A 72089-nucleotide genomic window follows, 5' to 3' on the forward strand; every position below is an offset into this window, starting at 1 on the left:
ACATCAGATGACCAAAATACTAGAGCTTCAGCGTCAGCATTAGTCTTTCCAATGAGTATTCAGGGTTCATGTCCCTTAAGATTGACTAGTTTGATCTCCTTGCTGTACAAGGGAGTTTTAGAAGTCTTCTCCAGCAACACAGTTTGAAGGCATCAGTTCTTTGGGTGCTGCCTTCTTTTGGTCTAGCTCTCACAACCTGTATGTGACCACTGGGAAGACCATAGCCTTGACTAAATAGATGTTTGTTGGCAGAGTAATGTCTCTACTTTTCAACACACTGCCTAGATTTGTCATAGCTTTCCTGCCAAAAGTAATCATCTTCTGATTTCATGGTTGCAGTCACCATCTGCAGTGATTTTAGAGCCCAAGAAGAGGAAATCTGTCACTACTTCCACATTTTCCCCTTCTATTTGCCATGAAGTAATAGGACTGGATGCCATGATCTTATTTTTTTTTAATATTAAGCCTGCTCTTTCACTCTCCTCCTTCACCCTCATCAAGAGGCTCTTTAGTCCTCTTTGCCTTCTGAAATTACAGTGGTTTCATTCACATATTTTGAGAATAATCAAGATAAATTGATTGCTATGACCTTTGAAAACTGTTTTATAAATACATTAAAAATATCTATAATTCATTATGTGGGGTTGACTAAATAGTATGTAAATAATTGAATATAACACTCCATCCAAATTCTGCCTTCTGCCTAATAGAAAATAGATTAGGTGGATAGGTATAATTCAGCAGAGATGCCTTTGAGATTGTTTGTGATATAGACATATTGTAGAGACAAATGAAGTTTTTGACTTCTGCAAGCATCTTAATTAAAAATAGAAATAAATTAATTACTTAATAGAGAATATATGATGTCTGACAAAATTAAGATTTTTGTCCATACTTAGAATGGAATTTAAAAACTAAGGACAATGTGTTTCAGCTTACTCTATTAAAAAAACAACATTTGTTTGTTTGTTTTACAATGATTTCATAATAATTGTCCATTTTGATTTGGTGAATCCAAAAGGACTTACTGAAATGCTATTAATTAAACACATGTCAATGATTTGCAAAACTGTCCCATGCATAGTGAGCTTTGACATTCCCAAGATTGCCGCTGGGTGTCACCCAAGTCCTTCTCCAAACAATAGCAAGAATACATTTCTTCAATGTTGGAAACTTATTGCTGAAGAAACTTTGCTGATGATGATCAATAATAATTGATCTGCCTTACTAGGAATGATCACTGTTCTAGAAACAATGTCAAAGTAAATGTGAAGACTCCTACAGGACATTTCCCAGTAAAATTGTAAATGCAGCTTTGCTAAGATTTTTGCTACTTGCTCAAATCATACAACTTTGACAGGTTTTAAAAGTTTGTAAAATTTTTGGTTAGATTAAAGCTTTCCTTTGCTAAAAGCTTCAAGCCCTTTGCAAAAAAGGTTAAGAGAGCTTTAGCCCAGGTCTAAAATACTGAAATTTTGTTCCTAAATTGCAATTTTTTTCTTTCCTCATTTAATTATTACTTTTAGATTAGTATTCTTTAATAAAATCAATCTGCTTTTGCTTGATGACATTTTGTGGATTGATTTCTCTCTTCAAGGAGAAAATTCCAGTGTGATTTAACCAAAGTAAAGGTCTTTAGTCTTTTACAAACTTTGCTTAAATATTGTAGAATTGTTCTCCAAAGTGATTTATCAGTTTCCACTCTTAACTTGCAATTTAGGAGTTAGCATTTCCCTGTATCTTTGCCAACAACTCAATTTGTAGACACTAACTTTTTTTCAGTATAATGGGAGTAAACAAATATTTCATTCTTTATTTTGTTTTGTATTGGAGTATAGATGCTTTTATGAACATGAACTTGGGCAAACTCTGGGAGATGGTGAGGGACAAGGAGGCCAGGCATGCTGCAGTCTATGGGGTTATAAAGGGTTGGACACGACTTGGTGACTGAACAATAGATGCTTTACGATGTTGTGTTAGTTTCTGCTGTACAATGAAGTGAATCAGCTATATGTATGCATATATACCCTCTCTTGGACACCCTTATCTCACCCATCTAGGTCATCACAGAGTACCAAGTTGAGCACCTTGCACTCTTAAATTTGCATTGTCTGTTTATAAATGTGAAAGTACAAGCAGAAACCTGATTTATATTTAGTTTAAAATATCAAAATCACCTTAATTTCTTTATAATGTTTTATAAATTTTGCAAAAGAAAAAGAATAAATCATAATGGAAAATTTTAAGATATTCTGAAGTTTTATAGCTTACTGGAGAGAATAAAAAGAAAGCAAAAACAATGAATAAGGTTATATACATTTATGCAAAACGACACATACTTTATGAACTAACATTATATTCCACCAGATATGTTGTATCAACTTCAAGTAATTCTTGTAAGTCTCAAGGGTTGTACTCTCATATTAAACATTCAGGTATCTATGCTTCTTTGGTGGCTCAGGCAGTAAAGAATCTGTCTTCAGTGCAGGAGACCTGTGTTCAATCCCTTGGAGAATGAAATAGCAACCCTCTCCAGTAATTTTGCTTGAATAATCTCATGGACAGAGAAACCTAGTATGCTACATTCCATGGGTTTGCAAAGAGTTGAATACGAATGGGCAACTTTCACTTTTCACTATCATTCCTTCCATACCCCCTAATTTGTCTATTACCCCTTACTTATAGCCTTTGGAAATCAAAAGTACTTTTGCCTATATCTATGAGTCTGTTTCAGTTTTGTATATGTAATTCACAAGTATTATTTTTTAGATTCTGCATATAAGTGATATCATACAACATTTGTCATTTTCTGTCTTACTTATTTCACTAACCATAATAATTTCAGTTTTTCCAGGTATATCCCCGGGAGTGGAACTGTCAGATCAAATGGTAGTTATACTTTTAGTTTTTAATTTTAGAATTTAAATGATTAAAAAATTGAAGTATAGTTAATTTAAAATGTCTTAGTTTCAGGTGTATAAGACAATGACTATGTACATGTATATAGTCAGTGACTATATATACTGACCATGTACACTGACTCACAGTAATTACATATATATATGTATGTATATATATATATATATATATACACATACAGATGGGAAATAGATGGGGGAACAGTAGAAACAGTGTCAGACTTTATTTTTGGGGGCTCTAAAATCACTGTGGATGCTGATTGTAGTCATGAAATTAAAAGACACTTACTCCTTGGAAGGAAAGTTATGACCAACCTAGACAGCATATTAAAAAGCAGAGACATTACTTTTCCAACCAAGGTCCGTCTACTCAAGGCTATGGTTTTTCCAGGGTCATGTATGGATGTGAGAGCTGGACTGTGAAGAAAGCTGAGTGCCGAAGAATTGATGCTTTTGAATTGTGGTGTTGGAGAAGACTCTTGAGTGTCCCTTGTACTGCAAGGAGATCCAACCAGTCCATTCTAAAGGAGATCAATCCTGGGTGTTCATTGGAAGGACTTATGCTAAAACTGAAACTCCAATACTTTGGCCACCTCATGCGACGAGTTGACTCACTGGAAAAGACTCTGATGCTGGGAGGGATTGGGGGCAGGAGGAGAAGGGGACGGCAGAGGATGAGATGGCTGGATGGCATCACCGACTCGATGGACATGAGTTTGAGTGAACTCTGGGAGTTGGTGATGGACAGGGAGGCCTGGTGTGCTGTGATTCATGGGGTCGCAAAGAGTCAACGACTGAGCGACTAAACTGACTGACAGATAAATATATATAGGCTTCTCTGGTGGTTCAGTCTTTAAAGAATCTGCCTGCAAGGAAGGAGACCTCAGTTCAATCCCTAGGATGGGAAGATCCCCTGGAGAAGGGAATGGCAACCTGCTCCAGTATTTTTGCCTGGGAAATTCTCATGGACAGAGGAGGCCTGGTGGGCTACAGTCTATGGGGTCATAAAGAGTTGGACCCCATATATATTATAATAAATATTATAATTCCATGGAATATAAAGTAAGTAATTTACAATTTTTAAAATATATTGTTGTGCATATATTAAACCTAAACTCCTAATTTGTCTCTCCCCAAACACCCCATTTGGTAACCATAAGTTTTGGGTTTTTTTTTCTGTGTCTGTGAGTCTTTGTGTATTGAAAATAAGTTCACTGTATCATTGTTTAAGATTCCACATATAAGTGATATCATATAGTATTTGTCTTTGGCTTACTTAGTATGATAATCTCTAGGTCCACCCATATTGCTGCTAAAGTATTATTTCATTCTTGTTTTTTTGTCCAAGTACCTTTGTGTGTGTGTGTGTGTGTGTGTTGGAGAAGGAAATGACAACCCACTCCAGTATTCTTGCATGGAGAAATCCATGGACAGAGAAACCTGGCAGGTTACAGTCCATGGGGTTGCAAAGGCTTGGACACAGCTGAGTGACTAACACAACACACATACACACACACACATATGCAGGGGTTAATATATATATATGTGTATATATATATATATATTTTTTTTTATATATAGGAGTACAAGCTCAGTTGTTTCAGTAGTGTCCTAGTCTTTGCGATCTTTTGGACTATGGCCTGCCAGGCTCCTCTGTCCATGGGTTTCTCTAGGAAAGAATACTGAAGGGGGGTGCCATGCCTTCCTCCAGGGGATCTGCCTGACCCAGGGATAGAATGCATGTCTCCTGTGTCTCCCACATTACAGGCAGATTCCATACCCACTGAGGTGCCTGGGGATATATATATATATATATATAAAACAAACTTCTTTATCTATTCTTCTGTTGATAGACATTTAATTTGCTTCCATGTCTTTGTTATTGTAAATAGTGCTGCAATGAACATTGAGGTACATGTATATTTTTGAATGATATTTCTCTCCAGGTATATGCACAGGAGTAGGGTTGCTAAATCATATGGTAGCTCTATGTTTAGTTTTTAAGGGGATCATCACACTGTTTTCCATAGTGGCTTCATCAGTTTACTTCCCACCAATAGTGTAGGAGGTTCCTTTTCTTCCACACTCTCTCCATCATTTATTGTGTAAATTTTTTTATGATGGTGAATCTGACCAGTGTGAGTTGATATTTCATTGTAGTTTTAATATGCACTTCTATAATAATTAGTGATGTTGAACATCATGTATGTGCCTTTTTGTCATCTATTTTTCTTCCTTGGAGAAATGTCATTTAGATCTTCTACACGTTTTGATTGGGTTGCTTGTGTTTTGATATTAAGCTGTATGAACTGTTTGTATGTTTGGGAAATTAATCCCTGGTCAATCACACCATTTGCAAATGTTTTCTCCAGTTCTGTAGGCTGTCTTTTTGTTTTGTTTATGGTTTCCTTTGCTTTCCTAAACTTAAAAAGCTTTAAGTTTAATTAGGCTCCATTTGTTTATTTTTGTTTTTATTTCCATTACTCTAGGAGATGAATCAAAAAGATATTGCTGAGACTTATGTCAAAGATTTTTTTTTGCCTGTGTTTTCTTTGAAGAGTTTATAGTATCCAGTCTTACATTTAAGTCTTTAACTCATTTTATGTCTATTTTTATGTATGGTGTTAGAGTGGAGAAGGGAATGATAGCCCACACCAGTATTCTTGCCTGGAGAATTCCAAGGACAGAGGAGCCTGACAGGCTTCAGTCCATGGGGTCATAAAGTCAGACATGACTGAGCGACTAACACACACACACACACACAGTGTTAGAGAATGCTCTAATTTCATTCTTTTACATATAGCTGCTCAGTTTTCCCAGCACCAGGTTTCCCGAGTCTCTTATTGAAGAGACTGTCCTTTCTCCTTTGTATATTCTTTTCTCCTTTGTCATAGATTAATTGAACATAAGAGAGTGAGCTTATTTCTGGGCTTTCTATTCTGTTCCATTAACCTTGATTTCTGTTCTTTGTGGGGGGAGGGGGCGGGGGTCGCAGGGCAGTACCATACTATTTTGATGACTATAACTTTGTACTATAGACTGAACTCTGAGAACCTGATTCCTTCAGCTCCATTTTTCTTTCCCAAGATTGTTTTGGCTGTTTAACTTCTGTGTTTCTATACAAATTTTAATATTTTTTATTCTAGCTCTGTGAAAAATGCCATTGGCACTTTGATAGGGACTGCATTGAATCTGTAGATTGCCTTTGGTAGTGTCATCATTTTAACAGTATTGATTCTTCCAATCCAAGAACAGGATATATCTTTTTATCTGTTTGTGTCATTTTTAAATTTATTTTTTTTAAACTGGAGGATAATTGCAATGTTATGTTGGTTCCTGCCACACAATGCAAGTCAGTCATAACTATATGTGTATCCTCTCCCTCTTGAGCCTTCCTTCCATTCCCTCTATCCTCAACTTTTCATCCCTCTGGGTCATCACAGAGCACTGGGTTGAGCTTCTGTGTTATATAGCAATTTCCCACTTGTCATCTATTTTACACATGGTAGTGTATATATGTCAGTGCTACTCTCTCAATTTGTTCCACCCTCTCCTTCCCCCACTGTGTCCATGAGTCCATTCTCTAAGCCTATATTACGGCCCTGCAAATAGGTTCATCAGTACCATTTCCTCATATATATGCATTAATATATGATATTTCTTTTTCTTTTTCTGAATTACTTCACTCTATATAACAGGCTCTAAGTTCATCCACTTCAGTTCAACTGATTCACATTTGTTTCCCTTTATGGCTGAGTAATGTTCCATTGTATATATGTATCATGACTTTGTGCATTCGTCTGTCGATGGACTTCTAGGCTGCTTCCAAGTCTTGGCTATTGTAAATAGTGCTGCAATGAACATTGTGGTACATATGTCTTTTTTTTTTCATATGTCTTTAAAATTATGGTTTTCTTATGGTACATGCCCAATAGTGGGATTGCTAGGTTATATGGTAGTTTTATTCCTAGTTTTTAAAGGAATTGCCATACTTTCTCCGTAGTGGCTATATTAGTTTACATTCCCACCAACAGTACAAGAGGGTTCCCTTTCTCCACATCTTCTCCAGTATTTATTTTTTGTAGACTTTTATAATGCTCTCTTCAATTTTTTTAAATCAATGTTTGCAATTTTAAAGTATAGATCTTTTGCCTGTTTCAGTTCAGTTCAGTTCAGTCGCTCAGTCATATCTGACTCTTTGCGACTCCATTACCTAGGTTTATTCCTAGGTATTTTACTCTTTTTATTGTGGTGGTAAGTGAAATTGTTTCCTTAATTTCTCTTTCTGATCTTTTATTGTTAGTGTATAGTGCTATTGTTGTTGTTCTGTCACTCAGTTTTGTCTGACTCTTTGCAACCCCATGGACTGCAGCATCCCAGGCTTCCTTGTCCTTCAATCTCCCGGAGTTTGCTAAAACTCATGTCCACTGAGTCAGTGATGCGACCCAACTGTCTTGTCCTCTGTCATCCCCTTCTCCTCCTGCCTTCAGTCTTTCCTAGCTTCATGGTCTTTTCCAATGATTTAGCTCTTTGCATCAGGTGGAGCTTCAGCTTCACCATCAGTCCTTCCAATGGATATTCAGGATGGATTTCCTTTAGGATTGATTGGTTTGATCTTGCTGTCCAAGGGACTCTCGAGAGTCTTCTCCAATGCCACAATTCAAAGGCATCAATTCTTGGGCACTCAGCCTTCTTTATGGTCTAACTCTCACTTCCATACATGACTACTGGAAAAACCATAGCTTTGACTTTGGAATATAGAAACTGCCGTATTAAAAATCCTTCTAGGAATTTAATGTTATATCTTGCAAATCTTCTCTATAGTTGAATTTATATAAATCTTAAGGGTATTTTTTCCCATAGAAGCTTCACAGAAAACCCACCAAAAAAATTTATTCTAAGCAGATTTGTTATTGTGACCTTGAGATAATGAAGTAAATCCCAGTAATATTACTGGAAAATTAACTAATATTTTAAGAGATTTGTTATAGTGAAAATGTTCCTTGATTGGGCCAAAAAAATAACAGTCATAGCACTAAATGAAAAGAGACCTTTGGTGGGTGGCCTAGATGGTTGAGTAGGAAGATCCTAAACTCACCTCCTTCATTGAGCACACCAAAATTACAACTATTTACGGATTGAATATTGATGAGAAAAACCAGAACACTGACAGAAAAGATCTCATACAATGAAAGATATAAATAAGAAGCACAACAATATGAGTGGGAAGGATGGAGATGCAGTATAGACAGGATGTATACCCTCATATGGGTGACCCACAAATGGGAGAATAATTACAATTGCAGAGGTTCTCCCCAACAAGTTAGGAGTCCAAACCCCATATTGAATTCCCCAGACCAGGCTGTGAGACAAGTAAGGCTTGATTTAGAAAAAGCCTGAGGACTGTGGAAAATAGAGATATCTGTCTTAAAGGGCTGACACAGAATATCACGTGCTCTGGAATACAGAGAAGAGACAGTAATTTGAAAGAAGCATGCGTCAGACCCAGCTGGTGATCTTGGAGAGTCTCTCAGAAAGGCGGGAGGCAGCTGGAACTCACCTTCAGGACATGAATACTGGTGGGAGTCTTTTTGGGGAGCATGTTCTATCATGTGGTTGCTGGTGCTGGCAAATGCCATTTTGTAATTCCCCCTTTAGTTTATGGCTCACAATATGCCCCCACACACCAATGACGCAGAACTAGCTCTGAGATACCCAGGGCTTTGTAGACAGAGAATCTGGGATTTGGCGTCACCCACCAGTGGGCCAATGCTAGCCTTGGGAACAGCCTCATCCTACAGAGGGCAGGCATCAGCTCCAGGAATAACTGGGCCCCACCCACCAGTGGGTCAACATACATACATACTCCAGGACTTCCAGAGCCTTGCAGCCAGCCAAAGAGCTCAGGACTGGCTCCACAGACCAGTGAACTGGCACTAGCCCTGGGACCACCCCACCCCTCTGCAAGGCATAAGCCCTGCCACCAGCAGGCCAATATCAGCTCTGGAACCCCCAAAGACCCAGTTCTGCCCACCAAGAGATAGCACCAACTCTGAGACATGTTGGATCTCTCAGCCAGCTTCCCTTGGATTCCGTTCCACTCACCAGTGGCCCAGAACCAAATCTGGGACTCCCTGAACCCTTCAACCAGCAATGTCAAGGACCTGCTTTGCCCACCAGTTGATACTAGATCTGGGAACCAAGACCAAACAACCACTCACAACAAAACCTGACTCCATGCGTAAGTGGGTCAGCATTGGTCTTGGGACCTCCTGGAGAACTAAAGCTATCTGTCTTGGGACCCAGCCTCACCTATCTGTCAGTAGACTCAATACAAGGCAGAGTTTTCAACTAACAGGACTAGGAGCTAGCCACACCTTAAAGACCACCCATAATAGTACTAGTCAGAAGGACTCATGCAATCCACATGAGGGGGTGCCCCTCTAGCAGTTAGCTCCTGTGACCAAGGGGGAGTGCACTGTTGAGACACATAGGATGTCTCCTACAAAGAACCTCTTTGCCAAGATCAGGAAACATAGACCACCTACCAAATAAATAGAAATTGAAATATCGAATTAGGCAAAATGAGGTGACAGATGAATATTTTTCAAACAAAGGAACGAGCTAAAACTGTATGAAGAACTAAGTGAACTGAGATAAGCATCTACCTGATAAAGAGTTTAAGGTAATGATTGTAAAGATGCTCAGGGAACTTTGGAGAAGAATGATGAATGAATGCAGTGAGAACTTTAACAGAGAGTTAGGAAATATTAAAAAGAAAAGCCAAAAATAGCTGAATAATATAACAATAATAATAAAAAATACACTAGAGTGAGTCAACAGTAGACTGTACAGAGGAATGGATCAGCAAGCTGGAAGACACAGAAGTGAAAATCATGAAAGCTGACAGGAAAAAGAATAAACAGAAATGAGGACAATTTAAGAGATCTCAGAGACAATATCAAGCATACTAATATTCACATTAAAGTGGTCTCAGAAAGAAAGAATGGGGCAGAGAAAATACTTGAGGTTATAATGCCTAAAAATTTCCCTAATCGGGGAAAGGAAACAGACATCCAGGTCCAGGAAGCACAGGGAACCTCAAATGGGACAAACCCAAAGAAGGTAACACAAAGACAAATTATGATTACAATGACAAAAATTAAAGAAGAAGAGAGAATATTAAAAGCAGCAAGGGAAAAGCAGAGTTACATGCAGGGGAACTCCCATAAGGCTATCAGATAACTTACAGCAGAAACTCTGCAAGCCAGAAAGAAGTGACTTGATATTTTTAAAGTATGAAAGAGAAAAACCTACAACCAAGAATACTCCATCTAGAGGCTTTTATTCAGGTTTAAAGGAAATATCAAAAACTTTAAGAAAAGATAAAGGAGTTTAGCATCACTGAAACTGATTTTAAAAGAAATATGAGAGGAATTTCTCTAAGTGAAAAAGAAAAGGATACAACTAGAAATGTGAAAATTATGAAAGGAAAAATCTCTTTGACAAAGGTCAATATATAACAAAGGTAGCAAATCAACAGTATATAAAACTAATCGAAAGGCCAAAAGATGAAAATAGCAAAATCATCTATATCCACAATAAGTAGTTAATGGATCCACAAAACAAAAAGATGTAAAATATGGCATCAAAAATCAACATGGAGAGAGGGTAGTGAAATTGCAAGGTTGTTAAAAATGTACTTAAACTTATATCAACAACTTTAAACAATCATGTATTTATATAGATTGCTTTATACAAATCTCCAGGTAAAATAAATAAAAATTTATAATAGATATGCACACATCCAGAAGATAAAAGAATCCAAATATAACCCTAAATAGAGTCAGCAAGTCACAAGAAAGAGAACAAAAGCAGAGGGGAATAAAAAAGTACTACAAAATAACCCACAAACAATTAACAACATGGCAATATGTACAAACCTTTCAAGGATTACAAATGGAATAATTTCTGCAATGAAAAGATATAGAATGGCTAAATAGATGCAAACACAAGATCCAATATATGCTGCCTTTAAGAGAGTCACTTCAGATCTAAAGGTACACACAAACTGAAAATATTCCTTGCAAATGGAAATGAAAAGAAAGCAGGGCTAGCAATAATTTTGTAAAATAAAATGGACTTTAGAACAAGACTATAAAAAGAAGAACATAATATAATAATCAAGAGATCAGTTCAAGAAGACATAACAGTTTTAAATATATATGCACCTAAGTAGAAAAAAAATTGAAAGACATAAAGGTAGAAATTGACAGTAGCACAGGAACAGCAGTGGACTTAACAAGAAACTTACATTAGTGGAAAAAATTAATTTCTGAATTTCATCCAGAAATAAAATAAAGAAGGAAACACTGGCTTTAATTGGTGCATTAGACTAATTGGATATATATATATATATATATATATATATATATATATGTAACATTTTATACAAAATCAGCACAATAGACCTTCATTTCAATTTCACATGGAACATTCTCTAAGGTAGATAACATGCTAGGGCACAAAACAAATCTCAGTAAATTTAAGAAAATTCAACTCATATTAATCATCTTTTCCCACTACAAGGCTACATGACAAGAGAAAAACTGCAAAGAACACAAACACGTAGAGGCTAAAAAATATGCTATTAAACAACCAATGAGTTATTGAAGATATCAAAGAAGAGATTTAAAAAAATACCTGGAGACAAATAAAATGAAACACTCAAACACCCATTAGACCAAAAATCTACAAGATGCAGCAAAACAGTTCTAAGTGGGAATTGCATAGCAATACAAATCTACCTCAGGAAAAAAGAAAAATCTAAAATAAGCAACTTATCCTTACATCTAAAGAAACTAAAAGAAGAAAAACAAACAGAACACAAGGTTATAGAAGAAAACAAACCATAAGGATTAGAGTAGAAATAAAATAGATAATAAAAATGGAAGAGATCAATAAAATTAAGAGCTAGTTCTTTGAAAAAGTAAATAAAATTGATAAAACTTTATACAGATGCATCAATTTTATTAATTTAGAGAGGACTTAGTGAAATCAGAAATGAAAAGAAGTTACAACTTATACCACAGAAATGCAAAGGATCATAAGAGATTACTACAACTATAACTATTAAAATGGGCCACCTAGAACAAGAGGACATGATTTTAATGATGATATTGCTGATGTCAATAATAATAAGAAAATTGAACAGTTAACTAAACAATGAGTTATAATATTATAAATTTAAATTTTGTTATTATTGCTCATTTTACTTGAAATAAGATGACATAATCATAAGTTTCAGTTAATTGTAGTTATTTTTAACTACAGTCTCAGTAGTCACATTGGATTATAAATTATGAAATTGAACTATTTCATTAGCTTGAAAAATAGCAACATTTAATGTAGCATTGAAGAATGAAAAATGGTGAAAATTAGTAGAAAAAAATAAAAAATAATAATTCTTATCTAATCCCTTCAAGTTATTCTGAATTCATTCATCTCATTGTTTCTATTAACATAGGGTTATTTATATTTTTAAATTAAGAAGTGTACATAATGCAACTACATAAATTACATGTAGTAAACAGTAAAAATTATGTATGAGTAGACTGTGAAGAAAGCTGAGTGCCGAAAAATTGATGCTTTTGAACTGTGGTGTTGGAGAAGACTCTTGAGAGTCCCTTGGACTGCAAGGAGATCCAACCAGTCCATTCTAAAGGAGATCAATCCTGGGTGTTCATTGGAAGGACTGATGCTAAAGCTGAAACTCCAATACTTTGGCCACCTCATGTGACGAGTTGACTCACTGGAAAAGACTCTGATGCTGGGAAAGGTTGGGGGCGGGAGGAGAAGGGGATGACTGAGAATGAGATGGCTGGATGGCATCACCGACTCGATGGACATGAGTTTGAGTGAACTCCGGGAGTTGGTGATGGACGGAGGCCTGGCGTGCTGTGGTTAATGGGGTTGCAAAGAGTCGGACATGACTGAGCGACTGAACTGAACTGAACTGAACAAGTAGGACATTAGAAAAAGGAAGAGTTATATAGAACTATTTCATGGAATAAGTAATCTTTGATCTTTTGCACAGTGGAGCTTCAGTCAAAGCCATTAAGAATGAATTGATGAATGAAAGAAGACACAGAAATAATGACTTTAAAATAAGAAACATCAACCAAGTAGTTATAGGATGAAAATCAGTTTTGGATTATATGAAGCTGCTCCAGAGGATGGAGATTATCTGTGTAAACCCATGTAATTTCCCCCAAAGCTAAAGACAAGTAACAGATTGTTTGTAGTCAACTATGACACGACTGAGCGACTGAACTGAACTGAACTGATAGTCATCACTATAGAACTAAGAACAACTCCATCTCAATAGACATATGTCAATATGTATGCATCCTAATATCATCCTGCTGCTTTATGCTGTTATATTTCCCATATGACAGTCCAGTGACCATGATTATTTTTAATATTGACAGTAGAACATTTCTGACAGTGACATAGTAGAATATGATATTTCCTCAATTGTAACACTTTCCCGTGCACTTCCTCAGAGCCCCTGCCACTTCTTTATTCCTCAGGCTGTAGATGAGTGGGTTGAGCATGGGGGTCACTATGGTGCCAAGAACAGCTCCAATCTGGTCTTGTTCAGGTGTATGGGCTAAGGTGGGTGTCATGTAGATGAAGATAGCTTGACCAAAGTAGAGACTCACCACTGTCATGTGGGAAGAGCAGGTAGCCAGGGCTTTGTTCCTGGCCTTGCGAGAGTTCATCCTGAGAACAGTGAGGAAGATGAGAGTGTAGGAAGTTAGGATGAGAATAAATGGGATCAGGAGAAAAACAATGGTTGACACAAATTTCACCATCTCATAGGCTGATATGTCCGTACAAGACAATCTCAGTATGGCAGGCATCTCACAGAAGTAATGATCAATCTCTCTGGAACCACAGATGGGGAAGTTCATTGGATAGATGGTGTGTACAAGGGCTGCAAGGACTCCACCAATCCAGGCTGCAGCAGCCATCTGGAGACAGATGTTGGGGTTCATGAGGACTGTGTATCGCAGGGGATTACAGACAGCCACATAGCGGTCATAAGCCATGAGAGGCAGCAAGATGCACTCAGCAAGGCCAAGGGTGAGGAAAAAGAAGAGCTGAGTAGCACAGGAAAAATAGGAAATGTTCTTCTTCCCTGTGAAATAGTTGATGACCATTTTGGGGACTGTGCAGGAGATGTAAGCCAGATCAATGAGGGAGAGCTGACTGAGCAGGAAGTACATGGGAGTATGAAGATGGGAGTCCAGCCAGATAAGGAGGATTAGTATGGAGTTTCCAGTAAAGGCAGCAGTGTAGATAAGGATGATAATGAGGATGAGGAGGTTGGGATGTCTAAACCAGGGAAAGAGCCCCAGGAGGATGAAGTCAGTTGAAGTATCATTCTTCTGATTCATATTCATATTTTCATTCAAATGCCTTATTCTGAAAACTTGCAGAAGCAAAATAGTGTAGCAGAGGATGTGGTGCTCTGCTAAAATAATTTAATCTGTTGGTCAGAACTTTCTTTGTACACTTATGGATCAGACTCCAAAGCATCACATTCTCATAAAAGAGAAAATGGGGAAAAAAACACAAAACTTCATCAAATTAGAACACCTATACTTAGAAATTAGAAAGATTATATCTGAAAGTTGGTAAATGAATATTTATTCCCTTTGATTTATAATAATCACTTACTTAACCATTATTTCTCCCATGTTTGAATTTCTTAATGTACTGACATTCTTATTTCTTGCATATTGCTTTTCTAATTGTCCTATTCTATCTACCTTCACCCTAAAGAAAGACTTCTTGAACTTCCTTTGGAGTTCTCTCCTAGCTTCTATCGAGAAATTTTAATTGTCTGCTAATGAGAAAAACTATTCACTTCATTTTATAAGCTAATCTCTGTAATTCTTATTTTATTCAGTTTTCTATTTTGATTCATACTTCTCATCTTAGTTTTCAACTGCTTATTTACAGTTAAATAATTTCCTTATTCAGTTAAAAACTTAAAGACAGCTGCCATATCCTTTTGTTTGTTAAAAGTGAAGTTGCTCAGTCGTGTCTGACTTTGTGACCCCATCAACTCTAGCCTGCCAGGCTCCTCCGTCCATGGGATTCTCTAGGCAAGAATACTAGAGTGAGTTGCCATTTTCTTCTCCAGGGGATCTTCCTGACCCATTGATCGTACCCGGGTCTCCTGCATTGCAGGCAGGCTCTTTACCATCTGTGCCACCAGGGGCTCCAGTTAATCTTACAGTTATTTTTCATTGATCATAGAATAAAAATCTCCTTCAAAATACTCTTAACAAGTTGACTCAAGTCCTACAAATGAATTTTAAGATCCTGTGTTTTAGGAGTGGTATTTTTTAGCCAATGACAGATTAATTCATATATCTTCATAAATGTTCCCTATACCTTCTTTTATTTGAAATAATGAAAGAGAAACATTGTATACTGTCTGACTGTCAATGAAAAGAGAGCAGAGTTCTCAGTGTCACACTTCCAAGGAAAAGTCACTATAAGCTGTGGCAGCACTTTAGCTCTGGGAAATTTTGTTTCCTTAAGTTACCAGAGACTCTGGGCACCTTTGGGTCCCTGGATTGCTTTTCTGGAGTGCTTTTCTTCAAGATGTTTCTCTGTCATCCTACATTTTTTTTACATAAATGCTTTCCCTAACATATTCATTCTCTGTGGTGTGAGATGATGGGAGAATATCTTTGAAAATTATATTCTATGATCTTCAAATATCACATGTAAAATATGACATTTTGCCTACATATTTAATGCACAGGGATTATTATTATGATGAATTGTAAGCTTAGAATGGGAAATAGTCTGCTGCTGCTGCTGCTGCTAAGTCACTTCAGTCGTGTCCAACTCTGTGTGACCCCATAGACGGAAGCCCACCAGGCTCCCCCATCCCTGGGATTCTCCGGGCAAGAACACTGGGGTGGGTTGCCATTTCCTTCTGCAATGTGTGAAAGTGAAAAGTGAAAGTGAAGTCGCTCAGTCGTGTCCAACCCTTAGCGACCCCACGGACTGCAGCCTACCAGGCTCCTCCATTCATGGGATTTTCTAGGCAAGAGTACTGGAGTGGTTTGCCATTGCCTTCTCTGAGGAAATAGTCAAACACTGCCAAATTAATTTGCTTTATGCTTGCTAGAGAATTCTGTGGATGGAGGAGCCTGGTGGGCTGCTGTCCATAGGGTTGCGCAGAGTCGCGACATGACTGAAGCGACTTAGCATGCGTGCATGCATTGGAGAAGGAAATGGCAACCCACTCCAGTATTCTTGCCTGGAAAATCCCAGGGACAGGGGAGCCTGGTGGGCTGTTGTCTAAGGGGTCGCACAGAGTCAGACACAACTGAAGCAACTTAGCAGCAGCAGCATGAGTGATAAAGGATTGAACACTGTGCCTAAGATCTAACTGATGATCAGTTTTTGAAATCTCTGTGCTTATATACAAGTCCCTTTCAAGGATGAATTAATCATTTCACAGATTAACAAATTAGACTTTTAAATGTGATATATGTGGTTTGAAAATGTTATGTTTTATATCTATCATGCAATATTACATTTTCTTGAATTTAGGAATATAAAGTAAAAGTGATTCTTAAGATTTCTTTAATAAGATCTTGGTTCTATCAATATCTTTGTAAGCCTGGAAAGTAATGAATAGCTCTAGGATTTAGTTGGTTCATATGTAAGTGAGACTTTGATCTACTTGATTTATAAGGGCTGTTCTTGTCTTCTTAAAAATTACGTTAATCAGTAGGTATTGATAAAACCATTGGACATATCCTTTATTACACTGAAATAATGATTCAATGACAAACTATACATTAGATAACTCTGTGTGACCTTATGGACTGTAGCTTGCCAGACTCCTCTGTCCATGGGATTCTCCAGGCAGGAATGTTGCAGTGGGTTGCATGTAATCCTCCAGGAGATCTTCCCAACCTGGGTTGGGAAGTCCTTCCATCTGGTCAGAGTTGGATACGACTGAAGCTACTTAGCACACACACATAAGTCTGTATTTGGCTAATGCATAATTTGTTGTTGAATCAGTATTTCAGTATAATAAAGTATGTGTCCATACAAACTCAGTGTTGACTAAATAGTGCACATTATGTTATAAAAATTCTTGCAAAATATTTTTCTGCCAAAACATGCATATTTTTGCCTTCAAATGGTTAAATATGGGTGACCACAATTTACTCAAGAAATACAAAAAAAGCAAGTTTAATTCTGTGGGATATTTTAGCTAAAAATAGTGCCAATTCTTTTAGTTTCTTCTTAGAAAATTCAAATTTCCTGCCAAATGCTCAAGGATCCTAATGTCTCCATTGCATAAAGTCTGAAACTGAGTGATGAACAATCAAAGAAACACTCACTCTTAAAGCATTTTTGTGTAAATGGTGAAAGGTAGAACCTATCAGGAAAGTTTGTACAGATTATTCCCATCCATAATTCACCCTATTCTTTTGAATGCTCGTAAACTCTTCTGGAAAACAATGCCGAAAAAATGTGTTTGTCATTCAAGATCCAAGTTGTGTTCCTCCTAGGCTCTGGGGCAGTAATTCCTAAAGAAATGCTGTGGGAGGACATGATTGTCTCCTCCAATGACAGTATAGTGGAGGAACTGCTAATAATAGTGATTATAGCAACAGTAGTTAATGCTTATAGTAAAAGTAAAGTGAAAGTCACTCAGTTGTGTCTGACTCTTTGTGACTCCGTGGACTATACAGTCCATGGAATTCTCCAGGCCAAGAGGACTTACTAAATGTCAGAGCCCTTTACATGCATTAACCCAGTGACTGTTCATATGGAATGTATGTGCAGTCTTGAGAAACTGAGGCAGAAAAGACATGTAGCAGTGTGCGATCAGTACCCTATCAGACAATGGCTGAAGAGCATGGGGACACAGGCAGTTTCCTACAGAAACTCCCTCCATCAAGATATTATTCAACCTGTCTAGTCATTTATATATTTACCTTCAATTGTAAACGGAAATATATTTCACATATCATGACTTACTGTGAGAGGCTTCCTTTCTATGTGGTCCAAACACGTGCTCTTGCTTTCCAAAGCTTTCTGTCCTGAACCTTTGGTGTGGAGACTGAATGAACAAACAGAGTTAGCTTCTTGCATGGAAGAATATAAATTATTATAAATTATTTACCTACTATTAATAGGTAAAAAACTTTTCTCTTCCCTGGCTACTGCTGCTTGGTGAACTTCCAGTAGCTACTGCCATCCCCTTGTGCACTATGACTCTTTTGCAGTAGATTCTTGTCTTGAGAAACCTGATTTCTGACATTTCAGGGTACTTGAAAATGAATTAGTTACATTTCTATTCCACACCTGGCTTAGGTCTGAGAACATAATGTCAGGATTCAGTTGTAATATGAAATCCTTCCATAGCTTCTGTGTACCACAGAGTTGGAGAACCTTAAAGGGTGTCTCATGGGAGTCTGTCTCCAGACTTCAATTAATTACAGATCTAGAGTAAATGTGGCTTCCCTGGTGGCTCATTGGTAAAGAATCCACCTTCAGTGCAGGAGAGGCAGTTTAAATCGCTGCATTGAAGCAGGCTGGGAAGATCTCCTAGAGGAGGAAATGGCAACCCACTTCATTATCTTTACCTGGGAAATTCCATGGACAGAGGAGCCTGGTGAGCTACAGTCTGTGAGTTTGCAAGAATTGGACATGACTTAGTGACTACACCATCACCACCACCAAATAAGTATAGAGCTCTTAGAAACCTCCTATAAAGTATACACACTGTCCCGTACTATGTACTTTTTGTTTGCAAAATAACATGGTTGAACTTTAATTGTATCTATGAAAATGGAGACATGAAAGAAATTACATGCTGAAAATGTGATAGCAAAGTATTTGGATGACTTTGAAAGAGTGGATAGCCACAAACAAACAAACTTTTTTTAAAAAAATTATATGTAAACATGAACTATGAAGCAGAATTCTAGGTGAGAATGCCAGTGTCAAACACCTTATGTTTTTACTGATTACAATTTTATTCCAAATTATCATGGGTTTGAGTATTAGTTTATCATATTACAATCTATTTTTGCACTGGAAAATTGAGGAAAGGAAATTAATTGAGTAATATAAACTCTGACTGTGGTTTCAGCAAGAGAATAATAAGCAAACTCATTTAAAGGAAGAAAATTCAATGTGTCAAGTAATTTGTGGGTTCTGGAAACAATAGTTTGATTATTATTTTAATTGTGACTATTTGAGTTTCTGGATGGAAAAAGCTCCTTCCAAGAATCATTTTACTTGAAATAACTAGTTGCTCACCATCTAGGAATACTGTATGAGAGGGCTGAGGTAGCCCTGGGAGACCACATGACTTGGTTTCATATCAGACATTTTTATGGTTATCCTGACTTTACAGTTACACTTGGTCAGGTGTGTAAGAATATCTACTTCAGTTGCTTTATGGGAGGTGGCAATCCATACCTAAACATCAATGGCTTTTGTGGAAGTCACCATATTTCTTTCATGAGTGTCACAGATTTTTGCTTTATTCCCAGGTTCAACAGTAGGAATAAAAGGTGATTCAGAAATACTAAATAGGGCATCAGTGGCTCCAAGTACAACTAGCTTGTTTTCCATAACAAGACACAAAATTGCCTAGTAACTTTCATATATTTGTTAAACTACTCAGAAAGGAAAACACAAAGCTTGTGGCAAAAGGTTTTTGCACACGTCATGTTTGAGACAGAGTCACCTCTTTTCTATGTGCAGATGATGGTTCTCATTATTTGTGATAGCTTTGCCTTTTTACTCTCTCCCCAAGATTTATTAATAGTTGAAAAGTAAAATTTGTTTATCTTTAAAGTGTACAACATGATGATAATTTGATATGTTGTATACTTTGAGAAATGGCTACCACAATTAACTCATTCATTACTTTACATAGGAACTATTTGAACATTTTTTTTGGGGGGGGGTTGTAAAAGCTTGGGCTTCCCAGGTGGCTCAGTGGTAAAGAATCTGCCTGCCAGTTCAGGAGATACAAGAGACATGGGTTCATTCCCTGGGTTGAGAAGATCCTCTGGAGGATGAAATGGAAACTCACTCCAGTATTCTTGCTTGTAAAATCCCATGGACAGAAGAGCTTGGTGGGCTACAGTCCATGGGGTTGCAAAGAGTTGAACATGACTGAGTGACTTAACACAATGTAAGAGCCCAAGATCTACTCTCTCAGCAAATTTCAACTATACAATAAATGGTTATCTATAATATTCCAATGACATATAACACCATGCTGTATGTTAGATCCTCAGGACTTATCTCATCTTATAACTGGCAATTTGTATTCTTTGAGTAAAATATTTCCAGTATTCAAACCATCTAGCTCTTGATATGTACCACTTTGCTGTGTTTCTATGAATTAAGAAATTTTTAAACAAATTCCATATATGTGAGATTGTACAGTACCTATCTTTCCAGTTTAGCTTATTCTATTTAGCGTAATTTCTTCTAGGTTCATTCATGTTGCTGCAAATGGCAGATTTTTTTTTTCTATTTTATGGATGAATAATATTCCATAATAAAGGGAATATAAATATATGCTATATATTCCCTTTATTATGGAATATTATATATGCTATATATTTATATAATAATATTACATAAATATGTATATATATAGCATTTTCTTTCTCAGTTGTCTGTCACTGGAGTTATTTTAATTTCTTCTCTATTGTGATAATGTTGTAATAAACATGAGAATACAGATATTTCTTTGAGGTAATCTCATTGCTTCAGATTTATTACCCAGATTGGTTGAGCACATGGTAGTTTAACTTTTATTTTTTTAGAAACAACCATACTATTTTCCATAATGGCTGTACCGAAATACATCCTCATTAGCAGTATACAAGGGATCCTTTTCTCCACATCCTTGCTAACATTTATCTATTATCTTTTCAAAAATAGAAATCCTAACAAGTTTGTGGTAATATCTCACTGTGAATTTGATTTACATTTCTTGATAATTAGTGATGTTGATTGAGCATATTTTCATGTATGTGTTGGCCATTTGTATGTGTTTGAAAAAATGTCTATTCAGGTCGTTTACCCAATTTTACATTAGAGCACTTGTTCATTTGCTGCTGAGTTGTATGACTTCCTTTTATATTTTGGATATTAAATCCTTGTCAGATAAATGATTTACAAATATTTTTTCCCCATTTTATTGTTTTTTCATTTTTGATGGTTTCCCTTGATGTGCTGAAGTTTTTTAGTTTGATGTAGTCTACTTTATACTTGCTTTTGTTGCCCATTCTTTTGATATGATATCCAAAAAATAATGGTCAAGACCAATGTCAGGATCTTTTGCTATATGTATTTTTTGAGGCATTTTACAGTTTTATGACTTATATTTAAGTCTTTTATCTTTTATTATTAGATACAAGACAAATTTTCGTGAGTGGAATAAGACAGGGATCCAACTTCATTCTTTTACACGTGGATATCCACTTTAGCATAGTGGTACAGAATCCACCTGCAATGTAGAAGATGTAAGAAACTCAGGTTCGATCGCTGGCTTGGGAAGATCTCCTGTGGGAGGAAATGGCAACTCACTCCAATATTCTTGCCTGGAAAATTTCATGGAGAGAATATCTTGATAGGCTATAGTCCATGGGGTCTCAAAGAGTTGGACACGACTGAGCACACATGTATCCAGTTTGCTGAACACCATTTATGAAGATATAATCTTTCCATAATGTGTGTTCTTGTTACTTTTGTTGACTATCAGTAAGAAATGTGTGGGTTTATCACTGTGCTGTCTGTTTTGTTTCATTGGATGATACCAGTAATATACAGGTCTGATCTAGTGTATTATAGTATATCTTTGATATCAGAAAGTGTAATGCCCCTGGTTTCATAATTCTTTTTCAAATTGCAAGACTCAGGGGCAGTGCCAAGATAGTGGAGGAATAGGAGGGGGAGACCACTTTCTCCCCCACAAATTCATCAAAAGATAATTTGAATGCTGAACAACTTTCACAAAACAACTTCTGAATGCTGGCAGAGCAAACCAGACACCCAGAAAGGCAGCCCATTCTCTTTGAAAGGAGATAGGACAAAATATAAAAAACAAAAAGAGAGACAAAAGAGTTAGGGACAGAGATCTGTCCTGGGGAGGGAATCGTGAAGGAGGAGAAGTTTCCACACAGTAGGAAACTCTCTCACAGGCTGGTCTGTGGGGAGTTTTGGAATCTCAGAGGGCAACATAACTGGGAGAGAAAAAAAAAAAAAAAACCACCCCAAAATCCACAGAATAGGCGCCTAACTGCAACTGCAAGTGGAGAAGTAACCCAGATGCTCGTATCCACCACCAACGAGCAGGGGCTGAAGATACAACCAGAAAATTACTAGAGCAAATAAATGAATATAGCAAAGTTGCAGGATATAAAATTAATACTCAGAAATCCCTTGCATTCCTATACACTAACAATGAGAAAAAAGAGAAATTAAGTAAACAATCCCATTCACCATGATTATGAAAAGAATGACATTTAGAAATAAATTTACCTAAAGAAACAAAAGATCTGTATATAGAAAACTATAAAACACTGATGAAAGAAATCAAAGATGACACAAATAGAGAAATGTACCATATTCATGGATAGGAAGAATCAGCAAGTGAATATTAGTATACTACCCAAAGCAATCTATAGATTCAATGCAATCCCCCTCAAGCTCCCAATGGTAATTTTCACAGAACTAGAACAAATAATTTCATAATTTGTATGGAAAGACAAAAAACCTCGAATAGCCGAAGCAATCTTGAGAAAGAAGAATGGAACTGGAGGAATCAACCTGCTTGACTTCAGACTATACTACAAAGCTACAGTCATCAAGACAGTACGGTACTGGCACAAAAGATGGAAATATAGATCAGTGGAACAAAATAGAAAGTCCAGAAATAAATCCACGCACCTACGGACACCTTTCTTTGACCAAGGAGGCAAAATATACAATGGAGAACAGACAATCTCTTCAACAAGTGGTGCTGGGAAAACTGACCAACCACCTGTAAAAGAATGAAACTGGAACACTTTCTAACACCATACACAAAAATAAACTAAAAATGGATTAAAGATTTAAATGTAAGACCAGAAACTGTAAAGCTCCTAGAAGAAAACATAGGCAGAACACTCAACAAAATCACAGCAAGATCCTCTATGACCCAACTCTGAGAGTAATGGAAATATAAGCAAAAATAAACAAATGGAAACTAATTAAACTTAAAAGCTTTTGCACAACAAAGGAAACTATAAGTCAGGTGAAAAGACAGCCTTCAGAATGGGAGAAAATAATGGCAAGTGAAGCAACTGACAAAGAATTAATCTCAAAAATATGCAAGCAGCTTATGTAGCTCAATACTAGAAAAATAAATGACTCAATCAAAAAATGGGCCAAAGAACTAAACAGACATTTCTCCAAAGAAGACATACAGATGGCTAACAAACACATGAAAAGATGCTCAACATCACTCATTATCAGAGAAATGCAAATCAAAACCACAATGAAGTACCATCTCACACCGGTCAGAATGACTGCCATCAAAAAATCTACAAACAATAAATGTTGGAGAGGGTGTGGCAATAAGGGAACCCTCTTACACGGTTGGTGGGAATGCAAACTAGTACAACCACTATGGAGAACAGTGTGGAGATTCCTTAAAAAACTGGAAATAGAACTGCCATACAACCCAGCAATCCCATTGTTGGGCATACATACCAAGGAAACCAGAATTAAAAGAGACACATGTACCCCAATGCTCATTGACGCGCTGTTTGTAATAGCTAGGACTTGGAAGTAACCTAGATATACATCAGCAGACAAATGGATAAGAAAGTAGTGGTACATATACACAATGGACTATTATTCAGTTATTAAAATGAACACATTTGAGTCAGTTCTTATGAGGTGGATGAAACTGGAACCTATTATACAGAGTGAAATGAGACAGAAAGTAAAACCAATCCAGTGTATTAACACATATATATGGAATTTAGAAAGAATGGTAATGATGACCCTATATGTGAGACAGTAAAAGAGACAGATATAAAGAACAGACTTTTGGACTCTGTGGGAGAAGGTGAGGGTGCGATGATTTGAGAGAATAACATTGAAACATGTATATTACCATATGTGAAATAGATGACCAGTTTCATGTTTTGATGCATGAAACAGGGCACTCAGAGCTGGTGCGCTGGGACAACCCAGAAGGATGGGAGGGGAGGGAGATTTCTTTAATTAATGCTTTACATTTTCAGTATATAGGCTTTTCACCTCCTTGGTTTAATTTTTAACCAAATATTACATTGCTTCTTATGCTATTGTGAATTAAAAAAAATATTTTCACTATAATGTTCATTAGTAAATATTCTTCACTGTATTATTCATTAGTTAGTGAATGCTAGAGTACAAATACAAATTATTTTTATATGTTGGTTTTCTATTCTGAAACTTTGCTGCTTTTTTTTTTTTGCTTCAGGGTATTTATTGGTATTTTCTTATGACCAAGCATATGACAGGGAACCAATTTGTAATTTTTGTAAATACTGAATATGGATTTTCAAATAAATATTTCACAAATATTTTAAAAGAATATGTATTTTCTGCTATAATTTCACCTTGTAAGCCAAGAAATCCCAAATATTACAAATTACTTAGAAGCTTTAGGAAGAGGCAAGGAAGGAGCCCTACTACAGAGTCTGGAGGGAGCACAGCTCTGCCAACACCTTAATTTTGGAACTCCAGCTTCCATAACTGTAAGACAATCAATCTCTATTATTTTGTGCCATCTAATCTATGGTACTTTGTGATGGCAGCAACAAGACACTAATACAGGGGAGACTACTAATACAGTCTATACACTTCAGACTTGCAGGGTCCAAAAACGACTGGAAAAAACTTGAAAGCGAATCTGGAGGAGTAATTAGATACTCACATATCTACAGCAGAAGAGTAATCTAGAAAGCCCTGCTCAGTGCTTACTTCTGAGATGCCCAATAATAGGGCAGTTATGTCCCTGCTCTTCAGGTGCTTCCAGGCCTTCTTCAACACAATTTAGGCTCAAGTGAAAGACTTGACTGATTACTCTCTCTAGACTGAATAAGACTAGTTTTCTTGACAGATGATGTGAAATGCTAACCCTTACTCTCTCTAGTCCATGGTTTCTCTTCAGATCGTATAAATCTTTCGCCTTTTAACTTTGCTGCTTTTGTTTAGTTCTAAGAACTTTTTGGGATAGTCTTAGAATTTCCTCTATATAAGCTTATGTCATCAGCAAACAGACATGCTTTTATTTCTTCTTATCCAATTGAAATGACCTTTATTTTTCTTACATAATTGCAATGGTTAGGGACTCAGCTACTATGTTGAATAGAAATGTTGAGTGTGGGCCTACCTGTATTATTCTAGATCTTGGAAACTCTTTTATCTTGTCACCATTAAGGATATCGCTAGCTATGGGCATGACATATAAGGCCTTTATTATATTTATACATTCTTTCTGTATCTAATTTGTTGAGAGTTTTTATCATTAAAAATGTTCAATTTTGTCAAATGCTTTGTTGCTTCTAGTGAGATGATTATATTGTTTTTATCCTTTTTCTGCTAAGGTTGTATATCACATTGATCTGCATATTTTGAATAAACTTTGCATTTCAAGGATAAATTTCACTTCTCAATGGAGGATGACCTTTTTCATGTGCTGTTGACTTTGGTTTGCTAGTATTTTGCCAATGACTTTTGTATTTAGATTTAGTGATGTGTAAATTGTTTTCTTGTATTGTCTTTTTCTGTCTTATATCAGAGTTATGCTGCCTTGTAAAATGTAGAGAGATATTCTATCCTCTTCAATTTTTTGAAAGAATTTGTGAGGGATTGGTATTGATTCTTCTTTTTATTTTATTGAGATATAATTGACTTACTGCTGCTGCTGCTACTGCTGCTGCTAAGTCGCTTCAGTCATGTCCAACTCTGTGCAACCCCATAGATGGCAGCCCACCAGGCTCCCCAGTTCCTGGGATTCTCCAGGCAAGAATACTGGAGTGGGTTGCCATTTCCTTCTCCAATGCATGAAAGTGAAAAGTGAAAGTGAAATCGCTCAGTCGTGTCCGACTCTTAGCGACCCCATGAACTGCAGCCTACCAGGCTCCTCTGTCCATGGGATTTTCCAGGCAAGAGTACTGGAGTGGGGTGCCATCGCCTTCTCCAATTGACTTACAGCATTATATTAATTTCAAGCATAAATTATAATGATTTGATATTTGTATTTATTGAGAAATGATCACCAAATAAGTCTAGTTAATATCTGTCAGTATATATACTTATTTTTTCTTGTAATAAGAACATTTAATATCTACTATCAGAAATTTTCAAATATATAGTAAAATATAATTAACTATAGTCCTTATGTTGTATGACTTGCATATTTTATAAGTTTGTACATGTTCACACCATTCACTCATTTAGCTCATCTCTTGGCAACCACAATCTGTGTTTTGTACATATAAACCTGCTTTTCTTCGTTTGTTTCAGATTTTATGTATAAGTAAAATCATAGGAAATTTTTCTTTTCCTATTCCCTTTCTTTTTCTATTAAACATTTTTACTTAGCTTGATACCCTCAAAATCTATTCATGTTGTCAAAAATGGCAAGATTTTCTTCTTTTTGTGGATGAAAAATATTCTAGTGTATATAAACATACTTTTTTTATTTGTTCATTCATCATATCTTGGCCAATGTAGATAATGCTGTAATAAGCTTGGCAATGCATACATATTTTTTGTTAGTGTTTTTGTTTTCTTTAAATAAATACCGAGATGTGAAATTGTTGGATCTTATGATAGCTCTACCTTTAATATTTTGGGGAATCTCCATACTGTTTTCCACAGCGGCTGTACAAATTTTCATTCCCACCAACAGTGTGCAAGGAAGGGTTCACTTTTCTCCAGATCCTTGCCAACACTTGTTTTTTGTCTTTTTGATAATAACCATTTGAATAGGTATGAGAGGATATCTCATTGTGGTCTTAAATGGCATTTCTCTGATGATTGATGATATTGAACACCTTTGCATGCATGCATGTCTGGTTCTTTGTGACCCTATGGACTGTAACCCACCAGGCTCCTCTCTCCATGGGATTCTCCAGGCAAGAACACTGGAGTCGATTGCCATGCCCTCCTCCAGGAGATCTTCCTGACTCAGTGATTGAACCCACATCTCCTGGGGCTCCTACATTGGAAGCAGAGTCTTTACCACTGAACCACCAGGAAAGCCCCATTGAACATTTTTACGTACACCTACTGGCCATCTGGATGTCTTTATTGGAAAAATGTCTATTCACATGTTCTGTCCATTTTTATTTTTTTATTGAGTTGTATGAGTTTTTATATAATTTGTATAATAACTGCTTATCAAATAAATGTTTTCCAATTTTTCCCCCGTGAGGTAAGTTTAATATTTTCAGTTTGTTTTTCTATTCCTTGGTTATGCAGATGTACTATAGTTTGATATAGTGCACTGGTTTATTTTTGTTTTGGTGACATTGCTTTTGGTATAAAATCCTACGATCATAGCTGGTATTCACGTCAAGGTACTTAGCACCTATGTTTTGTTTTTGTTTTTAGGAGTTGTATGGTTTCTGATCTTACATTCAAGTCTCACCAAACCTAGATAAGTTTTTGTGTAAGATGGAAATAGCAGTTCACCTTTATTCTTTTGTGTTTAACTGTCCAGATTTCCCAACACTATTTACTGAAGGTACTGTGTTTTCCCCATTGTATATCTTTGTTTCACTGTTGCAAATTAATTGACCATGTATGTGTGGTGCTATAAGCCCCAACAGTTTTTTCTTTTTTTTTCTTTTTTATAATGCAAGTGCTTGACTTAAGCTCTGATTGCTGAGGCATCCATTTTAAGGAAACATCTATTTCAAAGATGACTATCTCAAATAGACACATTGAGCCACAAGACTGTTCAGTAGTTAGAATAGGGAAAAGGAGTCCAGAATGGTGGTGGCTAAAAGATAAGGAAGAGAAAAGCCCTCGAAAATAGAACAAAGGAAGGTTCGAGGACCAGAGTGAGGACCTCAGGTAAAACCAACAACACTCCTGGATGGCGCAGTTTACATAGGACAGACCCAGAGAGAGAAAACCATATAAAAAGAAGAGCCAAAGCTCTCTCTCTCTCCAGCGCACTGGGGCACTCTTCTCTTTGCGTCTTTGGCTCGATGTGCCCTAACGCCTCGAAGATGGATTTTCCTGCTATCTTCTAAATAAAGTAGAGCTGTACCACTGAGCTGCAACACTGATTTGTCTAAGAGCTGTAACACGGTCTGTTCGAGACCTGAGACCTATAACAGGGTCTGTCCAAGACCTAAGAACTGTGACACGCCAAGGGGGCTTTAATGTCCATCACTCCAAATCTTTGTTGTGACGAGACAAAAACCGAGGAGCATACACTTGTGTGACAAGACAAAATAAAGAGCCAGAACCAGGCCACACTGTATGCTTTACTCTGAGACTTTTTTGTGTTAGAAATATTGGTTGATTTCAATAACTCACCATTTGGGACCATTTTTTTCTCTTTCTGCACTTTAAATTTCTGGTCTATGTTTTCAGTTCACCAAAAGAGAATGTCTCTGTGAAACCCTAGGCCTTGGCTTTCAACCTCAATAAAAGCAGAATCCCAGGTCAGTCCTCAGTCTCTCTCTCTCTCTCACTTTCTCTTCCCAAACCTTGATGTTTGCTCAAATGTGCTGTGCTGTTTTGGAGAAGGCAATGGCAACCCACTCCAGTACTCTTGCCTGGAAAATCCCATGGACGGAGGGGCCTGGTAGGCTGCAGTCCATGGGGTTGCTAGGAGTCGGACATGACTGAAGCGACTTAGCAGCAGCAGTAGCAGCTGTGCTATTTATGGGTCTTTTAAATAACAGACCTCTATCTTTTCAAAGTTTCCTGATGGCCTTTGCTAAAGAGAGCGTTGCAATCAAAATAAGAATTGCAAGGGCTGGTTCAGCCACAACGTTTGTTACAGGATAAGATTTGCACAATATAATTGGCATAGTTGGCAGGATCTCATAATTGTCCTTGCAATTAGCTTACTAATGAGATAAATGCCCTGCAATTTGCTTACTAATCAACTAACTCTGGTGGGTTAGACCATTCTGGAGAGGATCTCTGCTTGCTTGGTGTTTGTTGCACTGCTATGTGTTTTCTTACAATGGTTTTATATTTTATATTTGGCCTATAATCCATTTTGAGTTTATTTTTGTATATGATGTAGGGAAATGGTCTAATCTCATTCTTTTATATGCAACTGTCCAGTTTTCTCAGCATCAAATATTGAAGAGACTGTCTTTTATCCATTATATGTTACTGCTTCTTTGGTCATAATTTAACTGACCATAGGTATGTGTATTTGTTGGTCTCTATATTGTGTTCCATTGATTTGTGTCTTTTTGTGCTAGTATCATGCTGTTTTTATTACAGTAGCTTTCTAGTACAGTCTGAATACAAGGAACATGATATCACCAACTTTGTTCCTTATTCTCAAGATTGCTTTGGTGATTTGGGGTATTTTGTGGATTCATATGTATTTCAAAATGATTTCTTATAATTCTGTGAAAAATGTCTTTGATATTTTGATAGATGGGGCTTCCCAGGTGGCACCAGTGGTAAAGAAGTTGCCTGCTAATGCAGGAGATGTAAGATACAGGTTTGATCCCTGGGTTGTGAAATCCCCTGGAGGAGGGCATGGCAACCCACTCCAGTACTCTTGCCTGGAGAATCCCATGGTGTTAGGGAAATTAAATAAAGAGTCTTGTTTAGGCTCAGAGAAAAAGCAGAGCAGGGCTCTGATCTTGCTTCTAACCTGCCTGGACACTGCCCTGACTATGAGTGACTGTGAATGATTGCCTGCTGTGAGTGCAAGACTTTCAGCACCTTAGATGTGATGGGGGAGGAATCTTGAGATTGTTGAGCCCCTGAAGGGGGTCTGGTCAACCAAGTTCCAGGCTTAGCTACATTTCAAGTTTTACAAGACAAAGCAGACAGCATTAACATGAAACCAGGCTTGCAATTTGTTCACAGATTGATGATGATGTCAGTTTGCATCCTTCCTGGGATTATAAACAGTAATCCCAAACTGCGATCTTTGAAGACTCACCCAAGGACCCTTTCTGAATTGGGACTCCAGATGTGCTATGACATGAACTTACAGGTATTGTTTAAGTCTGGATGTTGTTTGAAACCCAATCTAGTGATGTATTCTCTGCTCTTTCTATTTCTCTTTTCTTTTAAAGTTAGTATATTGAAAATAAGCTAGATAATTCTCTAATAAATATTTGTATTATTTATTTGTATATAACAAGTGGCTTATTTTGTTAACAGATCCTTTGAACCTGGGATAAAAGTGAAAACATTTAGCAAAACACATGGATAGAGGAGCATGGTGAACTATGGTCCATAGGGTCACAAAGAGTTGGACATAACTGAAGTGACTTAGCATACATGCACATTTTGTCAGGTATTGCATTAAATTTGTACCTTTCTTGGGAAGTATGGTAATTTTAACTATATTAATTCTTCCAATCCAAGAGAAATAGATATCTTTTCATTTCTTTATATTTTATTGAATTTCCTTTATTAATGTTTAACAGTTTTCAGTGTATAGTTCTTTCACCTCCTTGGTTAAGTCCATTTATAGGTATTTTATTCTTCTGGATGCAATTTTAAATGGAACTATTTTTGCTTTCTCTTTTTGATATTTCACTATTAATGAATACTAAAGCAACAGATTTTATATGTTAATCATGTGCCCTTGGATTTTACTGAATTCATATTTTATTTCTAATAGCTTTCTGATGGAGAATTTAGGGTTTTCTGTATATAGTAGCATGCCACTTACAAATAGTGACACTTTTAATTCTTCCTTTCCAAATTTGATGCATTTTATTCTTTTTCTTGTCTGATTGCTGTAGCTAGGACTTCCAATACTACATTAAGTATAAATGTTATGAGTAATCATTTAGGGTAAAAGCTTTCAACTTTTCAACATTGAATATGATGTTGTTCCTGTTGTTCAGACACTAAGCTGCATCAGACTCTTAGTGACCCCAGGGACCGCAGCACACCAGGCTCCCCTGACCTTCACTGTCACCTGGAGTTTGCTCAGATTCATGTCCATTGGGTTGGTGACGCTATCTAATCCATCTAACCCTCTGCCACCAGCTTCTCCTTTTGCCTTCAAACTTTCCCAGCATCAGGGTCTTTTCTAATGAGTTGGCCCTTTGCAGCAGGTGGCCAAAGTATTGGAACTTCAGCTTCAACATCAGTCCTTCCAATGAATATTCAGGACTGATTTCATTTAGAACCAACTGGTTTGATCTCCTTGCTGTCCAAGGGACTCTCAAGAGTCTTCTCCAGCACCACAGTTCGAAAGCATCAATTCTTCAGTGCTCAGCCTTCTTTATGGTCCAACTCTCACATCCGTATGTGACTACTGGAAAAACCATAGCTTTGACTCGATGGACCTTTGCCAGTAAGGTGATGTCTCTGTCTTTTAATACACTGTTTAGGTTTGTCTAGTTTTCTTCCAGGGAGCAAGTGTGTTTTAATTTCATGTCTGCAGCCACCATCTACAGTAATTTTGGAGCCCCCAAAAAGAAAATATGCCACTGTTTCCACTTTTTCCCCATCTATTTGCCATGAAGTGATGGAATCAGATGCCGTGATCTTCATATTTTGAATGTTAAGTTTTAAGCCAACTTTTTCCCTCTCCTCTTTCACACTCATGAAGAGGCTCTTTAGTTCCTCTCACATTCTTCCATTAGAAGGGTACAATCTGTATATCTGAGGTTGTTGATATTTTTCTCTCAAACTTGATATCAGCTTGTGATTCATCTAGTCCAGCATTTTGCATAATGTACTCTGAATCTAAGCTAAATAATCAGTGTGACAATATACTGCTTTGATGTACTCCTTTCCCAATTTTGAACCAGTCCATTGTTCCATGTTCAGTTCTAACTGTTGTTTCTTGACCTGCATACAGGTTTCTCACGAGACAAATAAGGTGTTCTAGTATTCCCATCTCTTTAAGAATTTTCCACAGTTTGTTGTGATCCTCACAGTCAAAGGCTTTAGCAGAGTCAATGAAGCAGAAGTAGATGTTTTTCTGGGATTACCTTACTTTTTCTATGATCCAATGACTGTTAGCAATTTGATCTCTGGGTCTTCTGTCTTTTCTAAATCCAGTTTGTACATCAGAAAGTTATTGAACTGCTGAAGCCTATCTTTAAGGATTTGAGCATAGCCTTACTAGCAAGTGAAATTAGCATAATTGTATGGCAGTTTGAACAATCTTTGGTAATGCTTTTCTTTGGGATCAGAATGAAAACATAACTTTTCCAGTCCTGTGGCCACTGCTGAATTTTCCAAATTTGCTGTTTTATTGAGTGTAGCACTTTAACAGCATCATCTTTTATGACGTTCAGTAGCTCAGCTGGAATTCCATCACCTCTACTAGCTTTGCTTATGGTAATATTTCCTAAGACCCACTTGTTTGCATACTCCAGGATGTCTTGCTCTAGAAGAGTGACCACACCATCATGGTTATCCAGGTCATTAAGACCTTTTTGGATGGTTCTTCTGTGTATTCTTGCCATCTCTTCTTAATCTCTTGTACTTCTGTATGTCCTTACCATTTCTGTCTTGTATGTATCCATTCTTGCATGAAATGTTTCCTTGATACATCCAGTTTTCTTGAAGAGATCTGTAGTCATTCCCATTCTATTGTCTTCCTCTATTTATTTATACCGTTCATTTAAGAAGACCTTTTTATCTGTTATTCTCAGGACCTCTGCATTCAGTTGAGTATATCTTTCCCTTTCTCCCTTGCCTTTCACTTTTCTTTTTTGCTCAGATATTTGTAAAACCTCTTCAGACAACCACTTTGCTTTTTTTTTTCTTTGTGATAATTTTGGTCACTGCCTCCAATATGATGTTACAAACGTCCATCCAGAGTTCTTCTGTCTACCATATCTAATCCCTTGATTAAATACAGTGCAGTCATCACCTGCACTGTATAATCATAAGGGATTTGATTTTGGTCATACCTGAATTGCCTCTTGAGTTTCCCTAGTTTCTTCAAATTAAGCCTGAAGTTTGCAATAAGAAGCTCATGATCTGGGCTACAGTCAGCTCCAAGTCTTATTTTTACTGACTGTATTGAGGTTTTCCATTTTTGGCTTCAAAGAATATTATCAATCTGATTTCAGTATTGGCCATTTGGAGATATCAATGGGTAGAGTCATCTCTCATGTTGTGGGAAAATGGTGTTTGCAATGATCAGTGTGTTCTCTTGACAAAACTGTTAGTCTCTGCCCTGCTTCATTTTTACTCCAAGGACAAACTTTACTGTTACTCCAGTAATTTGACTTCCTACTTTTGCATTCCAATCCCTTATGATAAAAAGGACATCTTTTTTTGGTGTTGCAGAAGATCTTGTAGGTCTTCATAGATCTGTTCAACTTCAGCTTCTTCAGCATTAGTGGTTGGGGCATAAACTTGAATTACTGTGATGTTGAATGGCTTGTCTTAGAAATGAAACAAGATCATTCTGTCATTTTTGAGATTGCACCAAGTATTGCATTTTGGAGGCTTCCCTGGTGACTCAGAAGGTAAAGAATCTGCCTGCAATGTGGGAGACCTGGGCTCGATCCCTGGGTTGGTAAGATCCCCCGGAAGGAGGGCATGGCAACCCACTCCAGTATTCTTGTCTGGAGAATCCCCATGGACAGAGGAGCCTGGCATGCTACAGTCCATGGGGTCACAAAGAGCTGGACACAACTGAGCAACTAAGCACAGCACGACATTGCATTTTGGATTTTTTTGTTGACTATGAGGAATACTCCATTTGTTCTAAGGGATTCTTGCCTGCAGTAGTAGATATAAAGGTCATCTGAGTTAAATTCACGTATTCCTGTCCATTTTGGTTCACTGATTCATACATGTTGATGTTCATTCTTGCCATCTCCTGCTTGACCATGTCCAATTTACCTTGATTCATGACCTTAACATTTCAAGTTCCTATGCAATATTGTTCTTTACAGCATCAGAATTTACTTTCACCACTAGACACATCCACCACTGAGTATTGTTTCCAATTTGGTCCAGCAACTTCATTCTTCCTGGAGCTTTTAGTAATTGCCCTCTGCTCTTCCCCAGTAGCCTATTGGACACTTTCAGACCTGGCCTGGGGTGGGGCACGCCCAGATTTCAGTATCATATCTTTTTTCCTTTTCATGCTGTTCATGATGTTCTTGTGGCAAGAATAGTGACATGGTTTGCCATTTCGTCCTCCAGCGGACCATGTTTTGACAGAACTCTTCACTATGACTTGGGTGACTCTGCTCACATCTTGGGTGACCCTGCTCAGTATGGCTCATAGTTTCATTGAGTTACACAAATCTGTTCACCACAACAAGGCAGTGTACGTCATAGATGATCTTCAGTTCAGTTCAGTTCAGTTGGACTCTTTGCGACCCCATGAATCACAGCACGCCAGGCCTTCCTGTCCATCACCAACTCCCGGAGTTCATTCAAACTCATGTCCATCGAGTCGGTGATGCCATCCAGCCATCTCATTCTCTGTCGTCCCCGTCTCCTCCCACCCCCAATCCCTCCTAGCATCAGAGTCTTTTCCAGTGAGTAAACTCGTCGCATGAGTTGGCCAAAGTATTGGAGCTTCAGCTTTAACATCAGTCCTTCCAATGAACACCCAGGATTGATCTCCTTTAGAATGGACTGGTTGGATAAATGTTAAAATATATTTCCACCATAGAAAATTTGATGAGAATTTTTATTATGAGTTTTCTGAAAATTCTTTTTGCAACTATTGAGATGATCATATAATTTTTATCCTTTTGCTGATGTGCTATATCACACTGATTTGCAAATCATGAACCATATCAATGACCCTGGAATAATCATATTTGATTGCAGCATGTGATACTTTTTATATATATTCATCAAGAATATTGGCCTGTAATTTTCTTTTTTGGTACTTTGTCTGGTTTTGGTATCAGTGTAGTGATGGTCTCATACAGTGAATTGGGAAGTGTTTATTCCTCTTTAACTTTTTGGAATAGTTTGAGAAGAGCAGATACAGCTCTTCTTTATATGTTTGGTAAAATTCCCCAGTGAAATTGTCTAAGCCTGGTGTTTTGTTTGCTGGTGGTTTCAAAAGTTACAATTCAGTTTCACTACTAGCAATCAGTTGGTTCAAATTTCTTTTTCTCTTTGATTCATTCTTGGCAGTTTGTTTGTTTCTAGAAATTTGTCTGTTTCTTTAAGATGCTCATAGTACTCATTAGTTTTTCTTCTTAGTATCAGTTGTTATTTCCCCTTTCATTTCTAATTTTATGTATATCCTCTCTCTTTGTTTTAAGCCTGTTTAAAAGTCTATCAGTTTTGTTCTTTTCAAAAAAACCCTCTTGGTTTCATTTTATATTTTTTTTTTACAGGGAAGCTGTTTCATTTACTTCCTCTTTAACCTTTGTTATTTTCTTCCTTTGGCTGACTTTGTGCTTTGTTTTCCTTTTTTCTAATTTTTTTAGGTGGTAGTATTGGTTGTTTGCAATTTTTCTTGTGTCTTGAGGAAGTCCTACAGAGTTATAAAATTTCCTCTTTGAACTGCTTTTGCTGCATCCCCTAGATTTTGGAAAGTTGTATTTCCATTTCATTTGCCTTGAGATATTTTCTGATTTCCTTTTCGTTTTTTCCATTATTCCATTCATTATTTAGTAGCATGTTGTTTAGTCTCCATGTGTTTCCTTCCTGCTTTTCTTTCTGTAGTTAATTTCTAGTTTTATACTGTTGTGGTTGAAAACATGCTTCAAATAACTTTTATCCTCTTAAATTTGTTGCGACTTGTTTAGTATCTTAGAATGTGACTTATCTTAGAGAATGTTCCATGTGCACGTGAAAAAATGTGTATTCTGCTGTATTTGGATGAAATGCCCTGTATTTATCTCATAAGTTCAGTTGCTTTATCATGTCATTTAAAAAAACTGTTGCCTTATTAATTTTCTGTTGGATTATCTGTCCGTTGAAGTAAGTGTGGATTTTAAGGCCCCTACTTTTATTGTATTATTGTCAATTTTCTCTTTTATGACTGTCAGGATTTACTTTATATATTTAGGTGCTCCTCTATTGGGTTAATATATGTTAATGAGTGTGATATTGTCTTCTTGCCTTGATGTCTTTATCATTAAATACTGCCTTTCTTTGTCTTTTGTTATAGAATTTTTTAAAAGAGTATTTTGTCTGATATGAGTGCTGCTATTCCCACTTTCTTTTCATTTCTGTTTGCATGACATTCCTTATACAACACCCTCACTTTCAGTCTGCGTATGTCTTTAGTTCTGAAGTGAGTTTCTTATAGGTAGTATATATAAATGGGTCTTATTTTTTAATGCAATCTTCCACCCTACATCTTTTGATCAAAGCATTTAGTCCGTTGACAATTAAAGTAATTATTGATAGATAAGTGTATCTATTGCCATATTTTACTTTTTTCCCATTGTTTTTGTAGTTCTTCCCTTGCGGTTTGGTGATTTTTTTAGTAGTATCCTTGTGTTCATTTCTTTTTTTTTTTTTTTTTTACTTTAATTAAAAAACACTTTATTATTAAAAGATGCTAACCACCATCTGAACTTGCAACAAGCCATGATCTTTTTGCTGGTGGACAATCTTGCCTCAGCGTTCATGGCTGCTGAGTGATCTCAACGGTGGTTGCTGAAGGCTGAAGTGGCTGTGGAAATTTCTTAAGACAACAATGAAGTTTGTCACACTGACCAAGTCCTCCTTTTATGAATGATTTCTCTGTAGTGTACGGTGCTGTTTGAGAGTATTTTACCCACAGAACTTTCAAAACTGGAGTCAATCCTCATAAACCCTGCTGCTGTTTTATAAACAATGTTTATGTTACATTCTAAATCTTTGTTGTCATGTCAACAATCTTCACAGCATCTTCACCAGGAGTAGATTCCAATGTCAAGAAACTACTTTCTTAGATTTTCCTGGTGGTCCAGTGGATAAGAATCCGCCTGCCAATGCAGGGGACGTGGGTTCAATCCCTGGTCCAGGAAGATTCCACATGCTGCAGGGCAACTAAGCCCACACACCACAACTGAGCCCACAGTCCATAAGAGAAGCCACTGCAGTGAGAAGCCACGCACCCCAACCAGAGAGCACCCCCTACTCTCCGCAACTAGAGAAAGCCTGTGCATAGTGATGAAGATTCAGCACAGCCAAAAATAAATTAAAAAGTGAGTGTGTTTAAGGAAATAAGTGATTCTTTAAAAAGAAACTACTTTCTTCACTCATCCAGAAGTAACTCCCCATCCCTTAAAGTTTTGTCCTTCAGTTCAGTTCAGTTCAGTTCAGTCACTCAGTCGTGTCCGACTCTCCGCGACCCCATGAATCACAGCACGCCAGGCCTCCCTGTCATCACCAATTCCCGGAGTACACTCAAACTCATGTCCACAGAGTCGGTGATGCCATCCAGCCATCTCATTCTCCGTCGTCCCCTTCTCCTCCCGCCCCCAACCTTTCCCAGCATCAGAGTCTTTTCCAGTGAGTCAACTCGTCGCATGAGGTGGCCAAAGTATTGCAGTTTCAGCTTTAGCATCAGTCCCTCCAATGAACATCCAGGATTGATCTCCTTTAGAATGGACTGGTTGGATCTCCTTGCAGTCCAAGGGACTCTCAAGAGTCTTCTCCAACACCACAGTTCAAAAGCATCGATTCTTCGGCGATCAGCTTTCTTCACAGTCCAACTCTCACATCCATACATGACCACGGGAAAAACCATCGCCTTGACTAGACGGACCTTGGTTGGCAAAGTAATGTCTCTGCTTTTTAATATACTATCAAGGTTGGTCATAACTTTCCTTCCAAGGAGCAAGCGTCTTTTAATTTCATGGCTGCAATCAGCATGTGCAGTGATTTTGGAGCCCAGAAAAATAAAGTCTGACACTGTTTCCACTGTTTTTCCATCTATTTCCCATGAAGTGATGGGACCAGATGCCATGATCTTTGTTTTCTGAATGTTGAGCTTCAAGCCAACCTTTTCACTCTCCTCTTTCACTTTCATCAAGAGGCTTTTGAGTTCCTCTTCACTTTCTGCCATAAGGGTAGTGTCATCTGCATATCTGAGGTTATTGATATTTCTCCCAGCAATCTTGATTCCAGCTTGTGCTTCTTCCAGCCCAGCGTTCCTCATGATGTACTCTGCATAGAAGTTAAATAAGCAAGGTGACTATATACAACCTTGACGTACACCTTTTCCTATTTGGAACCAGTCTGTTGTTCCATGTCCAGTTCTAACTGTTGCTTCCTGACCTGCATACAGGTTTCTCAAAAGGCAGGTCAGGTGGTCTGGGATTCCCATCTCTTTCAGAATGTTCCACAGTTTATTGTGATCGACACAGTCAAAGGCTTTGGCATAGTCAATAAAGCAGAAATAGATGTTTTTCTGGAACTCTCTTGCTTTCTCCATGATCCAGCGGATGTTGGCAATTTGATCTCTGGTGCCTCTGCCTTTTCTAAAACCCGCTTGAACATCCAGGAGTTCACGGTTTACATATTGCTGAAGCCTGGCTTGGAGAACTTTGAGCATGACTTTACTAGCGTGTTGTCCTTAGATTGTACCAATTCAGTCACGTCTTCAAGGCACCACTTCTAAGTCTAGCCCTTTTGCTATTTTTACCTCATATGCAGTTACATCTTCTACTAATGTCCTGAACCCTTCAAAGTAATTTATGAGAGCTGGAATCAACTTCTTTCAAAGTCCTGCCGATACTGTGACCTCTTCCCATGAATGTTCTTAATGGCATCTAGAATGGTGAATCCTTTCTAGAAGGTTTTCAGTTGACTTTGCCCAGATCCCTCAAACAAATCACTATCCATGGCAGCTATAGCCTCACAAAATATATTACTTAAATAATAAGACTTGAAAATAGATATTACTCCTTGATCCATGGGCTGCAGAATGGATATCAGTAGGCATGAAAACAGCATGAACCTTTTGTATCTCCATCAGAGCTCTAGGGTGACCAGGTGCATTCTCAATAAGCAGTCATATTTTGAAAGGAATCTTTTTTTCTGAGTGGTAGGTCTCAGTAATGGGCTTCATATACTCATTAACTTTGTTGTAAACAGATGTGCTGTCATTCAGGCTTTGTTGTTCATGTATAGAGCAGAAAAGGAGTAAAGTTAGCATAATTTTGAAGGGTTCTAGGATTTCCAGAATGGTAAATGAGCACTGGCTTTGACTTCGAGTCACTAGCTGCCCTGACCCTAACAAGAGTCAGTCTCTCCCGTGAAGTTTTGAAGGCAGGCACTGACCTCTCCTCTCCAGCTACGAAGTCCTGGATGCCACCTTCTTCCAGTGTAAGGCCATTTCTTCTACACTGAAGCTCTGTTGTTGAGTGCAGCCAGCTTCATTAACTGTCTGAGCCAGATCTTCTGGATAACTTGCTGCAGCTTCCACATCAGCACGAGCTGCTTCCTCCTGCATGTTTATGTTGTAAGATGGCTTCTTTCCCTAAACCTCATGAGCCAACCTCCGCCAACTTGAAATTTCTCTTCTGTAGATTCCTCACCTCTTCCAGCCTGTCTTCACAGAATGGAAGTGAGTTTGGTCTTTTCTCTGGACTAGGCTTTGGTTTAGAGGAATGTTGCGGCTGGTTTTATCTTCTATCCAGAATGCTACAACTTTCTCCATTTCAACAATAAGGCTGTTTTGCTTTCTCATCATTTATGTGATCACTGGAAAAGCACTTTCCATTTCATCCAAATGCTGCCACCCCAGAGCTCCTTCCTGGTCACCAGATCTAAAGTCAGCGCCTCTCATCTCTCTCACAGCACTCCATTTATTTTTCTTGGCAGCATTTATGACAATTATCCGTTTATTTGCTTAATATCTACATTTCCCAGTTCCTCAAGACCGGGAGTGCCAGCTGCTCAAAGGACGGCAGATCCACCACATACTGCCCTACACGGCACTCACGCTTCCCAGGCAGAGGCGCCGACCCAATTCTGGATAAAGGTCCCCGGATGCCAGACAACGTCACTACATCAAAGCCTATTCTTCTTCCTTCCTGTCTGACTTCTGTATAAAACCCGTCGACAGGCACGCCAGAGGACTTTAAAACTTCAGTGGCTTTCTGGATCAGTGTTGTTTTCCCAACTCCTGGGGGCCCAGTCAGGAACACGTGCCGGGCCATACGGGTAGGCTTGGGTGGGGGTCGCGGCCCGGGTAGGGGTGGGGCCGAAGTCGCCGAGCCGGGTAGGGGGGAAAGGTCGCGACCAGGGCCCGCCCCCCGGCGCCACTTGTGTTCATTTCTTTGATTTTATGTATCCACTGTAGATTTTTGTTTTGTGGTTGTCATGGGATTCATATATTAATATGCTTGCCTATAACTATGTTTATTTGTTTTAAACTTGCAGTCATTTACATTCAAACACATTCTAAATAATCTGCATTTTTGTTTTCCTCTCCAACATTTTATGTTTTTGATGTCATGTTTTACATCTTGATGTTTACACCATAAATATTTATGGTAGTTATAGTTGCTTTTACATGGTTTTATCCTTTAAACTAGTATTCTTTTTTACTAGCTTATTTAAGTGGTTGATACACAATCTGTACTACATATTTGCCCTTGTGGAATTTCCCTTTCCTACAGATTCTTCTTTTCCACTTAGAGAAACCCCTTTAACATTTCTTTCGACATAGGTTTAGTATTGATGAACTCTGGTTTTTGCTTGTCTGAGAATTTCTTTATCTCTTCTTTGATTCTAAGTGATGATCTTGCTGAGTAGAGTATCTCAGGTTGCAATTTTTTTCACTTTCAGCACTTTGAATATATCCTTGGGTCACAAGGAGTCGGACATGACTGAGTGTACACACACACACAAAACACACACACACACACACACACCACACACACACACACATATGGTAGTGTTTTGGCAGAAAAATGCTGATAACCTTTTTGGAATTCCCTTGCATTTGCCCCCCACCCTCCTTAAATTTGTTTCCTTTAGAATTCTCTCTTTGCCTTAATTTTTGCATTTTAATTATGTTATTTTGATGTGGGTCTTTTGTGTTTAGTTTATTTGGGGTGCCCTATGCTCTGATGCTGGGAAAGGTTGGGGGCGGGAGGAGAAGGGGACGACCGAGAATGAGATGGCTGGATGGCATCACCGACTCTGTGGACATGAGTTTGAGTGAACTCCGGGAGTTGGTGATGGACAGGGAGGCCTGGCGTGCTGTGATTCATGGGGTCGCGGAGAGTCGGACACGACTGAACGACTGAACTGAACTGAACTGATGCTCCTATGCCTTGATAATTTGTTTTATACTAAAATTTGGTAAGTTTTCAGCTATAATTTCCTCAAATATAGTTTCAATCCCCCTTCTTTCTCTCTTCTGCAACACTTATATTGCAAGTGTTGATATGCTTCATGTTACATTAGAGATTTCTTTTTAAATTAATTTTTATTGGTGTACAGTTGATTTATAATGTTGTGTTAGCTTCTGCTCTACAGCAGAATGTATCAGCTATACATACAATTCTATTTTGGATTTCCTTCCTATTTAGGTCATCACAGAGAATTGAGTAGAGAGTTGCCTGTGCTATATAGTTTCCTGTGCTAGGGCTTCTCAAGTGTTGCAAAAGAATTCACCTGCTAATGCAGGAGATACAAGAGATGTGTGTTTGATCCCTGGGTGAGGAAGATCCCCTAGAGCAGGAAATGGCAACCCACTCCAGTTTCCTTGCCTGGAAAATTCCATGGACAGAGGAGGCTGGCAGGCTACAGTTTTTCAGTTTTTTGGGTCACAAGGAGTCAGACATGACTGAGTGTACACATACACACACACAAAACACACATACACATATATGGTAGGTTCTCATTAATTATCTATATTATACCTAGTAGTGTATATATGTCAATCCCAATCTCTCAGTTCATTCCACCCCCAACAGAGATCTTTTAAACTCTCCTCATATTTTAAGATTAGTTTTTCTCTTTCTTGTTCTTATTGAGTGGTTTCCTTTATTCTTCCAGATTGCTTATGCATTTTGTTTTTCACATAGTCTGCTATTCATTATTTCTAGTGTGCTTCTGATTTTAGTTATTGAATTATTTATTTCTGATTTTTAAAACATATGATATAGTTTCTTGCTAAAATTACCATTGTGTTCATCTCCTCTTCCCTTAATTCAGATAAAATTCTTATAACTAATGCTTTGGGTTCTTTATCTGGTAAATTGTTTGCTTCTATCTCATTATGTGTTTTGGGGAGCATTTTCTTTTGTTCTTTCAATTGAAAGAGTTCTTCGGCCTTTCCATTTTGCTTGAATTTTCTGCCTTTCTGAATTTAATTGAAATTTTAGTTGAAAGAGTTATTCCTACAGTCTTGAAAGTGTGTTCTTATGTGGGAGTGTGCCTATGCAGGCTGCTAATGACCAGTGCCTTTGATTGGTAGACTAAATTTGATGTGAGCCCAAGTCACTTCTTTCCTCATTGTGTGCTGGCAGCTATCACCTTTATAGTAGATGAGTAGGAGTTAGTGGAGGGGTTAGTGGAGCTGGTATGAGGCAGGGCTTCCCCCCAACCAGTGGCCATCAGTGCCCTATTAGGGGCACAGTCTGATCCCAAGTTGCTTCAGCAGAAGCCTTGGTCTCAAGTTGGTTTCGTTTCATTTGTGCGTGATATTTCCTCTTCCAGCACTGGGATCCACATGTGGGGATTGTTGAAGGAATCTGCCTGTGGGTTCTTGGCTTTTTGCTGCCACAGATAGAGGTCAGAGGCCATCTCTCATGTATAGCTGTCTCTGACCTATGCCTATATAGGTGCCTGCAATGTTTCCCTTAATTGCTCAGATGCAGCCTCAGGTCCAAGTCTCCTTTGTTCTACACACAATAATAAAAATAAAATTAGATGTGCATTTCACAGTATACTAAAAATCAATTCATCCCAGGGACGGGGGAGCCTGGTGGGCTGCCGTCTGTGGGGTCGCACAGAGTCGGACATAACTGAAGCGACTTAGCAGCAGCAGCAGCAGCAGCAGCAATTAACTACATGTAAATATAGACAATGTGTTGGAAAATATCACAGGGCACAAATTCAGTTACTAGGACTAGGAAGGCCATTTAGAACAAGATGTGGAATTCCAAACCTTTTGAAAGATATTGAGTAATATATTTGACTCTATTAAAAAATATGTACAAGAAAACGTTAAACATATATTAAAGTCTCACTTATAGAAAATCAATATATAAAACAAAGGATTTATATTAGTAATGTGTAAGAGGTAAACAAGTTAGTTAGCAAACTATCCAGTCAAAAACTAACAAAGCTATTAAAGAGTTCTTTAGAGTTTAAGAAATTATATAGAACACTGAACTTATAAAAAGATGCTAAATCAAAATTATAGAAGTATAAACCAATATGTCATCTAGATTGAATCAGTAATATTAGAAGAAATTCTTCAAAGTGTAGCCAATATCAGTTGGTGATTACATTAATATGGAGGTAGAAAGTGGTGGGTGGAAGTAAGAGTTTTCATCAAGAAATAAAAATGGCCCAAAGGCAGCAAAAAAGGGAAGCTCTTCCTCACCTTGATCCTGAGAGACAGTGGGAGGTACAATTGTTTCCAAGATCCACTAGCTGACTACTAATGACACTGCAGCATGCCAGGTTCCCCAGTCCTTCACTATCTCCTTTGCTCGGATTCATGTCCATTTAATTAGTGACGCTATCTAACCATCCCATTCTCTGTCTCCTCCTTCTCCTGTATATACATATATTTGAGTTTTTTCAATTAAAATTATATATTAGTAGACAATTTAATGTATATTATGTTATTTTAAAATTAATAGTTGATTGATTTTAAAATTGATCACATATTTATTCTATGATATATGTCCCAATATCTATTCATTGAGCTGGTAAAGTAATCTGATTGAGACAGAATAAAACTAATCATCTTTGGAAGAATATTACACGTTACATTTTATTTTGTTCTATTTGCCTTTGTTCTCCATATCTAGGGCACTTTAAATGGAACCTTAAATATATCATTTGTTTCACCAAATAAATGAGTAGTGATGCTTTAGCATCAGTCCTTCCAATGAATATTCAGGACTGACTTCCTTTAGGATGGATTGGTTGCATCTCCTTGCTGTCCAAGGGAATCTCAAAAGTCTTCTCCAACACCACAGTTCAAAAGCATCAGTTCTTCAGGGCTCAGCTTTCTTTATAGTCCAACTCTCAGATCCATACGTGACTACAGGAAAAACCATAGCTTTGACTAGATGGAACTTGGCTGGCAAAGTAATGTCTCTGTTTTTAATGTGCTGTCTAGGTTGGTCATAACTTTTGTATCAAGGACCAAGTATCTTTTAATTTCATGGCTGCAGTCACCATCTGCAGTGATTTTGGAGCCCCCAAGAAAATAAAGTCTGTCACTGTTTTCACTGTTTCCCCACCTATTTGCCATGAAGTGATGGGACCAGATGCCATGATCTTAGTTTTCTGAATGTTGAGCTTTAAGCCAACTTTTTCACTTTCCTCTTTCACTTTTATCAAGAGGCTTTTTAGTTCTTCTTCGCTTTCTGCCATAAGGGTCATCTACATATCTGAGGTTATTGATATTTCTCCTGAAAATCTTGATTCCAGCTTGTGCTTCATCCAGCCCAGCATTTCTCATGATGTACTCTGCATATAAGTTAAAAAAGCATGGTGACAATATACAACCTTGTTGTACTCCTTATCCTATTTGGAACCAGTCTGTTGTTCCATGTCCAGTTCTAACTGTTGCTTACTGACATGCATACAGATTTCTCAAAAGACAGGTCAGGTGGCAGGTCAGGTGGCCTTGTATTCCCAACTCTTTAAGAATTTTCCACAGTTTGTTGTGGTCCACATAGTCAAAGGTTTGGCATAGTCAATACAGCAGAAACATGTTCTTTTGGAACTCTCTTGCTTTTTTGATGATCCAGAGGATGTTGGCAGTTTGATCTCTGGTTCCTCTGCCTTTTCTAAATCCATCTTGAACATCTGGAAGTTGATGGTTAATGTACTGCTGAAGCCTGTCTTGGAGAAATTTGAACATTAATTTACTAGCATGTGATATGAGTGCAATTGTGTGGTAATTTGAGCATTCTTTGGCATTGCCTTTCTTTGGGATTGGAATGAAAACTGACCTTTTCGAGTCCTGTGGCCCCTGCTGGGTTTTCCCAATTTGCTGGCATATTGAGTTCAGCACTTTCACAGCATCATCTTTTAGGATTTGAAATAGCTCCACTGGAATTCTATCACCTCTACTAGCTTTGTAAAAATAATTTGTACAGAGAAGTATAAAAATGAATGGTTTTCAATTACAGGGAAACAATTTTTTAAAATAAATGAATATTACATTTCACATTATGGTATGAGAATCTAAAGAATAATATTTGTATAAGACAAGAAAGTTCTGATACAGAATGAAGAAAAATAAACCACTTGTATAAAAATGTCTTATTTCATGGTTCTCTGAAATATTCTACATTCAACATTTTTTTTAGTGCCCTTATGACCTCCTTATTCCTGAGACTATAGATTAAAGGGTTTAGAACAGGAGTGAGTATGGTGTAAAAGGCAGATACAGCCATGTCCTTCTCAGGGGTGTGGTAGGAGATGGGGAGCATGTAGGTATAGATGGCAGCTCCATAGAAGAGGATGACCACAGTCATGTGGGAAGAACAAGTGGTTAAGGCTTTTTTCCTGCCCTCTGCTGAATTCATCCTGTGGATGGTGAGGAGGATGAATAAATAAGAACTTGAAATGACTGTCATGGGGATGAGAAGCATGAGGACACAGCACAGGTACATGAGTGTCTCATACAGGGAAGTGTCTGAGCAGGAAAGCTTCATTACAGCAGGTATCTCACAGAAGAAATGATGGATCTCCCGGGATTTGCAGAAGGGGAAGGTCATGGTGATGGGCGTGAATATAAAGCCATCCACTGATCCCAGGAACCAGCAGCCAGACACCAAGAACTGCCACACCTTATGACTCATGAGAGTAGAATAATGGAGTGGATGACAAATGGCCACATAGCGGTCATAGGCCATGGTAGCCAAAAGGAAATATTCCGAACCTCCAAGTGTCACATAGAAAAACATCTGCATTCCACATTCAGGGGCTGAGATCTTATTTACACCCATGACCTGGTCCATGAGCATTTTGGGCACAGTGACAGAAATGTACATCACGTCCATGAGAGACAACTGGCTGATGAAATAGTACATGGGGGTGTGGAGGTGGGCATCAGAATATATCAGAAGGATCAGGATGCTATTTCCAGACAAGGCTATCAGGAAAATCACAAAAATGACCACACAAAGGAAAGCTGGATGCCTGGATTCACTGAAGAGTCCCATAAGGATGAAATCCAACTGTCCAGTGTGGTTGGTGACCCAGGTAGATTTGTCCATGAAGTTTCTCCTTGACCACCAAGGAAAGATTTGTGATTAATAAATCACTCATAGTATATGACCACCTGAGATGAATGTTTAGTGGGTGTGTGTGTGAGTGCGCGCGCCTATTTGTGGATGCAAAGCAATGCAATTGTGCTAAAAGGGGTTAGTGGTATAAGACTGGAGATTCGGGAGTTATAAGGTGCCTATAAATAAAAAAAATTTAGTGGAAAACTAAGAATTCACAACTGTTGATTAAAATTATTTATAGTAAAACATTAGGTTTCTGTTATATAAGGCAGAATTGATTCAGTCTGTCTATTTTAAGGATCCAACTGGATCTTAAAAACCTTTAGTAATATATGAAAAAATTAGAAAGTAACTTAAACATAATTTGGTGAACACGTATACCAAAAATTCCACCTATCTTTGTGTGTTGGTTCAAGCAGTTTTGTGAGGCTCTGCATTTTTGTGGAGTGAGCCATGCATTCACAGGAGCAGATTTGGGTTCTCAACAATAACCAATCCCTTAGATATACTAAAGAGAGTGAGTGAGAAGCCCAGACTCTAAGGCTGGACTATGGGTCTTTATTATCCTATATCCACCATTCCTCTGTCTACTCTACTTAAACAAAGAATAATGTTTGATATAAAATGCATTTAGAATTAAATGAAGTAAAATATTGAAAAGGCTGAAAGCATTACCAGTTACAGATGAATAATCATACATATTGTCAAAGCTTTAATATCTAGTGTAAATATTGTGCATATTCTAAGAGAAGGTTGTTACTATTTCTTTTATGATCAGATTCATTATTTCAGCTTGCTAGTTTTAATACCTATTCATTTATATAAGAATTTGGATTTGATAAATTCTGTAGTTCAAGACATACATATATATATATATATATACAAATTATAGTTTTATGGTATTTTATATTATTCTAACATAATCTCTCTAAAATATATATAAATATGTGTATATACATAATCTCAGACTTTCTACAGTACAAACTTTATATATTGTATATAAATGGGAGAAAGTTGCTCAGTCATGTCTAACTCTTTGCGACCCCATAGCATACAGTCCATGGAATTCTCCAGGCCAGAATACTGGAGTGGGTAGCCTCTCCCTTCTCCAGGGGATTTTCCAACCCAGGGATTGAACCCAGGTCTCCCACATTGCAGGCTGATTCTTTACCAGCTGAGCCACCAGGGAAGCCCAAGAATACTGAAGTGGGTAGCCTATCTCTTCAGCAGGGATCTTTCTGACCCAGGAATTGAACTGGGGTCTCCTGCATTGCAGGTGGATTCTTTACCAACTGGGCTATGAGGCAAGCCCTTTTATATAAATATTAACATATAAATATGAAATATATAATCTATCTTTCTTATTTTAACTCTGGTTAAGTAGAGCTTTATGGAGAGTTCCATTTCAGTTCTGTCTTCTCCAGCTTCATCTGCTTAAAGCATTTGTTCTAAATCTCAGTGAGATGAAATAACATTGAGATTGTTATTCCCATTTACAGCAAGATTTTAGTTGTCTTGTAAGCATCGTCAGCTTTATTGTCTATGGCAATCAAGTTTTCATGGAAACAGAGACGCAGAGAGGAAAACTGAACAACTTTGAAATGTCTTTGACTTCAGTTTTCTTTCCTCTACCTTGCTGTACATAGCTTTTGTCTGTGTTGGAGGCTGAGGACAAATCAAAGAAAAATTAAACTTGTTTACATTTAGGTAAGTCATATTCAATCTATTTAGGGAGAATTATTATGTAAATATAATTTAAATTAGAATTTTAAAGGGACTACAAAATAAGAGAGGACTAAAGCAAAATACATCTGGTATTTTAGAAGAGACTCAGTAATTGCTTCTATACTTTTTCTTATGAAGATTTAACCTTTGCAACTTTTCAATTTCTGATATGTTAAATGTTAAATTTTATAAATCTTACTAACAAGAGGAAATGTTGGCTCCTCTTGCAGAGAAAAGTTTAAAAGTACTTGTGATTGTAGGAATATGTCTGGAAGATTATCCAAGTCTTAATACACTTTATACTCTTGTAATAATCCCAGAGATTTATTAACAGTCCCAAGTTCTGGGGTGCTGAAGCAGTAAATGATATTGAAAATAATCCCTTTTTATAAATATCCAGTAAATCTGGGAAAAGTACCATTAAAAATATAATATTTCGGTCAAATTCCACCCTCACTGGCAGAGGAAACCTGAACTCTGTGCAAAATTTAAAAACAAATAAACTAAAGACACACTTGTGGCTGAGTTTTTATTTGTGATCAAAGTGGCAAAGGACCAGGGCAGTGACTCGCAATGTGAAGACCTCAAAACTGCTGAGGGAATGAAGTGAGCAGGAGGGGAAATGGGAGGCACTGGGCAAATCTCTTTGCCCTTTGGAAAATCATAGTCACTGTGGTTAAGGCCACACTGAACAGCCTACTTAGGACACCAGACAGTCAAAGGAATACAGTCTGTATCAGGCAAGGCAACTTGCTTTCTTGGTAACTCTTACTGTTCTTTATCCAACTGTCTGAATTTAATATAAGTGAAATAGTGCATATCGAACTTGGGGAGTTATTAACCTTAAGGGGTAGAATCATATAAAATCTTGGGTGAAGCCAATTGTCTTATTATGTTGCTGCTTTTTTTAAAAAAATCTCCCCAGGAGCCTATGAATTACATGCTCGTTTTATTTTGTCCTTTTACAGTAAATAATTCTGGTTCCTGGGCATCTGTCTGCTGCTGCTGCTGCTGCTAAGTTGCTTCAGTCATGCCCGACTCTGTGCGACCCCATAGACGGCAGCCCACCAGGCTCCCCTGTCCTTGGGATTCTCCAGGCAAGAACACTGGAATGGGTTGCCATTTCCTTCTCCAATGCAGGAAAGGGAAAAGTGAAAGTAAAGTCGCTCAGTCATGTCTGGCATCTGTCTGGCATCACATAATTCATCTGAAGAAGTACTCAAGTCTCAGCTCAGGTGTTGGGACGCAGAACCTTTAATGCTACCTTAAATTTTCTAGGCTACTGTCTTCCCTTTAAAGTCTGCAATTTGGGTATTAGCCAACCACTGTCGATTTCATCTGAGAAACATAAGATTAAGACATTTATTTCAGTGTTCTATCAGAAATAATCCTCACTCAAAGTAAAATTAGTTCATTTTCTTCTGTAAAATTTAAATCACAAGGACACAAGTTTACCATATAGTAATAGAGGAGAAATGTGAGTTATTTTGTCCATAAATGATGGGAAATAAAAACCCATATTTTAACATGCTGCCATAAATAAATGTTATATAAAAGATTTAAGAAAAAAAACACTATTGATTTTTCTCCATAAAAATAGATAATAGGGTAAAATTAGGAAATATAGTCAAGTATTAATAGAATGTCAGAAGTAGAACAAGAAAAAAATAATAATTACCCTTTTGATCCTGTAGACCTATATTCCTATCTGATTTACTCCAATATCAGATGATGCTGAAAGCCTCATCTAGATGGGCTAATGGAGAGTGGTCACAGTTAAATGTATAAATAGAGATAGGACAGTGACTTCATCCCTGGTGTAATTATGCTCATTAGGGGAGTGGAGGATGATTTTCTATTGATAAATCCTCTCTGGAACCTTCAAGAAGCATGCAATTAAGAGAACTGAAAAAAAGATAATAGATATCTCTGTCGTACTTTTTTGGTTTTCTCCTAATGTCTTAAAAAAAATCCCTTTATTATTAAACTAGAAATCTGAAAAAAATTAGCAATAATCTCAAATCTTACCATCATCAGTAAAATTTTATCTATGGCATAGGTATTAGTTTATATATGGCCTTAGCCTTTTCACATTATCTTCATTGCTTTTTCAATACTTTTTGTGTGGTATTGATGCTTGTCTTTCAGAGTTACAGAGTCTGAAATTCATAGTCTAATTGATGTGTCAAAGACAGCACTACTAATCAGTACTGTGGTTGAGACTAAAGTTGTGATGGTCTTTTATATTTTCATCTGGATTGGTCTTCTGCAGGGCACTGATTTTAACCTTTCTTTAGTCACCGAATTTCAATCTCTGTTGCTTTAATACTGCGTTTAATTTTATATATTTGGTTTTAATTTATATTTTGGCATGCTAATTGTAGAAAAAAAATTTTTAAACCCACAAACCATTACAAAGAAAATTTAAAAATCAACCATAAGTTACTTTCCGAGGCAAAAATTATGCCTTTTTTTCCTATCTTTTTTAAAAAAAATTTATTTATTTTAATTGGAGGCTAATTACTTTACATTATTGTTTTGGTTTTGCCATACATTGATATGAATCTATTCCGGGTGTACATATGTTCCCCATCTTGAACCCCCCCTCCCACCTCCCTCCCTATCCTATCCCTCTGGTTCATCCCAGTACACCAGCCCTGAGCATCCTGTATCATGCATCGAACCTGGACTGGCGATTCGTTTCACATATGGTAATATACATGTTTCAATGCCATTCTCTCAAATTATGTCTTAATGGTTGTATCTTGATTTCAGAATACAAATATTTATGAAATGTGTACCATATACCATGCAGTTGTGATAAACCAGGGATGAAAATAAAGCAATCCTATCCTCAGGGAAATTGTAGCAAAATTCTTCTTAACCTTTTTCTGTATGTGTATTCTCAAATTATGTTGATTATTTTCCCTTGCCATCTTTATTCCTTGGCATCCTTTGTCTAAATCATGACTTATGTTTGTGAGGCCCACACTTTGTGGGGTGGTCTCATATGTCCTCTGAGTTTTTGCCTACAGATGGTTTGTCCTAATTCCTTTGTCACCTTGTTTTCTGTAAGACACTGAGAATGCAAGTACTGGGAGACACTGGACAGTGGGAGAAATAAAGAAACTGCATATTTTTTTCTTGTTTCTGCTGTTGGTCTCTGGAAGCAGCAGCAGTTGTAGCCAACTGAGGACCATGTGAGAGCTATGGGATCCAGCACTTCAAAAGTAGTTTCAGTGGCACTACGGGATGCAGGCATCTGAGTTGTAGCAGAGGAGGGTCCCACCAGTAGCCCCAGAATGCAGTAGCTCAATCAGCTCAGCAGTGTCGGTATGTGGGTCTCCAGTGGTTCATGAGGGCTCTTGGTCCTTGGATGACAATACTCTCTTTCTTGCTTCCCCAGCCTTCTTTCCAACACGTTACCAGCTAATCTGTAGCCAATCCCTTATTATATTCCATCAGTTTGACGTGTATAAAGTGTTTGTATCTAATTGGACATGAGGTTAATATCCTATCAAATTAATTGTACATTTGTTATAATCCCTAATATTGAATAATTATATTGCATTCAAATTTCTAAATTATAAGTTATGCTCAAATAAATGCACTTTTATAAAAAGCAGTCTCTGAATGCAGTTTTTCCTAAATTAATTTACTAAAGGGTATAAAATGTGTCAGGTATCTTCATACATAGCAGTAAATTTCTTTTTCAAAAACTTTCTCAAGTTTTGCTGTTATACTGAATACAGGCTCTTACAGATTGCTGCACAAAAGGTCAATAAATCAAGAGATAAGGTATTGGTGCAAGGAACAGTGAATTTATTTGTGTAAAGCAAGCAAACCAAGAAGATAGTGGAATAGTGTCCCAAAGAATCATCTTACCAAAGGTAGGTTCAGGCTTCTCTTATGTTAAGGGTGTGTCTTTTTGGAAAATTATTTGAATCATTCGTTCTTGCCCCTGTCCATGTAGGCCTGGTCATAATGTTTCTATAAACCTCCAACAAGACAATTGTTCTTTTCTGTTCTGCAGCTTTTTATCTCCATATGAATGGAAAAAGTGTGGGAGGCAGAATATGGAGATATTTCAGGTGAGGGCAACATTCTTTTACAAAGACACAGAACCAGCACAACCAAATAAAGCCAATAGAATACAAAGATTAGAGATAGAAAATAGGTCCAATATGGAGTCAGATTTGTTCTCTTTTCCAGTTCCCCACTGTTAATGTGCATTCCACATTCTTGTGTGGCAAGGGGTAATGATCATTTTGGCTACTTCCTGCTGAATTAAGGAAATAAGGGAGTGATTATGGGATGGAATTGATTAACTTGGGACTGACAGTATTCCTGAGTCCCAAGCTGGGCATACGTTGTTTTACTTTTTATGGCTGTATTATAACACTTCAAAGAACACCTGAATATATACAAAAATTCTGCAATGAGGAAACCTGGGTTCCCCTGGGTTGGGAAGATTCCCTGGACAAGGGAAAGGCTATCCACTCCAGTATTCAGGCCTGGAGAATTCCATGGATTGCATAGTCCATGGTTCCCAAAGATTCAGATGCAATTGGGTGACTTTCACTTTCACTTCTCCGGCATTTAAGATGGCGATATCCAAGATGCTCTTCCTTATGCTATTTTTATATTTTGCAAACATTTTCCAGAAAGGGGGATTATTTCCCACTTTGGTCTTTTCCAACAAGGGTCTATCACCAGTGTGGTGAAACAAAAGAGAACAAAAGGCATTGTTACTTATTTTGGCTTAAAATAGCAAATTGAGACTTTCTCAGTTCAGTTCAGTTAAGTCGCTCAGTCGTGTACAACACTTTGCAACCCCATGAACCTCAGCACGCCAGGCATCCCTGTCCATCACCAACTCCTGGAGTTCACCCAAACCCATGTCCATTGAGTCAGTGATGCCATCCAACCATCTCATCCTCTGCGGTCCCCTTCTCCTGCCCTCAATCTTTCCCAGCATCAGGGTCTTTACAAATGAGTTAGCTCTTTGCATCAAGTGGCCAAATATTGGAGATTCAGCTTCAACATCAGTCCTACCAATGAATACCCAGGACCAATCTTTAGGATGGACTGATTAGATCTCCTTGCAGTCCAAGGGACTCGCAAGAGTCTTCTCCAATGCCACAGTTCAAAAGCATCAATTCTTCAGCACTCAGTTTTCTTTATAGTCCAACTCTCACATCCATACATGACCACTGAAAAAAACCATAGCCTTGACTAGATGGACCTTTGTTGACAAAGTAATGTCTCTGCTTTTCAATATGCTGTCTAGGTTGGTCACTTTCCTTCCAAGGAGTAAGTGTCTTTTAATTTCATGGCTGCAATCACCATCTGCAATAATTTTGGAGCCTCAAAAAATAAAGTCAGCCACTGTTTCCGCTGTTTCCCCATCTATTTGCCATGAAGTGATGGGACCGGATGCCATGATCTGTTTTCTGAATGTTGAGCTTTAAGCCAACTTATTCACTCTCCTCTTTCACTTTCATCAAGAGGCTCTTGAGTTCTTCATCACTTTCTGCCATAATGGTGGTGTCATCTGCATATCTGAGGTTATTGATATTTCTCCCAGCAATCTTGATTCCAGCTTGTGCTTCCTCCAGCCCAGCGTTTCTCATGATGTACTCTGCATTTAAGTTAAATAAGCAGGGTGACAATATACAGCATTGACGTACTCCTTTCCTTATTTGGAACCAGTCTGTTGTTGCATGTCCAATTTTAACTGTTGCTTACTGACATGCATACAGGTTTCTCAAGAGGTAGGTCAGGTGGTCTGGTATTCCCATCTCTTTCAGAATTTTCCACAGTTTATTGTGATCCACACAGTCAAAGGACTTTGGCATAGTCAATAAGGCCGAAATAGATGTTTTTCTGGAACTCTCTTGCTTTCTCCATGATCCAGTGGATGTTGGCAATTTGATCTCTCGTTCTTCTGCCTTTTCTAAAACGAGATTGAACATCTAGAAGTTCATGGTTAACGTATTGCTGAAGCCTGGCTTGGAGAATTTTAATCATTACTGTACTAGCATGTGAGATGAGTACAATTGTGCAGTAGTTTGAGCATTCTTTGGCATTGCCTTTCTTTGGGATTGTAATGAAAACTGACCTGTTCCAGTCCTGTGGCCTATGCTGAGTTTTCCAAATTTGCTAGCATATTGAGTTCAGCACTTTCACAGCATCATCTTTCAGGATTTGAAATAGCTCAACTGGAATTCCATCTCCTCCACTAGCTTTGTTCATAGTCATGCTTCCTAAGGCCCACTTGACTTCACATTCCAGGATGTCTGGCTCTAGGTGAGTCATCACACCATCGTGATTATCTGAGTCATGAAGATCATTTTTGTACAGTTCTCCTGTGTATTCTTGCCACCTCTTCTTAATATCTTATGCTTCTCTTAGGTCCCTACTATTTCTGTCCTTTATCAAGCCCATCTTTGCATGAAATGTTCCCTTGGTATCTCTAATTTTCTTGAAGAGATTTCTAGTATTTCCCATTCTATTGTTTTCCTCTGTTTCTTTGCATTGATCACTGAGTAAGGCTTTCTTATCTCTCCTTGCTATTCTTGGAACTCTGCATTCAAATGGGTATATCTTTCCTTTTCTTCTTTGCTTTTTGCTTCCCTTCTTTTCACAGCTATTTGTAAGGCCTCCTTAGACAGCCATTTTGCTTTTGTGCATTTCTTTTTCTTGGGGATGGTCTTGATTCCTGTCTCCTGTACAACGTCATGAACCTCGGTTCATAGTTCATCAGGCACTCTGTCTATCAGCTCTAGTCCCTTAAATCTATTTCTCACTTCCACTGTATAGTCATAAGGGATTTGATTTAGGTCATATCTGAATGGTCTAGTGGTTTTCCCTATTTTCTTCAAATTAAGTCTGAATTTGGCAATAAGGAGTTCATGGTCTGAGCCACAGTCAACTCCTGGTCTTGTTTTTGCTGACCTTATAGAACTTCTCCATCTTTGGCTGCAAAGAATATAATCAATCTCATTTCCGTGTCGACCATCTGGTGATGTCCATGTGTAGAGTCTTCTCTAGTGGCTCATAAGACCATACCTGCTTTTTCTTCTTCTCATCAGTTTCTGTAGAAAAAAATTTAATCCACAGTTTTATCTCAGCTAATTTAATAGCATAGTGAGTGTTCAGCAGTGCCCACTATGGTCCTATTCACTTAGGGGCAAGCTGATGCTTGGGTCCTAGATTTCTCCAGTTTTGTTTTTATTGAAATATGGTTGATTTACACTATTGTGTTAGTTTCAGGTGTACAGTAAGATGATTGTATATATAACTTTTTCAGATTATTTTCTATAATACATTACTAGAAGATATTGAACATTTTCCCCTGTGTTATACAGGAAATCCTTATTTCTTACTTATCCTATGAATAGCAGTTTGTATATGTTAATCTCATATTCCTAATTTATAACTTCACTCCTCTTTTTCCCTTTGGGTAGCAGTAACTTTGTTTTCTTTTGTTTCTGAATCTGCTTTTGTTTGTAAATACATTTATTAACTTATTTGTATTATTTTTTAGAATACACATGTAAGTGATATAATATTTGTCTTTCTCCATATTTCACTTATTTCACTTCATATGATATTCTCTAGGTCCATTAATGTTGCTGCATTATTTCATTTTTTATGACAGAGTAATAATCCATTTTTTGTATATATTACATCTTCTTTATCCATTTGTCTGTTGAGGGCAGCAGGTTGCTTCCATGTCATGGGTGTTATAAACAGTGATATTATGAACACTGGGGTGCATGCATGTTCAGTCACTTCGGTCATGTCCAACTCTTTGTGACCTTGGACTGTAGCCCACCAGGCTCCTCTGTCCCTGGGATTTTCCCAGCAAGAATGCTAAAGTGGGTTGTCATTCTCTTTTCAAAATGGAGTGCATGCATATTTTCAAATTGGAATTTTCATCTTCACTTGATATGTGCCCAAGAGTGTGGTTGCTGGATCATATGGTAGCATGATTTTTAGTTTTTTAAGGAATTACCATGATGTTTTCCCCAGTCCTGAAAAGATTTACATTCCCACTAACAATATAAGAGAGTTCCCTTTACTCCACTCACTCTCCAAAATTTATCATTTGTAGACTCTTTAATGATGGCATTCTCAGTGATGTGAGGTGATATCTCATTGTGGTTTTGATTGCCTTTCCTTAAGAATTAGGAATTTTGAGCACCTTTTCATGTGCCTGTTGGCTATCTGTATGTTCTATTTGGAGAAATGTCTATTTAGGTCTTCTTCTGTCTCCAAGGTTCAAGTATGACTCAAATTCTGGTGGAGAAAGGGAGCATGATGACGTCATTCAGGTATGTGGACCACTTTGAAGTAAACTCATGAGCAAAAATTAGCAGTGCCTAAAAAAGAGAAGTGAAAAGCAAAGGAGAAAAGGAAAGATATAAGCATCTGAATGCAGAGTTCCAAAGAATAGCAAGGAGAGATAAGAAAGACTTCCTCAGCGATCAATGCAAAGAAATAGAGGAAAACAACAGAATAGGAAAAACAAGAGATCTCTTCAAGAAAATTAGAGATTCCAAGGGAACATTTCATGCAAAGATGGGCTCGATAAAGGACAGAAATGGTATGGACCTAACAGAAGCAGAAGATATTAAGAAGAGGTGGCAAGAATACAGAGAAGAACTGTACAAAAAAGATTTTCAAGACCAAGATAGTCACGATAACATGATCACTAACCTAGAGCCAGACATCTTGGAACGTGAAGTCAAGTGGGCCTTAGAAAGCATCACTACGAACAAAGCTAGTGGAGGTGATGGAACTCCAGTTGAGCTGTTTCAAATCTTGAAAGATGATGCTGTGAAAGTGCTGCACTCAATATGCCAGCAAATTTGGAAAACTCAGCAGTGGCCACAGCACTGGAAAAGGTCAGTCTTCATTCCAATCCCAAAGAAAGGCAATGCCAAAGAATGCTGAAACTACCGCACAATTGCACTCATCTCACACGCTAGTAAAGTCATGCTCAAAATTCTCCAAGCCAGGCTTCAGCAATATGTGAACCGTGAACTCCCAGATGTTCAAGCAGGTTTTAGAAAAGGCAGAGGCACCAGAGATCAAATTGCCAACATCCGCTGGATCATGGAGAAAGCAAGAGAGTTCCAGAAAAACATCTATTTCTGCTTCACTGACTATGCCAAAGCCTTTGACTGTGTGGATCACAATAAACTGTGGAACATTCTGAAAGAGATGGGAATCCCAGACCACCTGACCTGCCTCTTGAGAAACCTGTATGCAGGTCAGGAAGCAACAGTTAGAACTGGACATGGAACAACAGACTGGTTCCAAATAGGAAAAGGTGTACGTCAAGGCTGTATATTGTCACCTTGCTTATTTAACTTATATGCAGAGTACATCATGAGGAACGCTGGGCTGGAAGAAGCACAAGCTGGAATCAAGATTGCTGGGAGGAATATCAATAACCTCAGATATGCAGATGACACCACCCTTATGGCAGAAAGTGAAGAGGAACTCAAAGGCCTCTTGATGAAAATGAAAGAGGAGAGTGAAAAGGTTGGCTTGAAGCTCAACATCCAGAAAACAAAGATCATGGCATCTGGTCCCATCACTTCATGGGAAATAGATGGAAAAACAGTGGAAACAGTGTCAGAGTTTATTTTTTTGGGCTCCAAAATCACTGCAGATGCTGATTGCAGCCATGAAATTAAAAGACGCTTACTCCTTGGAAGGAAAGTTATGACCAACCTTGATAGTATATTAAAAAGCAGAGACATTACTTTGCCAACCAAGGTCCGTCTAGTCAAGGCAATGGTTTTTCCCGTGGTCATGTATGGATGTGAGAGTTGGACTGTGAAGAAAGCTGATTGCCAAAGAATTGATGCTTTTGAATTGTGGTGTTGGAGAAGACTCTTGAGAGTCCCTTATACTGCAAGGAGATCCAACCAGTCCATTCTAAAGGAGATCAATCCTGGGTGTTCATTGGAAGGACTGATGTTAAAACTGAAACTGCAATACTTTGGCCACCTCATGCGACGAGTTGACTCACTGGAAAAGACTCTGATGCTGCGAGGGATTGGGGGCAGGAGGAGAAGGGGACGACAGAGAATGAGATGGCTAGATGGCATCACCAACTCGATGGACCTGAGTTTGAGTGAAGTCTGGGAGTTGGTACTGGATAGGGAGGCCTGGTGTGCTATGATTCATGGAGTGGCAAAGAGTCGGACACGACTGAGAGACTGAACTGAACTGAACTGAAAGTCTTACCTTAGCTGGTGACAGTTAATTTCTTTAAGACAGCTACAAACTTTCCTGCCCAGGCTGACATCTAGAATGTTCTACTTTACAATAATGTAAAAGGGCTTAATTTAAGCTTGCTTCTGAGAGCCACTCTAATCTGTAGCGGAGCAACTGGAAAGGCCTCATTCCAAGTTAAATTAGTTTTCTAACATATTTTAGCCATGGTTATTTATTTTTTTCTGTTTTTCCTATTGACTGTGGTCTCTAGGATGAATGCAATTTCTAATCAATATAACGTCTGTTAAATTATACTGGAGAGAAGACAGCAGGTCATGATCATTTTGAAGGGGATTAACCTATGCAAATCAAGGTATACTTTCCTTAAGGAAAGCTTTAACCACTTTAAAGGTTTTTTATTTTTCCTTCTGTCCAAGAGGGATATGCTTCCATTCATTCTCGAAAAACATATCAACAAAAACACTAACAAGTCTCTGAAGTTTCTAATCATCCTTTTTCAAAAGGAATCATATTGACCATGCATTTTTGACCCTTCCTGGGGTCAATTCAGCCAGGACTTCTTATCTTACCTTTTCATAAACCTCAGGATGAAGAGGTTATCTCTCTTTTTCTGCATTTTCTGTAAGAGTCATCTGTAGGTTTAAAGCATGTTTCGGGGGGTGGGCGGGGTGTTGATTATCAAGTTGTCATTCACTTTATGTCAAGTCTCGTAACTGACCCTTCAGTGGTTGTAAAAATAATCAGCCTTGTACTTCCACTAATACCTCCCATGACTGGGGTAGACGGGCATGTTTTACATACTAACTAGATGTTAGTATGTAGAAAAGTCTCAAGTAAACACTATAATTTTATACCACAAGAAAGTGACAAAAGAAAAACAAAATAGCCCAAATTAACTAGAAGAAATGAAATAACAAAGGCCAAAGTAGAAATAAATAAAATACAGACTCAAAAGACAACAGAATAGATCAGAGTATACTATCTGAAGAGAAGCCAGAGTATATTATACATCAATTTTCCTCCAAACAAAAAATAAGAAAAGAAAAAAGAAACCTGAATTGTAACTCAGGCAAGATTGGTCTTTGAGACACTAGTCTACCACCTTCTTGGTTTATCAACTTTTCTGAATAAAGTCGCAATTCCTTGCCCCAGCCTAAATAAATAAATAAAGATCAATGAAACAAAAATATTTTTTAAAGGTAAGAACACGTGACTAAACTTTAGCAATATTCATTTAAAAAAAACACAAAGAGAGCATGTATAAATAAAATAAAAAATGAAAGAGGATATGGTGAAACATATACCATAGATAAAAGTTGGTAAGAGAATATATTGTACCCTGATACATCTAGCTTCACTGATGTTTCTATTGTTTTTTAGTTTCTATTTTATTTCTCCTCTGATACTGATGATTTTTCTGGTACTAATTTTGGGTTTGTTTGTTCTTCTTTCTCTAGTTTCTTTATGTATACTGGTATGTTGATTTCTGAGATTTTTCCTGTTTCTTTAGGTAAGCATGTATCACTATATCCTTCACTCTTAGAACTGGTTTTGGTTTGTTCCATAGGCTTTGGATCATTGCATTTTTGTTTTTATATGTCTCTGGGTATTTTTTGATTTCCTATTTGATTTTTTCAGTGATCTATTGGTTGTTTAGTAGCATATTTTCTGGTCTCCTTGTGTTTGTGGGTTTTTTTTGCAGTTGTTGTTGTTGTTTTCCCTTGCAGTTGATTTCTAGGTTCATAGCATTGTGGTTGGAAAGTATACTTAATATTAATTTTCCTAAATTTACAAATGTTTGCTTTTTGGACTCAGTGGTCATGTATGGATGTGAGAGTTGGACTGTGAAGAAAGCTGATCGCCGAAGAATTGATGCTTTTGAACTGTGGTGCTGGAGAAGACTCTTGAGAATCCCTTGGATTGCAAGGAGGTCCAAGCAGTCCATTCTAAAGGAGATCAATCCTGGGTGTTCATTGGAAGGACTGATGCTAAAGCTGAAACTCCAATACTTTGTCCACCTCATGCGACGAGCTGACTCACTGGAAAAGACTCTGATGCTGGGAGGGATTGGGGGCAGGAGGAGACGGGGACGACAGAGAATGAGATGGCTGGATGGCATCACCGACTCGATGGACGTGAGTTTGAGTGAACTCCAGGAGTTGGTGATGGATAGGGAGGCCTGGTGTGCTGTGATTCATGGGGTCGCAAAGAGTCGGACACTACTGAGCGACTGAACTGAACTGAACTGAACTGAACTGATGATCCTTCTTGGACAATATTCCGTATATTCTTGAAAAGAATGTGTATTTTGTTGCTTTCAATTGGAGTGTGTGTGTGTGCATACTAGATTGCCTCAGTTGTGTCCAACTCTTTGCAATCTTATGGACTGTAGCTCATTAGGCTCTTCTGTCCATGGGATTCTCTCATGTAAGAATACTGGAGAGGGTTGCCATGCCCTCTTCAGGGAATTTTCCTGACCCATTGATCGAACCCGTGTCTATTATGTCTTCTGCATTGACAGGCAGATTCTTTATACCACTAGCATCACCTGGGAAGCCCCTTTAGATAGAATGCTGCAGCTATTAAATTCATCTGATACAATGTGTCATTTAATGCCAGTGTTTCCTTACTGAATTTCAGTTTGTATGATCTGTCCATTGGTGTAAGTAGCATGTAAATTTCCCTTACTTTTATTGTGTTTATTCCTTCACTTTCCTAAATATTTGCCTTATATATTTAGACACTCTTATGTTGAGTTCATAGCTTCCCTGGTGGCTCACATGGTAAAGGGTCTGCCTGCAATGCGAGAGACCCAGGTTCAATCCCTGGGTTGGGAAGATCCCCTGGAGAAGGAAATGGCAACCCACTCCAGTACTCTTGCCTGGAAAATCCCATGGATGGAGGAGCCTGGTAAGCTACAGTCCATGGGGTTGCAAAGAGTCGGACACAACTGAGTGACTTCACTATGTTGAGTTCATACATAGTCGTGGTACTGCTCATGAGAGAAAGAGAGCTCAGACTCTTTCTACTCTCTATTTTTGTTTTCTTTGAATAAATATTCAGGAGTGAAATTGCTGGATCATATGCTACTTCCATTTTAAATTGTTTGAGGAACCACTTTACTTTTTTCTGTAATATTTGCACCAATTTACATTGCAGTCAATAGTGATCAAGTGTTCTCTTTCTCCACCTCATCATCACTTATTCAGTTCAGTTCAGTCACTCAGTCATATCTGACTCTTTGCAACCCCATGGACTGCAGCACACTAGGCTTTTCTGTCCATCACCAACTCCCAGAGCTTGTTCAGACTCATGTCCTTTGAGTTGGTGATGCCATCCAACCATCTCATCCTCTGTTGTCCCCTTCTCCTGCCTTCAATCTTTCCCAGCATCAAGGTATTTTCAATTGAGTCATTTCTTCACATCACGCGGCCAAAGTATTGGAGTTTCAGCTTCAGCATCAGTTCTTCCAATGAATATTCGGGACTGATTTCCTTTAGGATGGACTGGTTGGATCTCCTTGCAGTCCAAGGGACTCTCAAGAGTCTTCTCCAATGCCACAGTTCAAAAGCATCAAATCTTTGGTACTCAGCTTTCTTTATGGTCCAATTCTCACATCCATACATGTTACCTTTTTGATGATAGCCATTCTAATAGGTTTGTGGTGATATTTTGTTCTGGTTTTGATTTGTATATTCCTGATGACTAGTAATGTTAAACATCTTGTCTTATGCCTAATGGCCATCTGAGTGTCTGCTTTGGAAAAAGTGTCTATTCTGATAGTCTCTCTATTAAAATGGAGAGATAAAAAAGAGCTAAAAATTTCAGCCTTCTTCATGGTCCAACTCTCACATCTGTACATGGCTGCTGGAAAAACCAAAGCTTTGACTATACAGAACTTTGCTGGCAAAGTGATGTCTCTTCTTTTTAATACAATGTCTAGGATTGTCATAGCTTTTCTTCCAAGGACCAAGCATCTTTTAATTTCATGGCGGCACTCACCATCCGCAGTGATTTTGGAGCACAAGAATATAAAATGTGTCACCATTTCCATTTTTCCACATCTATTTGCCATGAAGTGATTGGACCAGATGCCACAATCTTAGTTTTTTGAATGTTGAGTTTTAAGCTAACTTTTTTCACTCTTATCCTTCACTTTTATCAAGGGGCTCTTTAGTTCTTCTTTGCTTTCTGCCATAAGAGTGGTGTCATCTGCATATCTGAGGTTATTGATATTTCTCCTGGTAATCTTGATGCGGATGACACCACTCTTATGGTAGAAAGTGAAGAGGAACTAAAGAGCCTCTTGATGAAAGTGAGAGAGGAGAGTGAAAAAGCTGGCTTAAAACTCAGTACTCAAAAAATGAAGATCATGGCATCCTGTCTCATCACTTCATGGCAAATAGTTGGAGAAACAATAAAAACAATGACAGAGTTTATTTTCTTGGACTCCAAAGTCACTGCAGATGGTGACTGCAGTCATGAAATGAAAAGATGCTTGCTCCTTGGAACAAGAGCTATGACCAACCTAGACAGCATATTAAAAAAATAGAGACATTACTTTGCCAACAAAGGTCCATCTAGCCAAAGCTATTGTTTTTCCAGTAGTCATGTATGGATGTGAGAGTTAGACCATAAAGAAAGCTGAGTGCTGAAGAATTGATGCTTTTGAACTGTGGTGTTGGAGAATACTCTTGAGAGTCCCTTGGGTTGCAAGGAGATCAAAGCAGTCAAATCTAAAGGAAATCAATACTGAATACTCATCGGAAGGACTAATGCTGAAGCTGAAGCTCCAATACTTTGGCTACCTGGTGCAAAGAGCTGATTCAATGGAAAAGACCCTGATGATGGGAAAGACTGAAGACAGGAGGAGAAGGGGATGACAGAGGATGAGATGGCTGGATGGCATCACTAACTCAGTGGACACGAGTTTGAGCAAGCCCCAGGAGTTTGTGATGGACAGGGAAGCCTGGTGTGCTGCAGTCCATGGGGTCGCAAAGAGTTGGATATGACTGAGTGACTGAACTGAACTGATAAAGAAAATAATCCATCCATATATAAATGAAAACAATTAATGTTGTTAAAGTATACATTAACAGACCATAAATCTATTTTTAAAATAAACTTGAGGACAGTGGCTGCCTTTCAGGCAATAACAGTGTTAGATAAACAGATATAAAGACTTCAGGCCTGGGGGAAGTTTTCCTTACATATGTGGAGGATGGGCACTTCGTGGTACCTTTACAAACATTTCATAAAGTATAACCTTTAAACCAAAAACACCTTTTTTCAATGTTAATTTTCAAAATACATTTTTATTATGGAAGAATGAATTGATTAGAAGAATATAGAAGACTAAACAGGAGAATTTGCTATAGTTTTTTAATGTAATGTACTACATATCAATTAAGTGGCAGCTGGAAATACTGAAGGAGAAATTTTTTTTTTAAAGTTGGAGTTTTTTTAAAATTATTTATTTTGATTGGAGGCTACTTACTTTACAATATTGTATTGGTTTTGCCATACATTGTTATGAATCCATCCTGGGTGCACATGTGTTCCCCAACTTGAACTCCCCTCCCACCTCCCTCCTGTATCATCCCTTTGGGTCATCCCAGTGCACCAGCCCCGAGCATCCTGTATCATGCATCGAACCTGGACTGGCGATTTGTTTCACATATGATAATATACATGATTCAGTGCCATTCTCCCAAGTCATCCCACTCTCGCCCTCTCCCACAGAGTCCAAAAGACTGTTCTATACATCTGTGTCTCTTTTGCTGTCTTGCATACAGGGTTGTCGTTACCATCTTTCTAAATTCCATATATATATGTGTTAGTATACTGTATTGGTGTTTTTTTTCTGGCTTACTTCACTCTGTATAATAGGCTCCAGTTTCATCCGCCTAATTAGAACTGATTCAAATGTATTCTTTTTAATGGCTGAGTAATTTTTAAGAGACCAATACAATAATGTAAAGTAATTAGCCTCCAATTAAAATAAATAAATTTTAAAAATTATATAAAAAAGAAAATTCAGAAAATTTTCAAATTGTTCTTTATTAAATTGGGAATTAATTTCCATTTCTCTTCCTTGAGAATGGCAAACTACTTTCTGTTATGTATATTTACTTCTATCCTTGCCTTTTCTAATTTCCAAAACTCTAATACTAATACAAATGTTGTAAAATTGATATACTAGCACATATATTTAATTTTATATTAATGACAGGGAGGCCTGGCGTGCTGTGATTCACGGGGTCGCAAAGAGTTGGACATGACTGAGCGATTGGACTGAACTGAACTGAATGAATTATATATAATGCATCAGTACTGGAATTCAAAAGTAGGGAGTCAATAAATACCAGGAGTAACAGGCAAATTTGGCCTTGGAGTACAGAATGAAGCAGGGCAAAGGCTAATAGAGTTTTGCCAAGAGAACGCACTGGTCACAGCAAACACCCTCTTCCAACAACACAAGAGAAGACTCTACATATGGACATCACCAGATGGTCAATACCAAAATCAGATTGATTATATTATCTGCAGCCAAAGATGGAGAAGTTCTATATAGTCATGCGAAGATGGGCTCAATAAAGGACGGAAACAGTATGGACCTAACAGAAGCAGAAGATATTAAGAAGAGGTGGCAAGAATATACAGAAGAACTATACAAAAAAGATCCTCACTACCCAGATAATCATGATGGCGTGATCACTCACCTAGAGCCAGACATTCTGGAATGCGAAGTCAAGTGTGCCTTAGGAAGCATGACAACGAACAAAGCTAGTGGAAGTGATGGAATTCCAGTTGAGCTATTTCAAATCCTGAGAGATGATGCTGTGAAAATGCTGCACTCACACGCCAGCAAATTTGGAATACTCATCAGTGGCCACAGGACAGGAAAAGGACAGTTTTCATTCCAATCCCAAAGAAGGCAATGCCAAAGAATGCTCAAACTACCACACAATTGCACTCATCTTACATGCTAGTAAAGTATTGCTCAAAATTCTCTAAGCCAGGCTTCAACAGTACATGAACCGTGAAATTCCAGATGATCAAGTTAGATTTAGAAAAGGCAGAGGAACCAGAGATCAAATAGCCAACATCCGTTGGATCATCAAAAAAGCAAAATATTTCCAGAAAAACATCTACTTCTGCTTTATTGACTATGCTAAAGTCTTTGACTGTGTGGACCACAGCAAACTGTGGAAAATTCTTCAGGAGATGGGAATACCAGACCACCTGACCTGCCTCTTGAGAAATCTGTATGCATGTCAAGAAGCAACAGTTAGAACTGGACATGGAACAACAGACTGGTTGCAAATTGGGACAGGAGTATGTCAAGGCTGTATATTGTCACCCTGCTTATTTAACTTATATGCAGAGTACATCATGAGAATCAGTGGACTGGATGAAGCACAGCTGGAATCAAGATTGCTGGGAGAAATATCAATAACCTCAGATATGCAGATGACAACACCCTTATGGCAGAAAGCGAAGAAAAACTAAAGAGTCTCTTGATTAAAATGAAAGAGGGGAATGAAAAAGTTGGCCTAAAACTCAACATCCTGGAAACTTAGATCATGACATCTGGTTCATGACAAATAGATGGGAAAACAGTGGAAACAGTGAGAGACTTTATTTTTTGGGGGGCTCCAAAATCATGGCAGATGTTGAGTGCAGTTATGAAATTAAAAGACGCTTGCTCCTTGGAAGAAAAGTTATGACCAACCTAGACAGCATATTAAAAAGCAGAGGCATTACTTTGCCAACAAGGTCCATCTAGTCAAAGCTGTGATTTTTCCAGTAGTCATGTATGGATGTGAGATTTGGACTGTAAAGAAAATTGAGCACTGAAGAATTGATGCTTTTGAACTGTGGCATTGAAGAAGACTCTTGTGAGTCCCTTGGACTGCAAGGAGATCCAACCAGTCCATCCTAAAGGAGATCAGTCCTGAATATTCATCGGAAGGACTGATGCTAAAGTTGAAACCCCAATACTTTGGCCACCTGATGCAAAGAAGTGACTCATTTGAAAAGACTCTGATGCTGGGAAAGATTGAAGGTGGGAGGAGAAGGGGGATGACAAAGGTCGAGATGGTTTGATGGCAGCACCAACTCAAGGGACATGAGTTTGAATAAACTCCGGGATTTGAGGATGGACAGGTAGGCCTGGAGAGTTGCAGTCCTTGGGTTTGCAAAGAGTCAGAAACGACTGAATGACTGAAGTGAACTGATAATGTGTTATATGCTAGTTACTCTAAAATTAGAGTAATTGGTAATTGGATGATTGCAAGATAATATGAAAGATATTTTTTATTTGATACAGAGTGAATTTAACTTATTTAATGTATTCAGTATATTTAGTTTAATATGTTTAATTTAATTTAATATATTATATATATATATATTCCTTACATGCTCCCTGTTCATTCCAGTATAAAGCTATGCTTAATTTGGTCTTTATAGCTTCCTGATACCTCCACTGCCTTTTTTATACTCATGTCTGTTCATGTGCTGGCCCTCTCTTTGAAATGTTCTTTTGTCTCTTTACATGTATATGATCTTTAGTTTAGGATCACTGCTCAAATCTGGGCTTCCCATCTAAATGCTGCAGGGCTTTCTGGGTGCAGTCATCTCATAGTTCTTGTGACTGGGAACTCATGTCTGTACAGCTCTCTCCTCCACTAACAAATAAACTCCTTGAAGTAAGGGCTTGTGTTCTGGCCACTGTTGTGTCTCTCAGAAATTGCAGACTATCTGTAACATAGATGGTAATCCATCAAGATATAATAAGTGATTAAATGATTCAAGAATCTAGGAACAGCTGTTTTTCAGAGAGTTTGTCAGAATGGCATTTACATCATTTACATCAAATGATATTTGATAAATATACATTTGTGACTTGACACAAATGTAATATGGTTTTACAATTTAATCAAATACTTCTAAGAAACGGCCCAATTGGAAGATGAAAAACTACCAGAAATGCTGTAGTTTAATTCAGCAGACAGCTAACGAGTTCCTCTCAGGTGACAGAGAGTCTGCACTGGCTCCCTCTTATCCATGAAGATATGGAACAGAAACACAGAGGCAGAGTCATGGGCAAAGTCATCTTGATTCTGTCACACCTTAGAATGGGCAACTATTTATCTAGACCTTTCAAGGGGTCAGGCCCTGGACTGGGCCAATGAATTAAATTCGTTTAACATTCAAAACTCCATGATGATGCTTATATTGATAGTTCTATTTTAGTGGAGAGAAAACAATACAGTGGTGGCATAATCGGCTCCACAGAGCTGCTAAGTAGCAAATCTAAGATTTAGTTGGAGGTCCTTATGGTTCTACACAGTCTCTCACACCTCCATCCACTGAAGGCAAACAAGAGACTAGGATTTATAGAGATAGAAGGAAAACTCACAGTTTGGAGCAGGTGTTAGGGCTGTCTGTGTATATTATGCCACTTAGTCTTACAAGTAACTTGATTAAGAAGCTTTTCTTTCCCTGTCTAAAAACGATGTATGTAAGCAATTGAAAAGATTTGGGAAAGCTAAAAATGTCACACAACTCATACTAAAATGATCAATACACTTGGGATATAAGAGCAGATAAAAAAGCACTATGTGCAGTTTTCTTTATGACAGCTATCATATCACAGACAAATGGAGTACAAAAACATTGAATATAATGAGATAAATTATGATAGGCAAATCATATGGAGAAGAAATGTCATATGCATAAGAAAGAAGAAAGTGATTACTGGGCTCAGTGTTTGCAGCCCTGGAAACAGGTGACAAAGGAAAGGAGAAATAGGGAGGGGAGGAATAACATAATAGGGGAAAAATATATGGTCATCCTCAGGCTTTCTTCTTTACAACTTTCCTTAGGCTCAGCCCTGACTGCATCCTGCTCCTCAGAGCCCCTGTGACATCCTTATTCCGGAGGCTGTAAATGAGGGGGTTCAGCACAGGGGTGATGATGGTATAAAAGGCTGACACCATCATGTCCTGCTCAGCTGTGTGATAGAAACTAGGAAGCATGTAGGTGTAAATTGCAGCACCAAAGAAGAGCAGCACTACAGTCATGTGGGAGGAGCAGGTGGCAAAGGCTTTCCTGCGGCTCTCTGATGAGCTCATTCTGTGGATGAGGTGCAGGATGAGGGCATAGGAGCTTGAGATGACCACAGTGGGGATGAGGAGCATGAGAACACAACACAGGTACATTACCATCTTGTAGAGGGAGATATCGGAGCAGGAGAGCTTCAGCAAGGCAGGAGCCTCACAGAAGAAACTCAGGATTTTTCTGGAATGACAAAAGGGGAAGCTCATAGTGATGGGTGTGAGCAATAAACCATCCATCATTCCTAGGAACCAGCATCCAGACACCAGGCATTCACAGACTCTCTGGTTCATCAGCAGAGGATAATGGAGAGGTCTGCAAATAGCAGCATATCTGTCATAGGCCATGGCAGAGAGGAGAAAAAATTCAGCTCCAGCGAGTGTCAGATAGAAGAACATCTGGATCCCACAACCTGAGGGAGAAATTGTATGATCTCCTGTCACTTGGCCCACGAGCATCTTGGGCACAGTCACAGATATGTACATGAGGTCCATGAGGGAGAGCTGGCTGATGAAGAAGTACATGGGGGTGTGCAGGCGGGGCTCCAGGTGGACGAGGATGATGAGGAGGGCGTTCCCAGCTAGGGCCATCAGGAAGAAGATGAAGGTCACAGTGTAGAGAAGGAGGGCTTGTTTGGTTTCACCAAAGAGCCCCACAAGGATGAAATCAGTATTCAATGTTTGATTCTGTGAAGTTTGATTCTCTGAATACATGGTTATAGTTGGTTATAGTTTTCATCTGAGGAAGAAATGAGTCATTGTTTTCAAATATTTCATATGCGTATGATTTCCTTAATCATTTTTTTCAATAAGAAAATACTTTGAACTATTTTTTCAAATATGAAGTTGTACTGATATAGAATTAAAAGCTAAGTTCTCCAAGAGGCCAGGTTGCATATTGGCCATAAGTCTAGAGTAGATTATGAAAGAAACCTGGAGAGGTGACAACTCTACAAATAGACAAATTGTTTACAGTCAGTAAATCTTATTTATTTTTCCCCCAAACTGAGAATATAAAAGGGCTTATCTCATGGGATGATTGGAATGCTAAAGTATGAAACACAGGTTAAGTCTGTAACACAATGTGAGTGTTAAATGAAGTCATCTAATGACGCTCCCAATCCACTTTTGGACACAGTAGGCCATGCAGGAATCAGTGATGAAAGATGATGCTAATGTCAACATTAATATTATTAATGATACTAACATAACCAAAGTTCACTGAGAGCTTGTAATCTTAAATATTTTCTCCCCTGATACATCTCTATTAACTCCCCTTTCATTGCTAAAAATATTTCAGTTATTCAACCTTTCTTTTCTCAGTGAAGCTCCAGAAGCAGGACCACCGGCGGCATCAAAACAGACAGTGTTCAGCCTGCCTGTGGATTGCAGCTCAGCGTGCAGATCTAGGGCAGGGAAGGAGGGCAGAAGGTGCGCAGACCTTGTACAGATAAGAGGGTACTTGTGTGCCGACTTTGTATAGTTCAGGAGGGCAAAAGGGATGCAAGTCTGATGCAGGACAAGAGGATACTCAGTGTGAGGCCTTTTACAGAGTGAGGAGGGCAGTAAGGTTGTTCATCTGGTGCAGAACAGGGGGGCAAGAATATGATGTGCAGATATTGTCTTGGGCCGAAGGGCACTCAGGGTGCAGACAGTGCAGGACAGGACATTTGGAATGCAAACCTGGTGCAGAGCATGAGAGATGTTGATCCTGCACAGTGTAAGAGAACATTTGGGGTGCAGAGCATGTGCAGGGCAAGATGGCATTCAAGTTGACAACCACAGTGCAATGTAGTATGGCACTTGGGGTGCAGATATGGTGATAGGAGGTCACTCAGGATGCAGATCGTGTGCAGGGGAGGAAGACACAGGGTACACAGTTGGTATAAGACAGGCGGTCAGCAACATTCTACCTGGTCCCTCTCATAACACCAAAACAGGGTTAAAGCATTTAATGTTTCACACAGAGAAATGATTTTTATAAGAAATCACAAAACCAAAAGCTATAGATTTCCTGAATAGCAACTTTCTAATTGAAATGTGCATTAAATAATTATTTCTCCTTTTGTTGATGCCATTTATTCCCTGAAAAGTGTCAAAATTTTTATGTATTCTATGTATATGTATAGTTAATGAAGAATGAATGGAGTTAAATGGTATGGAACATATATAGCAATATGAGGCAGTTGGGTACCACACACAAAGCTACAGCCTTAAATCCCAATATACTGATCTTGTATCTTAGTTTAATCAGGAAACTAGTAAATTTCATGCATGCATGCTAAGTTGCTTCAGTCATGTCTGATTCTTTGCGACCCTATGGACTGCAGCTCACCAGGCTCCTCTGTCCATGGGATTCTCCAGGCAAAAATACTGGAGTGGATTGCGATGCCCTCCTCCAGGGGCTCTTCCTGACCCAGGAATCAAACCTGCGTCTCTTACAGTTCCTATTTGACAGGCGGTTTCTTTACCACTAGCACCACCTGGGAAACCCTCTCTACAAACCAGCAGTTTTGCTCAATAACTGCTCTCCCTGAATATTTCCATTTTTAATATCCTGGTTGAATTGCTTAAGTCATGCTTGACACAATTGTCCTAAAATCGTTGAATTAAGAATAGAGTTCAGTTATAGGTTATGGAAAGTTTAGGAGCTCCATAACTGACTAGGGTCTGATCAATTTCAGAGTTGCTACACACCAAGTTAGAGAAGTGTGCAGAGAAAAAAATCACATAACTAAGACACATGGAAATGTGAAACAAAGTATATTGTAATGTACTTGGGTAAAAAATAATCTGGGATTTCATGAAATTGAAAGTCAGAATTACATAAGAGATTAATAACTGTAACCAGACATATTTGCTCCTTTTTTGTTTGTACCTTTAAAAGGTTCTAAAGAGATGTTTAAAAAACACATTCCATCAAAAAGACAAACACAGCACTTAAAACACATACGTTTTGTTTCACCTCATCTTCTCTACCAGAGAGTAACTGATACACAAAAGCTGAATGAAGCTGCTTTTACCATTCCAAGGCCAGGCAATCAGGCTTAAATTCAGAAGACAGAGTGCAAAAGTTACATCATCAGTTTCTTCACATGAGGGAATTGAGATGAATTTCTGTTGTTTAGTCCTTTGCATTACTGAATAAGCATAAAAGCTAACAAGACTGGCAAGCCAAAAGGAATTTTCAATGGGGATTGAACATGTTTGCCATTTAGGTGCCACAGCTATCAAAAAGCAAATCTTTTTCATAAAATATTGCATTTTTTTTAAAGCTCAGCAGTATATTTTCCTACTTGATATTTGTTTAGAATGTTCTCTCACTCTCTCTTTGTAAAAATAATTCTGATTTTCAGAAAGGCAGTATCAGGCAGAACATACACATCTGA

The 72089-nt window shown here is 38.1% G+C and overlaps 2 protein-coding genes and 2 pseudogenes across 2 annotated transcripts; all 4 read right to left on the reverse strand.

Moving 5' to 3' along the window:
• Positions 1–13450: 13450 nt before the first annotated feature.
• LOC129559107 (olfactory receptor 2T27-like) lies at positions 13451–14392 on the reverse strand. Its single transcript, XM_055430591.2, has one exon. The coding sequence runs from the start codon at positions 14384–14386 to the stop codon at positions 13451–13453; it is 936 nt and encodes a 311-aa protein (XP_055286566.2). The 5' UTR covers positions 14387–14392.
• A 25626-nt stretch (positions 14393–40018) lies between these two features.
• Positions 40019–40347, reverse strand: LOC129558918 (cancer-related nucleoside-triphosphatase homolog pseudogene; annotated as a pseudogene).
• Positions 40348–45626: 5279 nt separating this feature from the next.
• LOC129558491 (olfactory receptor 2T29-like) lies at positions 45627–46585 on the reverse strand (annotated as a pseudogene).
• Positions 46586–68439: 21854 nt separating this feature from the next.
• Positions 68440–69414, reverse strand: LOC129558582 (olfactory receptor 2T3-like). Its single transcript, XM_055429859.2, has one exon. It carries the CDS (start codon positions 69412–69414, stop codon positions 68440–68442), a length of 975 nt encoding a protein of 324 aa, XP_055285834.2.
• Positions 69415–72089: the final 2675 nt, after the last annotated feature.

This window comes from Moschus berezovskii, chromosome 8, assembly GCF_049115385.1.
Source record: "Moschus berezovskii isolate FMDL1 chromosome 8, NW_MosBer_1.0, whole genome shotgun sequence".
Lineage (NCBI taxonomy): Eukaryota > Metazoa > Chordata > Mammalia > Artiodactyla > Moschidae > Moschus > Moschus berezovskii.

Bases quoted from the DNA above. Each gene is read 5' to 3' on its own strand.
- LOC129559107 (XM_055430591.2), bottom strand. From the start codon at position 14,386: ATGAATATGAATCAGAAGAATGATACTTCAACTGACTTCATCCTCCTG.
- LOC129558582 (XM_055429859.2), bottom strand. From the start codon at position 69,414: ATGTATTCAGAGAATCAAACTTCACAGAATCAAACATTGAATACTGAT.